The sequence below is a fragment of the Diabrotica undecimpunctata genome, chromosome 3, assembly GCF_040954645.1.
Source record: "Diabrotica undecimpunctata isolate CICGRU chromosome 3, icDiaUnde3, whole genome shotgun sequence".
NCBI classification, from domain to species: domain Eukaryota; kingdom Metazoa; phylum Arthropoda; class Insecta; order Coleoptera; family Chrysomelidae; genus Diabrotica; species Diabrotica undecimpunctata.
In genome coordinates, this window is record NC_092805.1 from 23,483,509 (window position 1) to 23,544,456 (window position 60,948).

The 60,948-nt window shown below is 33.9% G+C and overlaps 2 protein-coding genes across 2 annotated transcripts in view; both read right to left on the reverse strand.

Moving 5' to 3' along the window:
- LOC140435519 (pancreatic lipase-related protein 3-like) overlaps positions 1-9,218 on the reverse strand; it is a 25,627-nt gene extending 16,409 nt beyond the window's left edge. The window contains exons 1-3 of the mRNA XM_072524258.1: positions 9,104-9,218; positions 4,144-4,331; positions 435-750 (exon numbers count right to left, since the gene is read on the reverse strand). Of these exons, the coding sequence (XP_072380359.1) occupies positions 435-750; positions 4,144-4,331; positions 9,104-9,155 (556 nt within the window). The 5' untranslated portion in view covers positions 9,156-9,218. The remainder of the gene's footprint in view (positions 1-434; positions 751-4,143; positions 4,332-9,103) is intronic.
- A 16,219-nt stretch (positions 9,219-25,437) lies between these two features.
- On the reverse strand, positions 25,438-60,059 carry LOC140435706 (uncharacterized). Its single transcript, XM_072524426.1, has 7 exons — positions 59,909-60,059; positions 53,202-53,651; positions 49,005-49,347; positions 38,547-38,659; positions 36,285-36,734; positions 28,370-28,712; positions 25,438-25,604 (listed from the first exon to the last, which is right to left on the reverse strand). Exons 1-7 carry the CDS (start codon positions 59,961-59,963, stop codon positions 25,547-25,549), a joined length of 1,812 nt encoding a protein of 603 aa, XP_072380527.1. The 5' UTR covers positions 59,964-60,059; the 3' UTR covers positions 25,438-25,546.
- Positions 60,060-60,948: the final 889 nt, after the last annotated feature.

The following is a 60,948-nucleotide window of genomic DNA, read 5'->3' on the forward strand; positions in this document are numbered from 1 at the left end:
TGTAGTTCAATGCAAAAGCAAATTTTACATAGAAAACTTAAAGATCGAAATAAAAGCTGATAAATTAAAAAATCATTATACATTAGAGACATTAGAGAGGCTAGTAATTAAATGTAAATGGACATGTTTAAATCCTATCGTTTAACAAAATTAAGAGAAATACAAAATACATAAGCAAGAATGGCGATCAAGTGACGTTAAGACAGGAAAAGAAAAATTTTAGTTGACATGCAGTGATGAATACGCTGGATTAAAATAGATGCTAATATAACCAAATAAATCTCACTAAAGAAGAAAGAGAGTAACCTAGATCCAAAGTTGAATTATAATTACGTTAGAAATAAATAATTTATATTACGCTGTGTTGTCTAGTTATACAGAATTTTTTAAAGTTCTCTAACGATTTTTAGTAAGTATTGGTTATTTTTACTTACCTATAAGATAATTAGCAAGTCCACCAACGGTACGGCCTGCGATTCCTGCAACATGAGCTCCCAAGGAATGGCCTACAATAGCTGTTTTATTTAAATCCAACTTGAACTTTTGCTGCAGGGTTTTAATATAATTTCCAACTATTTGTCCAATTTTTTCGACAGATGCACTAGCTATTACATACAAATCGTTTGCCACACGACTCCAATCAACCACTAAAAGGTTAATGTCGTATTTGCCTAAGTAAGCTTCGGAAAGGACTACGTTAATTTCGGATTTGTAATTACTTTTCCAACCATGGATTACCAACACTGTATCCTACAGAAAAAAAAAACATAAAAAAAATTAAGGAGGGGTAACCATCACACTTTTTATGATACGGGTTTTTTTATTGTTCGCTATCAATCAACGGACAAAAATATTAATAACTATATTGATTAAATTTATAAAATCCGTTATTCCTGATACTTTTATGATCTTTTGATTAAATATCATAGAATTATGTATTTGATAAATCTGCAGTAACAAACCAGAATACCCTGTGTATTATTTTATTTTTAGATTCTGCGTAAAACTCTTGACAAAATTTGTGTAAGGTACTATAAGCGAAAGCTTCATATTTTTTAAGTTATTCATCTTTCTCAAAAATTTTTTTTCTAGATACCGAGAGACAATCTTTTCAATATTCATATGTCATCCATTTACTAACAAATGCACATAAATAGCAGGTAACCTTATTTGAGCAATATATATCTTTTTTTTTCTTCTTCAGCCTGTATTAGTCCGCTGCTCGACATAGGCCTCTTCCATTTGCTTAAATTTATTTCTACTCTTGACAATTATCATCCACTGCTTGCCCGCGATTTGTTTGATATCATAATTTATATCTAATTTACATCTATAAATCGAATTTATAGATATATATATATATATATATATATATATATATATATATATATATATATATATATATATATATATACAAATACATAACTGTTTTGGATGGGTTGGAGTCAATAAAAGGGCTATTGGTTAACTATTTTTTTAATCTCGAGCTTTCAATTGTGTTTACAATTATTATCAAGAGTTAAAAAAGACAAAATATCTTACAAGGTTGAACTAAAAAGAAAAAACAATTTTTGTTAACTTACCAAATAAAAATTAGTTTAGTAAGTAAAAATTACTGCTAATACATCTTCAAAATATTTAATATAAAAATGTTTTAATCTTATAAATGTTTCTCCGAAAATTTTTATAATTTTGAAAACATTTTTTTAATTCAAAAATAATTGAATTTATAAATAAGTTAAAATAGCAACCAATTACAAATAAGCCTCAATGTCATAAATGCCAACATAAAATTTTTATTTTTGACAATTGTATTGCCAAAAGTAAAATTTCGTTTAAACATTCTTTTTTGTTTAGTAACAAAAAGAAGAAGATTTATTCACCGTTGACAGATGTCTGAAAAAATTATATCTTCCTAGAAGGTCGGACTAAAGATTAATATGAACAAGATACAAATAATGACTAATCTGGTGCTAAATCGAAATATTGCTATTGATGAAAGGGATATTGTCCAGACTGCATCCTATTAGTACTTAGGTCATTAAATGTAACAGCAGACCTGTAGGCGTTCGATCATTATGAAAAGGTGGCAGGTGGCATGTGAAGGCGATTTTATTGATTTGTCTAATAAAGTTTATAAGTATATTTGTTTATCTCTTAAAAATTCATTGGTGTCCAATCTTCTTTTATTTAACATAAATCTGACCAATAACAACAAAGATACAATTTAGTGCCCTTTTGGCAATGTTGTTGTGTTTGTTTTTATCTCAATATATTTGCTGACTCATCTCCTTTCACTTAACGTCTCAAATATCAAAATTGGACCAATAAAAACAAAGATACGGTGTAGTGCCCCTTGGGCAATGCCATATTTATTTTTTCAATAAAAACTGTATTTGCCATACCCTCCCCTTTCTAAAAAATCATGATCCGATACGTGACCTGCACCTGCACACCTGTTAAACCTGACGGCACATTTTTCCTACGGTCGGCAAAATTTTCCCAGGCCCAACCGCCCCAATGCCTGCTCACAAATGTCATGATACTTTCACTGTGCTTATGTAGCATTTTTTAAGGTGTCAAATCCACTACTGCTTGGTCGGGGGCTACCTATTTTATATATTCATAACTAACTAATAATTGAAGGTCGTCCACTATCAGCCACCTGTGACTTTGGCCAGCTAGTAGCCTGCATCTTAGTTTTAACCATAGCGAAGAATAAGGTAAATATTTAAAAACAAAAAACAGCCTGAAAAATCTGGCATTACTGTACACTTTGCAGTGAGAAACCAAGCATATATGTTAAACGTTAAAATGTCTTACAGTATTTTAAAATATTTTGTTATATTCACCATGTATAAGTTGTTAATATTCGCTCACATATAGTTTAATATTTAAATCATATTATCACTAAAAGATCAAGTAAAGAGAATTTGGAAATAAAACCTAAAAAATGACAAAAAACAAAAAACTATTGCTATCAAAACAGCTAATATTTTATGGATAGGTTGGGTTAGGTTCACCACAAGTGGCTGCTTTATCTGCCCTTTTACTCGAACTAAGAGGTTTATTGTGGCTCATCCCTAGGTTAACGCTTTCTTTTCCGCCAGCGTTTTAAAAAAAGTCCATTTTGTAAGTAAAGTAAACGGTACATATCCACTATAGCCAATGGTGACATTTCGAATAAATCGTAGGACTCAAGTTGGTATTGTTTAAATGTATTAATTTATATCCTATCCAACCCTATATAGTTGCACTGAAAGCAGTCCACAGTCTCGTCTTCAGCCTGACAAAACCTGTAGTACACACTTTCTGTTAATTTGATTTTATTCATGTGTCCCTTGAGGAGACAGTGTTCTGCTAGGAAATCCATGAAAGACCCATTTTTGTTCGTACCAGTGATTAAGTTTCATGCCTTCCACCCAGCCCAGTTTGATATCGTTCTTTTGGCTGTGTTTCTTGCTATGCCAATTCTAGGTTCTGAGCATATGACTATTTATTTTTCCTCTCTTCTGGCATGTAGATCCGTTTTTTCATTCCTGTTAATACTGGTATCTCGCGGCACCCAGACTAAATTTACTTTGTTAATTTTTAGAAGTCTGAAGACAGTTTTAAACTAACATGCTTTAAACTAACTATGCAGATTTGACTGCATTGCCTTTATTGTCGCCTGTCTTTTCGATAAAATTTTTATAGATCTCTCTCTGCAGTTCCTAATTATCAGTTCCCACAGGCGCATCTCTATAGCATAATTTTCTGCTTGAAAGATAGTGAAATCATTATCTAGGCTTTCACGAAGGTTGGTTTTCCCCTTTTTACTCCAGCTCCATTTTATGGATATTTTAATGTGCCTATCAGACAAAGGTGTAATATTAAAATCAATAGTTATCTAATTCACAACAAAAAAAGAAATAATGATGTACAAGATATGCATAGCAGCACGAGAAAATCAACTGGATGAGTGAAATAACTTTGGGAGAGTGTGACTGTGTGAATATTTGTATTGATAAATGGAAGTTTAATAAAATATGAGCAAGAAACCCAGACGGCTTGATCCGAAGGGTGTTCTAACATATAACAAATTATTGGTTAATTTGGAATTTTCTAAAAAAATGCGTGGACAATGGTATATGATATACTTACCTTTCCTACAGAGAACCCACTAGATCCTAATTGTGAAGTTTCTGACGTATTTAATGGAAGATCATTGTTTGGTTTCCTTTGATCCCTAAAATATATTTTAACGTCATCGTCACTAATACGTGACAGTTTTAAGTTTAAAGTAGCATCATCAACACGTTGAGGATTGAAAGGAGTTTCCTCACCTAACGCTAAAAAGATTAGTTAAAGTATAATTTTGTTTCTCAAATCAATAATGGTGACGAAAAATTACGGTTTACCAAGGTTTATATGGAGATGTTTACTTGGGACCTGTGAGCTGCATTTTAGAGAAAAATGGTCGCACAGTAAATAAGATATATTTGATGTATTATATCCTCACGTATCGTATTGTGGCGATTGTTGTGTTTTTCACGCATATCTTTTGATAATAAACTATTGTCTTTTAATCTGTTTGATAATAAGTTCCAAGCTTTTCTTACCAACGCCATATAGTTTTTTTTTACTAAGGTGGAAAGATTCGTAAAATCGACTAGGGAAGGTGTCCCTAGTACTGTTGGATTCAACCAAAGAAGGACCAGAGACATACGCCGACGGCACGATGTCAAACTATGTGACAGAGGGCCCCCTTCGGACATCCCTGCCAGGTCGCCTACCAACTAAAACCACCCCCTCTTCGACCCGTGGTATCCCTGGACGAGTTCATAAGCGAACGAAACATGGCAGCACTTACCTAAAAGCAGTAAGCGTGTAGGGAAGGAGACCTAGTTCCCAAGCGGAGAAACTTGAGAGCTTAAAAAAGGGGGGTTACCGTAAAGGGTAACATTTGGTACATTTTTGTACAGAAAAGAAAAAGAAGGAAATAAAAAAAGAATGTTTATGTTTTTTTTTATTATTTATTTTTGTATTTGACCCCTCACCCAGCTTGTTCGGCTCTTTCTATTATAGTCTTCCTTTTCATGATACCTGTTATATGGTTGATTATATATTCAAAATTCTCTTTGCTGGTTATTGCAATCTGCATGATGTTGTTGGGCACGATCGCGCCGAATCTATTCTGCAGCCTTTGTTGTTCGTAGGCAAAAACATTACACCGGAAGATGCAACGCCATACAGTGAACAAAAACATTTCTACAAAGTTTGTTTAAAGTTATGCCGAGTTTTATTCACAGAAACAAAAACGTTTTAGTCCTCCACCTACTGTGGATCTAGATATGGCAATCTTTATTTTATTTTTTAATGCCGATACAAGATTTTCCATCGGCTTTACTTTTCTTAGCAATATTTTTATTTCACCTATTTTCATCTCTTTTTTTTTCTTGGCCACTTGTTTTTTGACAACTGTTTGTTTACTTTTACCGTCATCACTTCCAGAATCACTTTGTACCAGTGATCAAATTTCATCACTTGAATTAGACTTCTTTGTAGTCAGAAATATTTCAACAAATTACATAGAGATAGAAGAGACATTGGATATAAACTCGGACCGTTCTCCAATTATCCTCACACTCAGTGACACTGTTATCAAAAAAGAAAGCCCCCCTAGACTTGATAACAAAAATACTGACTGAAAAAGTTTCCAGATAGACCTTGAAGAGAAGATTAACCTCCCAGTTCCATTAAGAACCGTTGACCAACTAGAGGCAGAAGTAAAATTACTCAATAAAAATGTAGAACAAGCTGCTTGGAAAAACAGAACGAAGAGTGTCGAAAGAATAAAAGGAAATAACTACCCGAAAGAAATTAAAGAAATGATAACCGAAAAAAGAAAACTGATACGCAAGTGACATCAGTCTAGAGCACCAGTTAATAAAACTAGATTAAATAATGCCATACAAAAATTAAAAAGAGAAATTTAAAAAATTAAAAACAAATTGGTTAGCATCTACCTAAGTAAACTATCAAATGATAGCGCTACTGATTACTCATTGTGGAAGGCTACCAAACGATTAAAAAGGCCAATCTTACAGAATCCACCAATTAGAAATACTAATGGTAGCTGGGCAAGAAGCAATATACAAAAGGCCAACAGGTTTGCTGACCACCTAGAAAATACTTTTCAACCAAATGAAGAACAAGAAATAATTAACTGGAAACTCCCTGATCAAGATGAAATGGATATTAGCACTGTAACTTCAAAAGAAGTATATTTGGGAATAAAAGAAAATATAAATCCAAAGAAAGCTCCTGGATTTGATATAATTACTGGGGAAGTGTTAAAGCAACTTCGAAGGAAAGCTATAATAAAATCAACACATCTTATAAACGCTTCCTTTAGGCTGAGTTACGTACCAAAGATATGGAAGGTGGCAGAAATTATAATGACACTAAAACCAAGAAAGCCTCCACAAGAAGCTTCTTCATATAGGCCTATTTCACTGTTAGCTGTCATGTCTAAATTATACAAAAAATTACTCTTAAAGAGACTAAAATTGATTACAGAGGAAAAATCTAATTCATCAATTTGGGTTTAGAGCAAGCCACACAAAAATAGATCAGGTGCATAGAATAACAGATATAGTAGAAAAAGCTTTAGAAGAAGGAAAAGTCTGTTCCGCAATTTTCCTCAATGTAGCGCAGGCTTTTGACAAAGTGTGGCATAACGGATTGTATCATAAAATGAAATGCTACTTATCAAAACAATATTCTAAACTACTAGAATCATATATATTTGACAGATACTTTCGAGTTAAATATGAGGAAGCATATTCAAAATTAAGAGAAGTTAAAGCTGGAGTTCCACAAGGAAGTGTTCTGGGTCCAGTGCTATACCTGCTCTATACTAGCGATATTCCATTATTATTAGAACCTAACACAATTGCGACATTTGCAGACGACACATGCATTCTAGCAGTCGGACAAAACCACGAGGATGCAGCAACCAAGCTACAGAACTCTGTATCAAATTGAATGAAACAAAATCTGTTCATGTCAATTTTACTAACAAAAGAGAACAACCTATCCCAGTTAGTATAACTAGAAACAAAATACCTTATGCAAATACAGCAAAATATTTGGGTATGACATTAGATTCCAAGCTACCTTGGAAAGCACATATTAAGAAAAAAAAAAGAGTAATTAGAAATGAAGTTCAGAAAGATGTACTGGTTGATGGAAAAAATCCACTTTGTCTACTTATAACAAATTTTGATTGTACAAGCAAGTCCTTAAACCGATATAGACATATATGATATAGCTATGGAGCTGTACAAAAGAAAGTAACATCCAAATTATAAAACGATATCAGAATAAATTATTAAGGAACACCGTTAACGCTCCATGATACTTCAGAAACTGTGATTTTTATCGAGACCTCCAGGTGGATACGGTTATCCAGACAATAAGTAAGTTTGCCGAGAGTCATGAACAAAGCCTCTCCAACCACGCGAATGTGGAGGCCATCAAACTCCTAGACAACGCCAACCAAATAAGAAGACTTAAGAGAACGAAGCCATTTGAGTTAGTGCTATAAGTGAGTGAAACTGAAAGAGCAGAGCAAAGTGCGGCTAAAGTGTACATGCTAGCTAGTAGTACTATAATGTATTAGAGCCTAAGGAATATTTCTGAATGTAACCTTAGATAAGTTTTTTGTAATATTTTGTATATATAACTAACTTGCTTATTGATCATAGTGAATTATCAGATAGCCATAATCATAAGATTCCTGTTGGAGTTTTATTAAATAAAAAAAAACGAATTAAACACAGAAAATCGTATATATTGTTAAAATTGAACAAATTATTTCCCAGAACTGTTACTACCCGACATTTTGATGTTATTTAACAGACTTTTGTAATATCATAAAATACACATAATACTGATGCATCAAACCGGCTAAAGTATGAATTATTTTTTTCGTGCAAAAATAAGGCAGTTCCGGAGCTGTCTCCTTTTTGCACTGAATACAAAAATTAGGCATCTGAATATTTATTATATTTCCCTAGTTATCGGAGTTACCTCGTTTTTGCGCCAATCGATAGAGAGCCTTTGAATCAACACACATTGAATAAAAATGAAAAATCTTAAAAATATGGAGCTGTCTCCTTTTTGAAGCGATGTCTTTAATTATAGGAAATGGCAGTAAACATTAGTATAGATAATAAGCAAATATTAATTAACCTGGCAACTGTAGAAAGTCTATCAGTCTTAAACCAAAAGAACATGTACTCTTACAAAAAGATAATGAAGACATCATAGCAGGTTGCCGAAACTATGGTGAAGCGGACGTCGATAGTGATCACTTTTTATTATCGTAAAAATAAATCAGCAGCCTGTGTAAAAAAAAAACGAAAAACACAACGAACAGAAAGTTTAAATATACAAGAGTTGCAAGAAACAGAAAAGATGCAAAAATTATAAAAGAATTGGAAAAATAATTTCCAACAAATAAAGGAAATATCGACGGTATATGGCAACGAATGGACAAGATAATGAAAACTGCATCCATTAATGGATTATCACGAACAAACGAAGTTAAAAATAAAACAAAGTGGTTTGATAATGACTGCAAAGAAGCTATAAAAAAAGGGAAACCAAACAGACGATTATAAAAAAACAGGAAAGAAAGAAGAAACAATGAAATAGGAAATAAAAACTGGAACGTGGAACAAATATGTATAGCAAAGAAGCATAAGTTCTTTTAGAAAAAATATTAAATATAGGAACCAAATTTAGAGAAATGAACAGTTAAAATTTCTTTAAAACAATAAGGGGTAACAAGGGGAAGACACAGAATAAAACACTTCTCTGATGTCGAGATGACGAGAGGTTGTCGCGACGAGACGCCAGACGAAAAGAGCATTTTGAGAAAATACTGAAGTCACAGCGAAGCGTGGACGGGGGTCAGCTAGACGCGACTACTACACTTAACTTATCTCTAATTATGAACAAACTTAGCTCAATATTTAAAATAAATAAATTAAATAGTATTAGTAAAAACCGGAAACTCACGTTGTTCATAAAGAAGAATGATTATAACACTTACATGTACTTGAACATAGAGCATAGAGCAACACTTGAGTTAGCAAAGTTCTCATACTGAAGAATTACTTCAGCAGTTGAATACAACCTTTAAAAGTAGTTTATGTATAACGTTGAATTGATACTAACTAAACTGATAAAATTTTTGCATTAATAGTAAATAAAAAAATGTTAAATATGTGCAGTATTTAAAACCAAATTTTAAAGGGTATTTACATTATCTATTCAATAATACAAAAAACAAATTAAAACTAACATTGTCGGGAGTTATTTTCTTGTGACATTTTAATATCATTTACTATGTCTAATAGGACAACCACAATTTCAATTGAAAATACATTTATGTTGACGTTTCGACTACCTCTACGGGAGATCGTTTTCGAAATACAAATTGATTTTTCCTCTTTTCTTTTTTTAATTCATTCAGGCCAATGGGTTGTGTTTAAATTTTAATGTTATGTACATATAAGACATTCTTGAATCAAAGATCATCTAAGATTCCTTATTATCCTCATCTTTCTTAACCAGGTGTATTTTATAGGATTTTAGTTTTATATCCTTATACCTGACGGTAGTTTGGATGCTCTGTAGTAAAGTTTTAATCTTTTAGGTAGTAAATTCTGAGAAATGACAATTGAGTTATAACAAAAACACTGTTGGCACGTTGTAATTATGGATCATTTATCAACTTCTATATTAATAATTCACATACAGTCAAATAGTCATAAAATAACGGACTTGTTAAAGTATCTCATATAACATGACAACGATGACTAGTAGCCACATCGAAGCCACAAGTTGAAGAGAAATATATCACTCAGTCTGGACGTTAACTGTCCACAGAGTATCCTATCGTTTACGTTGTTTTTCCTGTTGTTAAGTGAATTTTGGGAGCGTGGAGTGGTGTTATAGAGGTAGCATCTTTTATCGGAACGACCACATCAAGCATCATAGACGGGAGATGGTTCTTGATAACTGGTCCTCATAAGACAACTAACTCTGACTTATGGCTCCACGTGCCACACTTCGGGCAACTGCATTAGTCTGCAGGCTAAACTAAGTGAGGGTAGCCAGATATGGCGAGAATTTCACCGAGTGATTGCCGGTATAAGCAATTTCCCACTTACCGACCAACAGTTTCGGGCAGAGAAGTTAGTAAGTGGTAGGGCACTCTTCTGTCCTGGGGTTAAGAAATCGGCCTCGAAGGCGGATGAACAAAAATAAACTGTCAACGGCATAAGAATGTAGAAGGCAAGGGGAAACCACTACATTAAAGACAAGGGGAAGCCACTACATTAAAGATTCTACACAGATATTCCTAGTACAATTGTTATTGCTGTACAAAGAAGTATCTCTGTTACTGATCATGGATATTGGAGGCCAAGATCCGGCAGAAGAGGCAAATCACACATAGACCACAGGGCCTTTCAGGTCGATATCAAACGAAATCCCTGTGAAATACCCATTAGTAACACATCGTCTAAAAAGAAGACTAAAATCAACAGAAAGTGTATGAAGATAGGCACGTGGAATATTAAGTCAATATACTAAGCAGGTAAAGTCCATAACTTCATTCAGGAAATGGAAAGCCTTAATATAAAAATATTAGAACTAAGTGAGACCAGATGGCCCAACTCAGGTGACATATTAGTAGGCCAAACAAAGATATACTACTCTGGTAATAACAATGACGCAAATCACTTGAACGTAGTAGCGATATTAGTTGACAAAACTACCCAGAAATTTGTAACTGGCTTCTTACCCATCTCGGAGAGAGTTATAATGGTAACACTAAAAACAGCTCAATCTAGAGTCTATATAATTCAAGTATATACTCCCACAGCAGAAAAGTCGGATGAAGAGCTCGAACAGTTTTATAATGAATAACAACAAGCTTTAGAAATAACCAAGTCTAGAAACGTTACAATAGTCATGGGAGATCTAAATGCAAAAATCTGTAGAGGAAGTCAAGGTGATTTTATTGGAAACTTTGGACTAGGCACCCGTAACGAGAGAGGAGACAGATTGGCTCAATTCTGCCAAGAGACCGATTTTATTGTCGCGAATACCTATTATGCTCTGCCGCCCAGGAGACTCTATACATGGAAATCTCCAGCAGACAACCAACATAACGTCAGCAGAAACCAAATTGACTACCTTCTCATCTGCAAACGGTACCGAAATTCCATAAAATCAGTAAAATCATACCCCGGAGCTGATGTGAGATCAATTCACAATCCAGTTGTAGGAAGGTTTAGAATTAATCTAAAAAAGCTTGTGGCTAAAACTAAAGTAGAGAGGATACAAGTATATTGTTTGAGAAATCCATCAACAAAAGAGCAAGTCACATTAAAAATTAAAGACAAAACAAAATAGAAATTATTCCTACTGAAGATTCGAACAGGAAATGGCATATGTTAAAAGATGCTCTTATACGCACATGTGAGGCAACACTAACACCTAAGCTGATCAAGAACAAAAATGAATGGATGACCGATGAGATTCTGGATCTCATGGAAGCAAGGAGGTCTTATAAAACCAAAGACAAAAACATTTATAATATTATACACACAGAAATAAGGAGAAAGATCAGAAATGCAAAGAAAAGATGGTATAGTGACAGATGCGAAGAGATTGAACAGTTGGTAGAGAAACATGATAACTTAAACCTTCATAAAAAAATTAAGGAAATAACAGGCACTAATATTAAGAAAAAATCAAACACACTGCTGGATAAAAACGGCAAAATAATTATAGACGTCGGTGAAAGGCTTAAAAGATGGCAGGAATATATTCAAGAGCAATTTAAAGACGAACGGACTAAGATAGTACTAGAGCAGGAAAAGTTCGACAACGGCCCAGACATAACAGAAGATGAGGTACTAGAGGCGATAAAGCGAATAAAGAACAACAAGGCAATAGGTCCTGACGAAATACCTGTAGACATAATACGGTTAATAGAAGAACAGCAAATTGGAATATTGGTCGTCTTATTCAATACAATATACAGAGATGAGTACCTTAAGAACCGGCAAAATAACGCAAAAGATAGAAAACATAATACGTTGTGAAATAAAAAGAGATGAAAGTAGTAGAGGTGAGAAATGATCCATATTAACCTATAATTTACTTTACATTACATTAGAATTATTGAAAATTTCCCACCTTTAAACGTTAGCTTATGAGCTGGTTGACTTCAGTCATAGTAATACGTACCACGTAATGTAAGTAAAAACAGTTTAAGTAGGAGTATTATATTTTTATCCAAAATTAAAGTATTGATCAATAATACACTCTTCTCAATACAGAATTATCATAGCTTGTTATTCTGTATTCGTCAACACAGAATTAATTATCAAATTACTACTAATTAAACTGTTTACTTACATTTACTTTATTGCCTTCAATCAGTTTTTACTCTATGCGAAATTTAAAAAATGGAAATATTCGACGTCATACTTGTAATATTATGACTGAAGTCAACTAGCTCATAAGGTAACGTCTAAAGGTGGGAAAATATGGATAGTCCTAATGTAATTGTAAATTAGAGGTTTCTATCGATAATTTCCCACCTCTACTACTTTCATCTCTTTTTATTTCACAACGTGTTATGTTTTCTATCTTTTGCGTTATTTTGCCGGTTCTTAAGGCACTCATCACTGTATAGTACAGGAATCATTCCCAGAGATTGGCTGATGTCAACATTCATAACATTACCAAAAAAAAACCAATGCAAAAGAATACCAAGACCACCGGATAAGTTTAATGAGTCATCCGCTCAAAATATTTTTAAAAATTATACACCGGAGAATATACAACAAACTTGAGCAGGACATAAGTGACACACAATTTGTATTTAGAAATGCACTGCAAACGAGGGAAGCCCTGTTCGCTGTAAATGTACTTATGCAAAGGTGCATGGATGTTAATCAGCCAGTATATATGTGTTTCTTGGATTACAACAAAGCCTTTGATAAGGTCAGACATAACCGTCTTATCGAATTACTTGAAAAGAAAAACTTATATATGAGAGATCAGGATCATTAGCGCTATATTATAATCAGATCGCTGTGGTAAAAGAGAACAACGTCTTTTCAAATGAAATACAGATTGAGAGGGGCGTCAGGCAGGGCCGTGTCCTGTCTCCTACTTTGATCAGTTTGTATTCAGAGGAAATAATCCAGGAAGCACTAGAAGAACTTACTATGGAAATAAAAGTAAATGGCCGACCAATCAATAATATACGGTTTGCCGACGACACTATTTTATTAGCGGAATGTCTTGAGAATTTACAACAGATGGTTGACAGAGTGGTAGAAGTCAATGAAGAAAACGGACTGTCCCTAAACACAAAAAAGACACAATTTATGGTAATTACAAAAGATCAACAGCGCCAAGAAAATGTAACAATACATGGAAAACAAATTAAAAAAGTTGAAAAATATAAATACATATCTGGGTACAATAATTAACGAAATTAATGAGTACACAGAAGAGATTAAGGCAAGAATAGGACAGGCAAGAAACTCTTTCAACAAACTGAAAAAAGTACTCTGCAGCAAGGACATTTCAATTTCTTTAAAGATAAGACTTCTGAGATGCTACGTGTTCTCCGTATTATTTTATGAGTTGGAGGCTTGGACATTAAAGAAAGATGTTTCGGGCAGATTAGAAGCCTTCGAGTTATGGGCCTACAGAAGGATATTAAGAACAAGTTGAGTGGATAGAGTCACGAATGTCGAGTTGTTGAGAAGAATGGGAAAAGATAAAGAGGTTTTAAATACAATTAAAGTCATAAAACTGCAATATCTGGGACACGTCATGACGGGCGAGCGTTATAACTTGCTGCAATTAATAATACAAGAAAGAATACAGGGTAGAAGGAGTCGCGAAAGAAGACGCATTTCTTGGTTAAACAATTTGAGAGCTTGGTTTAACTGCACTTCTGCTGACCTCTTTGGAGCAGCGGTATCGAAAGTGCGAATTACGATGATGGTTGCCAACCTTCTTAGAGGAGATGGCACATGAAGGAAAAGAAGCAGTGAATGTTAAAAATTTATATTTACTAAAAAAGTATTTTTACCAAATTTATGTTTTTCTATGTACAGTACATCCTTGATACTCCGACGTTTTGCAATCCGACACGCTCGGTAATCCGACGTCTTGCAATCCTCTCGTCAATGTCGCCGCCGTGTCTGCTTGTGCTCAAAATCTGTCGCGACATGAGTTTCATTCTTACCGGATCCTTTATTTCGTGTGTTTATTAGTGTAAATTAGTAAATTTACTAATGTTTGTATTTTGAGAACGATTTCCGCAGTGGAAATTGAAACGTCAATAAACGTAATTTAACCTTTAATTGTGGCTTATTCCTATTTAAATAGTAATTACTTTAAAATGCCACAAGAAAATAGCTTCAGAACAATGAAGCCAGAGATTATCACTGATTATGTCACCTCGGGGGAACAAATAAGGGTCTAACCACCTTCTGTTATCTCCGGGTGCTCTGTAGAGGGCTTCGAATATCGCAGTCGGAAGCTCCTCTACCCAAGTCCATTTACCAGGTATGGACTTGTAAATATTTATCTTCTGATACATGACCAAGTCGAAATAAAGTATCAGGTCGTGGTCTTCTGAAGGCTTGTCTTGAAAAAGACAAGATATTTCTTACATGACAAAAATATAGGTCGAAATAAAACATCAGATTGTAATTGAATAATATCTCAGCCACAGAGTATAATTGGAACAGCAGGAAGCAGCGCCCCAAGAGCACTAAGCTCTCGGAGAGCCCGTGAGGGACTGACCTGGCTGACCTGAAAATCGCCAATATTTATATTATTGAATAAATAATTTTATTTATATAATATTTTAATATTATTAATTTATATTTATTGAAAAAATACAATAAAAGTACATGTGAAAATACACAAGAAAATATGCATAAAAATACAAGTAAAAAATGTTCAAAATAATTCACACAACACACTTACGGGGGGAGGTCGTTGGTGATGACGGAATCTCAAGCTCCTGCAGGTCCATCCTCGGTCGGTGTGCCAACTCCTCCAACGGGTTCGTCTTCTTTTCGGTCGTCTGGATCCCATCTGCCATATCCAACGGGGTTTCGTAGGGTACCAGTGTGCCGAAGCCTACGTGGTCGTCCGACCACTTTCGGTAGGAGGGCGATGACTGGGTCTACTCCGGGACTTCCATCGGCATCTGGGGCTTCAAAGAAGCCTGGCTCGTCAAAGGTGTCTACACGTCGAAGGAATCAAGTCTGCAGAAGGCCTCGATGTCGGAGTGTTAGAGTATTGCTTTCTAACACTACGTGGTTCTCCCCATTATTTTCTTGACTTCAACCCATGTTGAAGTCAATGGTGTGTTGCCTTCTGTGAAGCGAGCTGGGTCGCAGTTTCGGAATAATCAACGTTGTCGGGCACCATTTTACCTCGGGGGAACAAATAAGGGTCTAACCACCTTCTGTTATCTCCGGGTGCTCTGTAGAGGGCTTCGAATATTGCAGTCGGAAGCTCCTCTTCCCAAGTCCATTTACTGGGTATGGACTTGTAAATATTTATCTTCTGATGGCTTGTCTTAAAAAAGACAAGATATTTCTTACATGAAAAAGGTGACTTACATGACCAAGTCGAAATAAGGCATCAGGTCGTGGTCTTCTGAAGGCTTGTATTGAAAAAGACAAGATATTTCTTACATGACAAAAATATAGGTCGAAATAAAACATCAGATTGTAGTTGAATAATATCTCAGCCACAGAGTATAATTGGAACAGCATGAAGAGCACTAAGCTCTCGGAGAGCCCGTGAGGGACTGACCTGGCTGACCTGAAAATCACCAATATTTATATGCGCTGTTCGAGCGATAAATAGGAATTTCCAGGTCAAGAGCCAAAGATGACAATTGCAACCTCACAAAAGACGGAGTGGATGTTGTTGATAAAATGGCAGAATACTCGGTGACTTGATTTAACAATCGCTGGTCGTTTTTTACAGTCTACTAAATATTTCAACTATAAACAGCTAAATAATTTACAATAATAACACTAATACTGTAATATCTCGAAGAAGCTACATTGCGGAGCTTGGCAAGCAACTTTTATTGCCCATCTTCAACGACGTTCCAATATCCCAAATCTGCTTTTCAGTTGAGACTCACGATTCGAAATATAACTGGAGAAAAGCCATCAGTTTCTCAAGGGGCAACTCCAACTATAAAACCAAGATGTTCTTTTTATCCTGTAAGGAAGAACAGATTTACTCAACATTATTGTACTAACTGTAAGTTGCCGATATATAAAGAGCACACTGGTTTAACAAATTTTACTTGTCACCACTGCCTAAAAGAGAAAGAAATCTAATTTTATGCGTAATGCGTACATTTTTTTTTTGGAATAAATCCACTTATTTGTTGTGTTCAAGGGTAATGTGTATATTCTTTTAGTTTACCTAGTAGTTTTTTTTGCAGTTTTGTTTTAAAAAAATATAAATTTATCGTTTTTTGTGAGTTAATAGACAATAAACAAACAATAAGTACTAATGACTCATTTATTTGACATATACCCATATGTTAGATAAAATCTAACACGCGTGTGATGGCGTAATTTTTTGAGGTGTGAGGTGGAGGGTTAACTTTTATAGGTATTATATATGTACTTCATAAAAAACTCTTGGATTGACATTTTTGCAGTACTGACGATTAGGTCGATTGGGAGGTCTTTTCAGTTAAAATCGCATTCGTCCGAAAGACAATTTAAAAATAAAGAGAAAAGAAAATTAAATTTGAATACTGTATACCCTTAAACCTAATGGTACTTTGACTGTCCAACAAAGTGTCCTAAAACTGCTAATTCTACTACTTTGTTTCTTACTGGGTTATCAAACGATTAATGTGTTTGTTTGGGTGTTGCTCATTTAAAATTATTGTAACGGCCTGTTAAAGAATGCATTATTTTTTTAATAATACTCCACTATTAATATTCTATCACCAATATTGTTATATTTTTGTTTTACTCATTAATAGATTTAAATTACTAATGACAATAAATTGAAACAAACAAACAATGAAGCAAAATGTTTATTTATTTGACTAAACCATTTTATAGTAAACACAACGCAAAAGTCTAGGGATATTTTTATAAATAGACGTATTTTGTTTATCTGTAATCAACTTAAAAAAAGTAATACTAAATTTGTAGTTTAAATTGTTGTTTAATATGTCAAAAACCATAAATTGCAAAAAAAAACAGAAAATTGGAGCAAAAAAAATATATTGCAAATCACCCATATTTCACATACCACCATAAAATGTAAAAAAGTACGAAATATAAACTTGAAATAAAGTATGGTCACCACGTTGGTTTCTAACAGCTATACATCTACTGTTCATGCTCCAAATCACATTGTTAATGTCTGCTTGAGGTAGTTGTGTCCATTGTTCTCTCAGAAGCTCTTCTAAATGAAACTCATTGTAGAATTGCCCATAGGTAATTCTACTAGTAATTCTTCGTTGGAGCATGCTCCATACTAGCTCAATGGGATTTAAGTCCGGTGGTTGTGCTGGCCACGGCAATACATCAATACCCTCGTTGTCCAACCAGTTTGTTACAATATGCGCAATATGTGGTCGAGCGTTATCATGCATAAAGTAAAAATTTTTTTAACATCAGCAGCAAACGGGCGCACAACAGGTTCAAGAATAGTGTTCAAATATTGCTGACTTGTGAAAAAGTCTCGTGGGAAAATAAGGTCGGTTCTTTCGTCAATCATGATTCCGCCCCATAATGTACCACCTCTGTATGCATACACTTCTTGAAGATGTCGTAACCGTTCTCCATTTCCGGGACGTCTCCAAACTCTTTTCCGACGAGAATCTGGATGAAATCCATATCTAGACTTGTCACTAAACAAAACTGTGGCTCAGTCATTGTCAGTCCAATTCTGAAACTCTTTACACCAGGTAAATCTTGCAGCGCAATTGCCTCTAGATAGAGGGTGGTCATCGACTACAAAGATTGCCTTCATGGAGACGATTCCTCACAGTACTGCTGCTAATTGTTACATTATTTGCAAGCTATAATTCATTAACCAGCTCGGATACTGTGATTGTTGGCTACCTTCTGCCATTTAAAATTAAATATCGGTCTTGAGCGACGGTTGTAGAGCGACCACGTCCTGGATGTTGCTGGACTCCCAGTATCTCTAAACCGACGCCACAAACGACTTACGACGCTTTGGGAGACACCCAGCTGGTCAGCAACTTAAGTTTTTCGCATACCAGCTTGAAGGAGGCCCACGGCTCTATTCATCTCCTCCAACGTTAAATGTTGTCGTTTCATGTTAAAACGACAATATCTTTAACTCACCTATTAAGCAAGAATGGTATAAAGTGACTAAAATAAAAATAAACAAAACATAAAAATGTCGATTTTGTCCCTTGTAAAAAACATTCTAAAACACGTGTTGCTATCAATTTTACAATTTTTTGATAAGAAGTGAGTGTCTGTATCAACAATTATAGTACGAGCAAATTTATATGGTCATGAAATTTCTGTCATTTGCATTGTCAAATTACTAAATTATCCTTAGACTTTTGCGTTGCGTGTATTTTAATATAGCAATCCGAAGTAGCAGCGGGCAAAAAGATGCGACGAATACAAAATGATTGGTTTAATATTATTATTACATTATAATAATACACACATCAAAATAATCCACATCAAAATATACTACTCAATAATCACATCAGAAATAAAATTATGTTTTTAATATTTTTTGTTGTTTTGTCGATTATTATACCAACTTGAACGGTAATGCTGATAAGAATGGCTATTAAAAATTTATCAAAACTTCAATATGCGTTTTTTGACTATAAGATAAAAGTAATATTTCTTCATTGGTATTTTATTTTCGATGTCTATGTGGATTTTTATTTAGTTTTGCAATTGCCAACAATTGAGAGATATCATTAACATCGCAAAACTCAGTGGCGTGTTATCGGGATGCTTCAAGCTGGCAGAAGTCAAAGAGACATTGCTGACGTCCTCCACACGAATAGACTGTCATTATTCTTTTGTGGTCATGGTGTCAACACACTGGCGATGTTTCTGAACGTCATACAAGACTAACCGTACAAGGCCGTACAAGAATAACCAGCCAGATTAAAGACCGTTTTATTAGGTTGCAGGCTTTGTGAGATTGCACTGTAACTGCATCACAATTACAAATGAGGCTGCAAGAGACCGATCAGGTGTTTGTAAGTGGCCACACCATTAGAAATAGACTGCATGAAGTAGGATTAAATGCTCGAAGACCTGTGAGAGTGCCTGTGAAAAACAGAGGAAATCGCGCTCATCGTCTTCATTGGCACAAGAACACGCAAATTGGGTTAGACGTGAGTGGACCTCTACTTTGTTTACAGATAAGTCCCGATTTAGAGTTGCACCAGATACAAGATGGATAAGAATTTGGAGACGATCTGGCAATGCTGAACGATTAGGCACCGTGCAGGAGGTTCATAGACGACAAAGCGGCAGTATAATGGTATAGGGTGGCATCACTCTTAAATTTTAATTAATGCACGACAATGCATGCACGTTCAAACATTTCTAGAAGGTAATTAAATTGAGGTTTTACCATGGCCTACATAATCGCCAGATTTAAACCTAATTGAGCACGTGTAAGACATGCTAGGTAGACACATTTTACAACAAAATGTTGCGTTCAATACAAGACAGCAAATACTCCAGGTCTTTTGGCCACTTCAGGGCACTTCAGGTGCCATGGGGCACTTTTGAGGCAACTCAAATATATTTATGTAGCTTTCATCGATTACGAAAAGGCTTTCAGTAGGTTATAACATGGAACGATTTTGAATATATTAAGAACTGAAGGCATTGATGGTAGAGACCTACATATCATCGAAAACTTGTATTGAAAGCAAAAAGCTGTCGTACAAGTCAATGACATTAAGCGCGAATGTAATATTTCAAGTGACGTCAGACTTCCTACTCTATCCTTCATCTTTAGTAAGCATGTAGTAAAATCTACTAGAATATAATTTTCAAACAGGCTTTGTATGATAAGAACTTTAGAGTGAAAATTAATGGTGAACTAACTAATAATTTTAGATACGCTGATGGCACTGCTATTGTCGCTACTTAGAATCTTTATGGTTTGAACTACGAGAATTCTCTCTAGACGAGTTGTCCAATAAGCATGGTTCAGGTACGTCATCTTCGGGTGACCTCTTGGTACTGCGAGTATCCATTGTAACTACTTGAATTTAACTTGAAAAAACACCTTAATAGAACAGCATATTCCCTTTTTTCGAATAACGAAAGTGTACTAACCAAACTATAACACTTTTTCAAATAACCAATAAATGACATTTAAAGGCCACAGGGAAATAACTTGATAAGTCCAATTTTTGACATTTCTTGTTTTTAATACCACTTTGTGGCTTTAATTACATAGTTTTTAAGAGTCACAAGTAATAACTCGATCAGTTAAAAGATATATGTAGTTAAAAAACCCTGTACAGAAAAAGAACTTGACATGTTCATTCTAAACAGGGAAAAACGTTGATTAGTCCAGGTAATCCTAGTAGTTGGCAATAATGGCATTCAACATTGGCTAGCATGATTTCTACAGTTTCTGTGTTTTAAAGTGAAAGTGATTATTTACAACGTTTAATACTTTTATCTGATAATCAAAATAATCATATCAGATACGGGTGAGTGTTCGAGTGATCAATTACCTTTTGCTTCTGGGAAAAACTTTAAGAAAATGAAAAGCTTTCGGAGGATGCAAGATATTTTAAAGAAACAAAAGTTACAGTCTTATGCAACAGACGAAGCTTGTAAATGTGCTAAGAAATGTTTTGATTTAATCTCTAAACATGAAAGACAATCTATTATAAAAAATATGAACTCTTTTAAAAATATTGACGAAAGAAACTTATATTTGGCGGACTTATGTCTGAAAACTAGAGAATGAGGTTGGTTTTTGAGACTGCACTGCCTGTTATCATGTAAAAATATAACGGGAATCCATTGTGAAAGTTGATGTTCTTGTAAATAAATTAAAAAATTAAACGAAGGTCCTAGAGACTTAGAGATGGACAAAGATTTGACCATTCCATAAGTACATAAGTTGTTTCTCTAGCAGAAATAGTGATTATAGTCCCAAAAAGTCTTTAAGGATCCATTTAGATGACTTATGAAACATTAAAAAATGTTTGTAATGTTTAAAGAGAAATATTAGAATTTAATGCAACAATCCCCTTACTCTTCTTATGAAAGCTATAGCTTTATTTTTAATCTTGATTTTAACATTAGATTTGGATATCCCAGATCGGTTACTTGTAGCACGTGTGATAGGTATATTTCGGAAAAGAAAACGTTAAGTTTAAATATAAACGAGGAAAGAGATGCAGAGAAGCACAGGTGCAAGCTTAGTCAAGAACTAAAAGCACTAGAAACTAAACAAGAACTTCACTTGAGAAAACAAGCAACTTTTTATGAGAGAGAGGACTGCTAAACAAAATGCCATAAAATCGTCAAAAATAGAAGCCATTACTATGGATTATAGCAGGAATTTTAAACTTTAAAATTGTTCTCCTGAACAAAACGAAAAATGTGACTTATCAAGGTATTTTCCTGTGGTCTTCATTTGTAACAAAAATAACATCTGAACAAAATAACTAGAAAGTAGTTTTACAAGGTTATAAAAAGCTACTTTTCTGCTTATAAAGGCTAAGGAGTGGAGCAGAATGGGTAGCTCATTTCTTGTCTGAACTCTAAATAGGGAGTCCCACTGTTGATCTCGGTTTTGGTCCATTTGGCTGCTTTCCCTTGGACGCAGTGGTCGATGATTTAGGATGACCAGTGCTGAGGACATATCATTCCGACCAGCATGTGTTCTTTTGCTAGATTTAGAAAGGAGCTGGTAGTAGAGGCGCCCATCTGAAGCTCAGCTGGTGGGGTTCATAGGCCAGTTGTAGTGGAGGTGCTGATGTGGTCATTAGTTCGAGTCAAGTCGAAGTAGAATCCAGGAAGACATCATGGTTGCTGGAGGCATCATAAGTGCTAACAGCATTAGTAAAGAGGCATTACTGAGGACGAAGGTGCCGCAGAATAGGAGGTCTGATTGTAGCTTTCAGGGTCCTCGTCTTCCTTTGGTTGGATGTCCGTCAGCTGATAGAGCATGGTCATTATCGTCTTCATCATGGCCTCCAGAGTCGCTGGATTTAAAAATGTAGTTGGGCGCCATATCACTAGTTAGAATCTTCGTGGTTTGAGCCACGACAATTCTCTCTAGATGAGTTGTCCAATAAGGACGGTACAAGTAGTTCATCTCTGGCTGACCCTTTGATACTGCTTTCCATTGTACTTATTTAAATTTAACTTGGAAAAAACAGCTCTAGAATTCTATTCTCTCTTTTTAAACAACGAAACTATACTAACCAAACTACAACACTTCTTTAAATAACCAATAAATAAAATTTGTAACATAAATATCATATGAACAAAATAACTACAAAATATTATCTTTTTTTGTGACAGTCCCTTTTTAAATTACAAATTAAATCTGACATTTATTTAACATTCCATTTTGACTTTTGTAACTAGGCTGTCATTGGAGGTGTTTCCTGAATTTCTGACGTACCTCCAGGAACAAGATCTTATGCGATAGTATTCAGTACCTTTAAGAGTTATTGGATTGCATGAACATGACAGGAAGATAAATGGGTCTCAAAATTAATGCTTCTAAGACAAAATTTATGATATTTAGTCGCGAACATCACTACAATGCGTTCTAAAAAAAGATCAACAAAATATTGTTCAAGAAGGTCCTTAGATGCCTAAACCAAACAACACAACTGTTTAATATAATAAAACGACGCAAGCTGGAATACTTCGGTCACATTATGAGACACCCTGAAAAATAAGAACTTTTACATCTGATTATTCAAAGAAAGATCCAAGGTAAAGGTGGTCCTAGTAGAAGAAAAACATCATGTCTGAAAAATCTAAGACAATGGTAAGGAAAATGGACTACATCATTATTTAGAGCTGCTGTCAATAAAGTTACGAAATCGAATATGGTAGCCAGCATGATATCCAACAATCGATAACGGGCATGGAACTAGAAGCAGATATCCTCACTTAGGATTACGTAAACCTAGACACCTAGGATCAGTCTTAAAGAACATAAAAGGACTTGGGGTCACCCCATGAAAATATGTAATGGACAGACAGATATGTGAAGAAACCGAAGTTATGGTTAAGGACGGTGTTGGTTAGGAGGTAGGTCTCTGCCATTGACGCATTGACGGCGATAGTGTTTAAACAAACCCTGTAGACGATCTCAGATATCATTTTAAACACCTGAGGCTGAAAGGTGATTCTACCCCTCTTCTTAGATGAATGGGTAAAGTGACAAAAAAGTATAAAATTAACAATTAGTATATTAGAGAAAGTCTAGGGGTGGCACTAATTGATGCCAAAATGAGAGAGCGTACGTTAAGATAGTTTGGACATATTCGCTAGCCTTTGTTAAACAAATCTGATAACTTAGAACATGTCACATTCGCAAAATCAAACGCGAGTTTGACTGATGTCTCGTGAAGATTAGACTGCTGATTAAAAATGAAAGAAAAATGCAACAAGCAAGCAACCTTCAGAATGGTTTAACAATGACTATCGAATAAAAAAAAATTATGTAACAAGCGAGAAACTTTATGTAAAGCGAGCTGAATAACTACTACTTGAAAAGCTGAAAATTTTCACAAACACAAATTTGGAAAATCCTAACCGATTTCTTTTGGCAAGGTAGAAAGTAACTTTTTTAATATTAAACAAATTTCAGTTAGTTAGGCAAAGGACCGAATTATACCGTTTATTGTTTTATTTATAAAATCCGAAAAAATAGATAATATTTTTGAGTCCATACCGACTAGATAAATAGTTACTGTTTTTTACGTTGAAGCTACAAATTGCGTGCAGGACTGTAACAATAGTAGTTACGTATGTATAGATAATTGAACGTGGAAAAATTGTTGGGAAATCCTAATCATACGGCTTAATTTGTAAGTATTTATTTAAATAACATTTACGAGTAATAAAATTTACGAGAATGTAATTTATTGTTAAAATTAAAAAACTCAGTTTAAAATGCGATTTTAATTTTAACTAATGAGAAATATTTAAACTAAGTCTTAAATAATGTTGGTTAACTTTATATATAATTTATAATTTTCAATATTTGCAATTAAATACAAAAATATTAAGGGTAGAGATTAGGTGTTTGGTTTAGGTGGAGGTGCTTTTTTTCTATAAAATTATTAATTACATTCTAAAATATTTTCAAAAAATAAGATGTGTAATTGATTTTAAATAGAACTTTGCACTGGAGAACTTTATGCGATACTAGAAGCTTTTAAAAAACTAAAAACAGATGATAAAAACCAAGCAATACGCACGGACTCCCTGTCGTCACTACACTCGATAAAAAGTCTAAACTCTCAGCATACCAATGCTCAAGAAATCTATAGGATTTACAGTGCACTCGCTTTTCAAGGTGTCACGATCATCTGGCTACCATCCCATATCGGCATCCCCGGTAATGAAAAAGCAGACCAAGCAGCCAAGCAAGCTTCTTGTGTAAACAGTCAATCCTCAAAAGCCCAACATATTCAAATCCATAATGACCTAAAGCAAATTTTCAAGCAACAACAGTATCATACCTAGCAAATCCACTGGAACACAATCAAGAGTGTATTACATGAGATCCAGCAGACTGTTGAAAAATTTGAACTTCCAACAATCTCTAGAAAAGAAAAAGCTGTCTTTCGAAGATTAAGAATAGGACATACCCGACTTGCACATGAATACTTAATGAAGTCCGAGCCAAAGCCCAATTGCCAAATCTGCTCAAGTGTATTAACTGTGAAACACATCCTGATCGAGTGTCCCCGGTACGCAAAACACAGAATGCAACATAAACTTAAGTCAAATATCAAAGACGTTCTAAACTCACCCGATCAAGTCTTTAGCCTAATTGGTTTCTTGAAAGACATTCAGTTGTTCAACACAATATGACCCCTTGTTTTCCATGTACTTTACTTTAAACGTATAACTTAATAATAAAACTGTTGTATTATGTAGTCATAGGTTCTAAGCTTATAGATTAACTGTAGCAATTAGTAACATGTGCTTTTTGTAATTATTGTACAAAATATTGTTTGTGTCAATGGTCTTTGCAGCCGGAAACATTAATTTAATTTAAAAAAAATAGAACTTTTGATGTTATTATTTTTTTATTTAGTTTATTTTGACTAGTTTACAAAGTATTAATTTAAACAAAAATCTTAAATTACTGGATTATATAACCTCTATTTCCGACAATTATTTTCAAACGGTGGTATAAAAGACATTTATCCTTTTGCAAATGGAGATTTTGCATTAGTATCCAAAAAGTAGGAACCTCTTGCCCTAAAAAATGATGAAAAATTTATTTACAATATTTATTTTTTACAAATTTTTAAAAATAAAATTTTAACAATTTTTAAAGAAGTTATATAAAATTAAAATACACAATTTAGGTGTAAAAAAACAATCAAATTTATTTATAATGCTGTTTCGGTGATATCATATTAAAACGTTTAGAATCACGTTAATGAGGAAGTACAATGGAAAACGAACATTTTGAGGTTTAGGTATTCTGCACACGAAGCGTATCATCATAGACGCGTATAAGTATCGTCGACGATACTTATAGCTACGATTCCTTTACGCCTTAAAATCCGCAAACGATTCGATTTGCAAGCGGTATGTGATCGTCTTGTTATAAGGTTTTCCATGCTTTTACAGTAGTTGCAAAGATGTCAAGTGATGAAGAGGACTTACTTTTGTTAAATTATCTTCGCCACCGCAAAAAAAAGGAAACAGAAGAAATTTTGGGTGCATCCTTATATCTACAAAAACTACAACAGAAGGTTAGTTATTGCTGCCAAAGAGTTGTCGGAAGATGACTCTAAATTCCACACATTTTACAGAATGTCCAAAAACGCATTTAAAGAATTGGTGTTAATTGTAGGTCCTGCTATTCAAAAGCCCAATACTAACATGCGTGAGTGTATTAGTTTAGAAGAAAGACTTATGATAATACTTAGGTATATAAAAGACGTACTAGATCAAGGTATATTTGTTAATAAAATATTACATTTATATTTGTAAAAAACTATGTTGTTGCATATTGGTCGAAGAAGGAGAATAAATGTCATCCGTACTAACTGTGCTGCAATTACTTCTATGAAATGAAGTTGTTGCAACATCATTGGGCGAAGAACCGGATGTGCCCACTGTATTCATTGAAAATCCACTTGAGGTGTGTGATGCTGATTCGTGGTGGTGATAGTCTATTCTTGAAGTATGGTGTATCGGAAAGTGTTGAGTTAACTGTTCGTTTTTGCTTTTGTTGAAGAGCCAGATGGGGATGGTTTTAGACTCCGGACAAATCCATTACAAATGTTCTTCCATTTTTCTTTACAATCAGCCTCTGCAAAGAGTAAATATTGTTAGAATATGTATACAAGCTAAAATTCAGTTGTTAAACATTTTCACTTTTGTTTTTTTTTGTTTCAGGTATTTAGCTACTGGCTGTACATTTGCTGCCTAGCTTTATATTTTCAAAGAGTTAAACGTACCATTGGATTAATCATAGAAGAAACTACAAATACCATATGGAATTCGTTAAAAAAACTATATATGGTATTACCAAATAAAGAAAAATGAAAAGATATAGCACAGATATTTTTTTAATTATAGCAATTACCTAACTGTCTAGGGGCGGTCGATGGAAAACACATTAGAATTATAAAATATCCAAATTCAGGATCATTAAATTTTAATTATAAAAATTATCATTCTGTTATTTTATTGGGTTGCTGTGATGCTGATGGTATCTTTACTTCAATAGAATGTGGGTATGCTGGATGAAATAGTGACGGCGGCATCTTTCAGGTGTCGACATTTGGTCGTTGGTTGGAAAGCAACAATACTTTACCACCGTCAACTGAACTTCCCCATGACGAAAGTGACAATTACTTCCCATACTATTTTGCAGCAGACGCCGCATTTCCTCTAAGAAAAAGTGTCATGAGACCATACCCTGAAAGAAATATTGATAATAAAAAGCGAATTTTCAATTACAGACTTAGTCAAGGTAGAAAAACTATAGAGTGCACATTTGAAATGATAACTCAAAAATCTCAGGTTTTATTGACACCTATCAGATGTCGACAACACGAAACTATTATCTCAATAATCCAGTGTGCTTATGTATTACACAATTTTATTCGAAAAAAGGACGGTGCATTGTATACAGTACCTTCAGCACTTACTACAACACAAAATATCCCACAAAATGTAAGAAATAAAAATTCTTTACCTCAACATTTATTACGAAATTACTTAGCAAATTATTTTTTATTACAAAATACTGCTTTACCATGGCAATAGAATTATTGTTTATAAAATATGAAAATTAATTTAATCAATATATGTACCTAAAAAACAATTAGTAAGTTTTATTTTAACCTACCTGACCACTGTACTTGCCTGGCTACTGCTGACCACGCTTTTTTAGTGACATTTTTTCTGGAGTATTCTTGTAGAGTATTATTATATAAACACTGATAATTTTTAATCAGTTGGACAAATTTTAATACTTGATCCGCCATTCTCATAAAATTACGTCAAAAAAGGTGTTCTAACACTAAAGCTTACTGCAAGCGACTGACATCGTTGTACGCCTGGCGGCTTGAAGCTTGTCTGCGTTGACGATTCCACTCCGCTTACTCTTCATGTACAGTATTCCATAAAGACACAAGTAAGCAGCACGAAAGCGTATGCTTTTCGTACGTCGCATCTAATACGCGTATATGACGATACGCTTCGTGTGCAGTATGCCTTACTAAACACATTATAATGCAGTTTTGGAGTAAACTTCGCACCCGATTGTGTCGTTTGACCGCAACTGTAGTCGCATGTTATAATATTAATATCTCAACACAAAAATAACTTCTCAAATTGTTTATTAATTGTTTTTAGAATAATAATTTAAATATTATATAATAATATTTTTTATAGGTATGTAAATTAGTACTTCTTTCAAAATATTACTGCCAATGAAATATATAATTTGTTTTGTTTTTATTTTTGTTTTGCTTTGTAAAAACTGCTAATTTTTAACTTACCTCCTATCTAAATGATATTCACCCATATAAGAAGCTTCTTTGCAGAATCCCCGAAAGAATAAAATATTAACTAGACAATTGTTTGCTTTAAAATTTCCTGTTAATAAGGACTCAGCGTAATAGTCAATGGCGATTAAATGTGAACATCCACCAATCAGATCGATACCACACGAAGGGATCTGCAACCATCCTCCATTGACATAATAATCAGCATGTCCACTTGGCAGAATATATCCACTAACTAGACCATTTGTATGTACAATCTCTACAAATTGACCACTAGATTTGGCTATTCGATTTGATGTTATTAAAGGAGTAAATAGTATTGATGTTGGATCCAAACCTGAAAATTGAAGAAAGAATTTTAGAGATCAAAACAAGGCTGGTTTTAGATGAAGTGACTAGAAATACTAAAGAGAGGTACAAAATAGATACAATGTGTCAAAAACTAATATTTAATCATATCTTGCAACATTTTTGTATAATGGAAACAAGTCGTATTATAATATTATTACTCACTGATAAAAAATACAAACAATGATAAATACAGGCAGTCTGGGTACCGAAGAATATTGGAACAAAATCAAAACAAAAGTAATTAACGATGCAAGAATTATTATGGGAATAAAATGAAAGGAACAAAAAAGAATGGTTCAATGGTTAGTCTAAATAGGCCATAAAAAAGAGACATCAAGACCATAAGAAATATATGGATAAAATAACCGCAGAAATCAGAGCCATCTACGAATATGCAAGACGGAGTGCTGATAAAATATGCCGAGCAGAGAAAAGAAAATACAAAAATACGAATAAAACGCTAGTTATACGGTAATATAATATATAGAAAATAAAAAGACAATCTACAAAACCACCTTATATGAAAAGCGTATAAATACCTATGCAATTTAAGAGAATGTGTAACGATGTGCATCGCCAGCCATCGCTACCGTCCCTTTAACGTTCCTTACGCACGCACTTCCCCCGTTAAGAAGGAACGCAGGCAATAGTATAAAATGACTAACGCCGCAATAGAGAATCGAGAAAGTGGTTTCCGAGAATTATGGACAGCAGACGTGCCTAAGTAATTGGAAATTATCTAACGAGATGGTTCCTGTCAGACCTGGTGCAATGTAAGCCACCAAGTTGACGTAGCAATCGAAAATCAATTAGGAGAAGAGCGAGTGCGACGTTAGATTCAATTAAAACAAGGGAAGTTGATTTAATTGACTCCTTTCGGAGGTTGTTTCTAATAAGCACTGTTGAACATATTACGGGTATACTGCATGGTGTCGTCAGGGATGACACTGCAAGGTATTGAATACTTGCATTTAAGATCAAACAGCAACGATCTCTGCTCCTGCGGTAAAAGAAACGTCAAGAAAAAATCTTCCTGAGAAATCAGGAAGTGATCATCCGCGGAGGTCACTGGAATGACACCCAAACGCTGCTTGACACAGTCAGTCAGTGGAAAAAAACAAAACTTTCTGTGTAGTAAACTCTGAAATTTTTTTTCAAATACTTTTGTTCAGGCGCCTTCCGGCTAATGTGAGCGAATCCCTTTCCCTCCAAAAGTGCTGGCACTCAGGTGCCAATGCAAGAAGAAGAAGAACATGATAATTTGTCATCCCATTTGGTTGACTTAATAAATGGAGAAAGCCGTGACAGCTTTATTAATGATAATAACGAAACTATTAAATCATCTTTAAAGACAATCAATGAAAAAACTAGCTCGACAGCAGACAGCGAAGAAGATAGGAAGTCCAAAGTTACCTAAAGCAAAATAGAAGAGTAGGATATGAGAGAGAAAGAAGATAATAAAAGGAAACGAAAACGAACCAAAGGAGACTCCTTGGATTCGAAGGAAGAGCATACAAAAGAGGCCAAGGAAATGGCGGAAAGAGCTAAATCGGTCAGTCAATTCACTGGCCGAACAGATAAAGGCCATGGAAGCGGAAAACATACCCGGGAGGAAAAAATATCCAAGCAAATTGAGGATCTGGCAAAAAAAAACGGTTTTAAGGTCCAAAGAGAACCCAAAAAAAAAACAAGAATAACCAAAAACGTCAAAAAAAAACAACAGGAGCCCAGTACGAGTGAAATGGACATAGAAACGGATATCAACCAAACCAAGTGGCTATCCATACAAACAAAACAAAGTAGAAAAAATAACAAGATAGCCTTAAAGCTATAAGTGCTACGGAAGAAACAAACGCAAAGGATACAAGCAAGAAATGGAAAAGTCATGTTAGAGGATGCTAAACAGAAACAAGAACGACACAAGTAAGCACTTAAACAAGCGAAAGTAATAGAACAACAAAAACCACAATAGGAGCAACAGCAGAAGAAGTAGGAAACTCCAAAGCAGCAGAAAATACTACCAAGACATCAAAGCTCAGTAATCATTTTAAAAACATTGCAAAACATCAAGCCATCTTGGAAAAGGCAGCCGAAAACGAGGTTATTTCCAAGCACAAATATTCCAAATCAATAAAATCAATCGTAGGGAGGCTTACCTAAAAATAGTAAAAACTCTCGAAAAACACAATGAAGCCAATCCTGTTAAATGGATTTGCATACTCCATCGATCAAGAAAAATCGAGGTGATTTGTAAAAAGAGGACTGCACGACTCAACAGATCACAAAAAGTCACTGAAGATCTGCAAAAACGAAGTAGTTGCAAAATTAACCAACACGATATCCAAAAGACCACACAAAAGAAAATTACCATTGTTTCTAGTAACAGTAAAGGAGGAAGACGAAAAGAAAATATTAAGTATCAATAACCTATGCTAAATTCAAATATATATTGAGGACGAGTTTAAAAACTCAAAAAAAATCATGCAGTGTTACAAGTGCCATGGTTTTTACCACTGCTCGAAAGCACGTCACTGTGGACCGAAATGTTTAAAATGCGGAGAGGATCGTCTTTGTAGTGAGTGCAAGAAAGATCGTTCCACCGATCTAAAAGGTGCAAACTAACTACGGTGAGGCACATACGGCCAACTAAAGAGGGTTCAACAAAGTATAAAAAAGGAAAACGCCTTCACCACTAGCAAGAGGTAGTCATTTGCAACTAAAAACTCAAATAAATAAAAATGTGAGCTACGCACAAGTCATAAAACAGGCACCAAGCCTCGCAGCTTCTGAGCCATGACCAACTTCAACAAACACCGAATCTGCAGCACTCATTTCTAACCTAAATACGCAGATTAAAAACTTCGCCACCATGCTGGAGAAGATGTCTACTGTGATGACAGCATTGGGTAGCTTTGGAAAATGGTAGGACACCAGCCGGACGATCTGAAAGTTGGGTCATGGAATTTAGGAGAGCTGAGAAGAAAAATTAACATTCTGGATGAATTTACCAATAGACTCGAACTAGATGTCATACCTCTACAAGAAACAAGATTAGAGGAAACGATAAAAACTAAATTTCCAGGCTATGACATCTATGGAAATTATCACAATGCAATGTCAGTAGGTACAGCCATTTTGCTGAAAAAAAAAAAGAAATAAAACATCAATTTATTCCTACACAAGATAGTTTGCTTAATATGGAAGTCACTATAGTAAAGATCATGATAAAAAATGATGCTCCAAAAAGGACATGAACATCATTTTAGATTCAAAAGAGCCCACTGTAATAATAGGAGACCTTAACAAAGGATCACCCAACTGGCGCAACCGCGCGACAACTCGAAATAAGAGACTACCATGTGCCTAGATCTAAGAAAAAAATAATACCTACGTAATAGGACCAGTGGAACCAACGTGTAATAGACTATTTACAGCCATACAAGAAAAACAAAAAAAGTAGGTCAAATTTTAGAAGGGATGTGAGCGAAAATATTGGAGCAATACCCACAATTAATAATATATTAGAACTGGAAGAAAGTATGGTTAAACTAGAAAACACGATACACAATGAAACCACAACTCTAAAATGGAGATAAGGAGATATTAGCGATGAACTAAAATACCATACTAGAAAGAAAAATAGAAAAAGAAGAAGGACCAACAGAACAAGGAACCAAGAAGACAACAGGATTGCTAACGAACTGAATATAAAAGTCAAGATGCAACTGGAAAACTACAGAAACAAAAACTAGGAAAACTATATCCAAGAATTGAATCTGAATAAATCTGCGTTCTGAAAGCTTTAAAAGTACTAAGAAACGACAGGAAACCAATTTCACCTTGAATTGGTTAAAGCTTAAAAGCTTAAACTCATGTAAGATATGCTGGAAATGGGATGCAGAAACAACTTCCATCCCAATGCTGACCTAGACTTCACAGAAAAAGTGGAAAAAGCCGCAAGAATTCTAAAAAGAAGAAAGGAGAAACAAGGGTTAACACACACCTTTTCTGGTGAAATAAAACAGCTTATAAAAATAACCAACGCAAAGAAAGCACCAGGGCCAGACAACATCACGAAGAGAGTCCTCAAAAATCTGCCAGCAAAAGCGATAGTGTATATCACAAATATAATAAATACAAGTCATCTGACCAGCTGTTTAACATAGTGGGTCCTGCATGTACATATTTTTGATCAACATAATATGCAATTGGCTTACCATTCCTTTTGTAGTATTTTATATTATCTAAATATGTACTTAAGACGTAAAGCACGAATATCAAGGAATTTGTGCACTCAAATCAAATTAAAAAAATAATTAAAGCAAAATAATCTCGAGTTTTTCAACTATTTAGCAATTGTAGTTACTATCTAGTGTTAAATCAACTCATAGTCGTGTCATTTCATTAAAAAGGCTATAAAAAGAGAGTTTACACTGTATGGAGGTATTATTTGCCATATAGTCCTATTTAGAATTATCAGGCCAAATATCTGAAATTTTAAACGAACAAGTCACTGATACGTTATAATATAAATGAAAAGAAGTCTCAATATACCAACATAAACATTTATTTCCCATTATTCAGCAAATAAAGTAAAAGATAATCCCGCCTTAACCATCTATTTTACATTTACCATACATTTTACACTACATGTGTAAAATCCAAGAAATAAATTTTAAACTTTCGTTTAATATGGTTTAATTAAAACCATATAATCTCCTAATTTCGTTTCAAAGTGGTTTCCGAAGAGGTAGATATAATATATAAGAGATAAAGAAATATTCTTTGATATAGCCCAAACTTTTGAAACGCATTTTACAAACTTTAACTGATAATTGAATTCAAGGTAAGATTTGTGAAGAATTTTTTAAATAATCGCACCATTAAAATTAGAGGGGTGTAGAGCTAGTTCGCGTCCGTAGTAGAATACTACACGTGCATCCTGGGTAACGCTAAATGAACTAGCACATACTGGCAGTCAGACAATCCTTAGGATCTCCTGACCAAACAACACTTCCAACGAAAGATAATAAACAACATAAACGGTCCTTTTGAGGACCGCACAACCAGACCAATCGGACCTATAGTTCGAATTTGCCATATAAACATACAACTCATAAGCTATGCTAAAAGCTAGTTTTTATTAAAACTATTAAAAGATGGCAACATTGACTTAGTTGCTATACAGGAAACCCACTCCAAAACAGAGAAGCAACTACAAAAAAAGGGAAAATACCGGGCTATGAACTATTAGGCGCAACTTACCACCGAACATACGGCACAGCCACATATGACAAAGAAGATATTGAAAATGCTTCGCTTATCTCTACTTCCACTGATGACTGTATTTATAATGTGTTCACAAAAATCGCTAGCATCACCGTGTCCAACATTTACAAGCCACCTGCTACGTCTCGGCCAGCCCAAGCAATTGAAGTATATCCTCACCCTCCTGTATACGTTCGATATTACAATAGCCATTATGAACAATGGAAGTACAAAAATAGTGATGCGAATGGGAATGCTTTAATAAAATGGGCAAAAGACGAACGCTTGCACCTTTTGTTTGATGCCAAAGATCGACCAACCTTTAGATCCGCGGCATGGAGGCGGGAATACAACCCCGACCTATGCTTCGTCTCGACCTACAACAAAGACTTACCTCTAGGGGATTCACGAAGAGTTCTAACTAATTTCTCACACAGCCAACATTGACCAGTAATAAAAGAAGTAGGGACGCAAATCCCTTTAATTAGTTCTATCCCACGTCCAAGATGAAATTTTAAAAAGGCCAACTGGATTGACTTCTCTGCGGATCTAGATATATGCCTAGGATGGATTACACCTAATATCAAAAACTACCACAGATTTGTTGGTGCCGTGCAAAGTGTAGCCAAAAAACACATACCAAGAGGCTATCGCAAAGAATATATCCCTGGCTGGTCGGAAAATAGCGAGGAATTATATCAGAGCTTTCTTGAAACTGGAGACCAAGAAATACCAGATGAGTTACTGTAGCCTAGACGCCGCTAGAAGCCAAAAGTGGACCGAAATAGTAGAAAGTCTAAACTTCCAGAAATCAAGCAGACATGTATTGTCATTGCTAAGAAAATTAGGGAGTGGTGTCCGTACGAAACGCCGAGAGGCAGCCGTAAAGCCAGATGTCGTAGCATCACATATAGTAAAAATATCCAGGGCAGCAAAGGATAAAGCACACACCATCTACGTAAAGGGAGAACTTAAAACTTAAAAACTTGTAGCCACAGAAACGGAGCATTCCCTCCCCTTCACCAGCGAAGACATATAGATATATAGAGAGGCTTATATATAATAGAATCAGTACAGAACTGTTTCAGGTGATCCCAGTCGAACAAGCGGGTTTTCGACCAGAACGAAGCTGCGCTGACCAGGTAATATAATTCACCACCTACATCGAAGCGGGTTTTTAAAGAAGACTTAAAACTTCAGCGGCATTTATTGATCTCTCGGCAGCTTACGATACAGTATGGAGAGAGGGCCGTATATACAAAATTCTCCGTGCAATCCCCTGTAAACCAATAGCACGCCTAATAGATAGCATGCTCAACGACCAAATGTTTCAAGTAGTGATGGGCACAGATATCAGCCCACCAAAGAAACTTAAGAATGGCCTACCACATGGGTAAGTGCTCTCCCTACTACTATTTACCTTATACCTAGCAGATATGCTGGAAACACAATCAAGAAAGTTCGGATACGCCGATGACTGGGCCCTCACTACTGATGCAGAACACTAGAAACGTCTGAAGAAGTTCTGACGGCAGACTATATATATATATATATATATATATATATATATATATATATATATATATATATATATATATTGAGCAAACATTTTCGCAAGTGGCGACTTCAACCAAATGCATCCAAAACAGAAGTTAGTTGCTTTTACCTGAACAATAAACTTGCTAGAAAGGAACTCAATATACGGTTTAAAAATACCACACTTACCCACAACAAAACACCGAAGTACCTGGGCGTAACACTAGAGAGAAAGCTAACATTTAAAGAGCATTTAACAAAAACTGTCCAAAAGTTGAGTACAAGAAATAACATTATACACAAGCTCTGCGGTACCACCTGGGGAGCATCTACTTCCACTCTCCGCTCTACTGGCTTAGCCCTTGTTTTATCGACCGCTGAATATTGTGCTCCAGTTTGGCTACACAGTCCACACGTAAAAAAGGTCGACACTCAGCTGCACAGCACTATGAGGATGATAGCTGGTACAATTAAATCAACTCCCACCCAATTGCTTCCAGTATTAAGTCACATCCCACCTCCACATTTACGACGAGTTGACACACTTACATGTGAATACAAAAAGATCATGAACAATATAAACATAATACGTTGTGGATTATAAAAGGAGGAACATTTTATAACTTTAGAAATTCACAAACAATTAAATTAAATAATAAAACACTCACATAATGACATGGCAATTAAATAGTTTTTCATAATATTTTATTTACTGAAAGTCTACAAATATAAATGAATATAGCTTTATATTTACCGACTACTTGGTATAATCTCCCTCCTAGATAATTACCGGCAACACCAGCCACATGAGCACCCAATGAATGACCACATAGTGTAGTTCTGTTAAAATCCAGCTTACCAGTGTTAGCAAATTTTTCCATCAAATCTGCTAAAAATCTTCCCACCCTTTCAGTCTGTAGAAATGAAATGAGATAAAATGTATTATTAGACGCCAAACTCCAATCAAATGCAAAAAAGTTAACATCGTATTTTTTTAACACAGCGTTCTTAACTTTTTGAGCAGTTTTGGTCGAAGTGTAGTAGTCATTCCAACCATGGACGTAGAAAAAAGTATCCTTTTGTGGTGAAAAGCCAGCTTGAGCTACATCGGAAGCATTGGAAATGTCCGTCCGAATACCTTTTAAAGGATTGGCTTGGTTGTAGAAGTAATGCGTTAGATCTAACTCACTGACAAAATACGATTCTACAAAGAAAATAATATCAACTATAAATATTATTATTATTATTAACCTATCGTAATAAAGTAAAGAAGCACATTAAATTCTTGAAGTGTGCGATATTAAAAATTAAATTATTGTATAGATAACTTAATTACACATAGTGTTTCTATTTTCTCTTCAATAAATAAGATGTTTAGAGCTAACTGGCTTCCTCATGGTGTACCCAGGGTAATTATAATTAAACTATACTTCATCTAATTTACATACCGTTGCACGTCATCGGCGTCATAGCCCGTGACGGCACGAAATATTTAGGCAGTAGGTGTGTTCTTTTTTAGAATCACATTGCCGAGTACACTGGCATTACAGCCACTAGACATATTTTATTATATACGCGTAGAACTAATATTTAAAGATTTCTATTAATGTTAACTTAAATACACAAAAATATGTTTCAATTAATTTGTATAAATGCATTATAAAGCGTTTTTATGAAGAACATTTGTTCGGAACACACTGTAACTGTAATCGAACGAAGGTGAAATTTTGGCATAAATTGGTAACACTTATTTGACAGTTGCAGTGTTGACATTTTTTGTACTTTATTATTTTAAATTTTAAAGTGAATACCTCTTGTTTTATATTTTTACATATTTAATAAAATATGTTCTTTTTAGAACAAAATTAGTGTGTTTTATTTCAAAAATGTCACGTAAGAATTTAAATAGTCGTTGTAAAGAGTATAATAATAATTATGTGACCTATTTGATTTAAAATGGATTCAGGATTTTTTTATACTTTGGCAACTATGTCAACTTCAATCTCTGACGTAGATAATGACGTGCAACGGTTTGTAAATTAGACGGATTGTAGTATATTATTCGGCAAGATATTTATTGCGGTATCCTAGCAACATACAATGCATGTACAAACCAAAGTTGCTGTATTCATCTATCTCACTCAAAAACAACACTACGCTCTTTGTATTATGACAAAAATTTTCTTCGCCTTTTTTTCTCGCTGTAAGTTTATTCTCTTGTTTATTGGTGGATTAACAGTTCCCAAAAAATCGCAGATTTATTATTGTAGTGTGCTTGATTAACATTATAATACATAACAAATAATGAAATTACCATAGTAACGAATTTGCTCGTAAAAGTTTGAAGCGATAAAACCAAGACCAGGCTGGAAATGCATGCTACTGGTATAACTTTCAAAGAAGGTGCCCCAGTATGGTCATACAATCCCACACTTAAGAAAAGACTTGTCCGAAACTTGAACGAAACTAGGAAGGCCCGTACACCGTCCTGCAGAAAATAAATGATCTAGTCAAGTTAGTTCATATCGAGAGACTAGCTCCGTACCATGGAACTGATCCACCCTGTTGGCTTCAATTGATCTCTGATAGTAAAGTTATTCGAGACGAATAACTATAAAGGAAGATTTATCCCACGTAGAAAAAGTTCCTTGACTAAAAAGAAGAAGTAGTTCGAGAACATTCACGTTGTTAAAACCAAGCATTGGACAATATGGAACTTACGTTAGGGATTCTGATATTTTATCAAGAAAAAAAAGATATCACACTAGGATCTAATGATATATTGATGAGTTTCGACGTAGTTTCATTGTTTATCATTGTGCCAGCTGCTAAATCATCAGAATACATTCATCAGTAGTTTCCAGAAGATATTATTACAAACTTTTTCCGTGATTCGCTTATCTAAAACAATTTGCAATCCCAACTGGCTGTATTTTTTTTATGGTAAAGTAAAGATGTATTAACTGTTTACGCTGTTATATTTACCACTAAATTTTGTTAATAATAATATGCTTACCTGAATACGCTAATAAAAAGCCTATACACATAACAACTAAGTGAACTTGACTCATTCCTTTCAGTACACCTTTTGTTAAATGAATGAACGTAATTGCAGAATTGAAATTTAAAGTAAATTAAATTATCAACATATTCTGATTTCCTATCATAAAGGTAAACATATTAAAAATACTTTCATATACAAGTTTATCGCATAATTGTTAAACAAAAATATTGATTTTTATTACGGGAAGTTACTACAGAATATCATTAATAATTATCAAAAATCTAAACGATTTCAGGGACTTGTTTCGAATATATTTTTAGTTCATTGTAAATACGCTAATAATATAGAAAATACTAGGGGGTGTTTGGCGAATAGGTGATAAAAACTTAATAGGACATATTTAATGAAGTCTGAAGATAAATGAGACTTTTTTTCCTATTTCTTCAAGGAATTTGATACTGCAGTTTGGCAAATAATTGAAGGCGGTGACTCATTGGCAACATTCAATATTTAAACAATTAACTGTTAGGAAATTCCACGATTCCAGTGACGTCGTTGTTACATTATTTTTTAGGATTAAATTATTACTTATTTTATTAATTTGTTTTTTGTTGTGAGTTAAGACAAAATGTTAAGTTATAATAAGACGATTTGCAGTATAAGTATATTGCATCTGTTTTTCGCAGAATAAAAGTAGATATACCAAATGGTATAAAAAAAATTATCTGGAATGTATAATGATAGATTAAAAAACACTACCTTCAACGTAAGCTGGTAGGTTTGTTAGTTGCTACAATTAAACATATTATGCACCAAAAAATACTGACAAATTTTTATAACATCTAAATAAAAATCAGTGTGGACGAAAATTAATTAATTTTTTTTGTTTTGAAAATAAGATCTAAATCCCAGAATCTAGGAAATAGGATCTCTCAAATTTATATTAACTCAAATAGAAGAAATAGATAATTTTTCTAAAATGAACTATGAACATTACAAAAACACATCACATGATCTTAACTATCGATAGATAAACGCTGCTGGAATTTAATTTTAACAGATGAGGAGAAAATAATATCATGGCGACCCAATTATCTACAATCAACTCGGAAGTATCGTACACGTATTATTACCGTGACGAGACTTGGGTTAACGTTCAGAGCCAGCACCTAATTATTGCCCAAATTGCCAGCGATTTTTGTCGAAGAAAAATCGATTGTTGTCGCTTATTCTTATGTCGATGAAAACAGAGGACTATTATTATTACATGATCACCGCATGCTTGGAAAAGTGGTTCTAGAACATTATCCAGGGGGTTTATAGTAACTAATAGCTTTTTCCTTTTCATGGGTCCCTGTTCCTTACTCTTCTTTGCCAATCATTTTTGTCCATCGCATCTTCTTCCTTTAAAACTTTTATCATCAAGTCCTCTGCTATATAGTCCTTTCATCTTCTTCTCAGTTTTTCTCTACCTCTTTACCTCCTTTCCCTTAACTTTTAACAGATTATCATCATACATAGTTCATCTTTCTACCTCCGACGTGGCCAAACTATTGCATTGCAGTATACTTTGTATTATGACAATGGCACTTATGTATATGATAAAGTTCTGTCCAATGTAACTCCGAGGTAGTTAGGTTCATTTGTATGCTGTAGAACCCTCTTCTCCCATGTGATTTGTAGCTCCCACCCCGCATTACTCTAAAAAACTCTAACCTAACGAAGTTCGTAGAGTTTATACTGCAGAACCGGTGATTCCTCTTCTGCAGAATAAACTCTACGAGCTTCATTAGGTTAGTTTTTTAGTGTATTATATATTTTGCCTAGCAGTTTTTTGTGGTTCACGATATCTTAGGTAGCTATTAAATTAATCAGTTGTCTGTTTATTTTCGAAACCCTCCTCTAAAAACTCAGTGGGATTTAGTACTTGTCCAGTACAGGAGTTTTAGGCCTAAATCCCGACTGTATGACAATTATTTTAGAATCGATTGACTTCTGGAATACGGTGTAGGATTATCCTCTCATATAGTTTATATAAGTGGCACAAAAGTGAGATTGGTTGACAGTTTTTTGGTACTTAAAAATCTTTTCCTGGTTTAAGCAACTACTCTTGTTGTACAAAATACGGTGACTTACTATTCTTCATACGTTGTATGCCTTCGTTTAGTTCATTGATGATAAATGGTATCTACTACTCTTGTTGTACAAAATACGGTGACTTACTATTCTTCATACGTTGTATGCCTTCGTTTAGTTCATTGATGATAAATGGTGTGGAAAAAAATTAGATTTGGTTTATGGGGCTTTTATTAGTTTTTGTGTGTTTTTTTTCGTCTATTTTGCCATTCAATAGCAGTTGGTGAGCTACCTGGTTGGCAGTTATGTTACTTATGTCTCATCGTTCCGATGGCTTTTCGGTTAGTTTTTTTCATTGTATTTACGGTCCTTTTGTTTTTGGGTTATGGCCATTCTCCCCGAAGTATTTTCTTATTTTTTCTGTCTTGTCTTGCTGAAAACCAGGAGTTGTGTTGAGACACATTCAATGGTCTTTTCACGAAAAGTAGGTTTTCAAAGAAGATTTTGTATTCAGAAATAAGGTCTTGTATTTTATGTGTGACCCCAGGGATGTATTACTGTCTGCAGCTTCTGAGAATATATCTCTTGAATGTATTTTTAACTTACTACGGAGAATTTTCCGTAGACTTCTGTGTTGGGTCGACTGCAATGATTTTGTTATCTCGGTTATCAGAGCATTAAGTTCATTTGGCTTTCCTGAAATTAAACCTTCTTCTAACTAGAACCGTAGGGGTTTAAGCTTTGATTCCTACAGGTCGATTTTGTGATCCAAGAAAGGGAGTCAAATAACTCCTTGATGCAATATGACTGGATATTATTGAACACGAAACATAGTCTGGGTCATAACTGTTTTTAAAAGTCTTAATGTTTAGGGAGAACAGTAGTTTTAAGTCGTCTATCAGGGCGAGATTGTGTTTGGCGTGCTCCTCGCTCGACCAGTGTACAGTTCTATATTCAATCTATATTTTTGTATCTCCATTGGATATGGTGGCTGTTTAAGTCGCACAAAAAAAAATTCCTTTTTTAAGACCAAAAAATAATCTGGCGGTATAAAATCGAAGACTGCCCCTGGTGGTTCATAAATGAACGTGACTGTATATTATCCTATTTCTGCTGAAACTGAGTTTACAGTGATGTTTATTTTGGCTTATATTCTGCTTTAGTGTTTAAGTGTGGAAATTTTTGAAATCTAAGGCCTATGTGTTAATCTGTTTCTATGTGTTTCAGGGATGCAGATTACGTTGCAATTAGGATTCTCTGCTAAGGTGTACGTATTTCTTCTTTGTTTTTGGTGATACCCTCTACGTTAATGTTGATCATTGTTAGGGATGGTTCTGACATAACTGTTTCTTTTCTTTTAGTAACGCTTGTACCATTTTGTTGAGGTCAGGAGTTAATATTCTCAATAAAACAATGATCTTATGTTTTTGGATTAAATTTATTTTAGTTACAAAAATATAAATTTTTACAAAAATCGACCATTTATTTCGGAACTAAAAATCATTTATTGTGTATTTGTTGTCTCTGAATGGAGTCATTACCCTTTTGCAAATGGTGGTTTTGCATTAGTATCCAAAAAGAAGGAACCTCTTGCCCTAAAAAAATAGCGAAAGTCTAATAACCTGTGAAGTATTTCTGTACTGGAAAATCATAGGTAATATAATTTTATAAAAGTAGTGCAGAGTAAGTGACCTGTGATGACCCCTCTTATTTTTTTTTTGATAAATAGTCCACAGTAGACCACTTATACTCTACTAGAACTAGAGGGAAAAAAATCCCTCCAGGCCTATGGTTAAATAGAGAAGAATGGCGGTTAGGAGTCGGAAAGCGTCAGAGAACGCTGTAAACCGATAATAGTAGTAGTAGTAACCTGATTTTTATGGGTACTGAAAAATCATGGCAATTGGATCTGCATATTTTGAAATGCAGATCTTGCTGTCGCTATACTACATTTTATTTCTAAGGAGTTTTTCCAATTTTCATTGAAGTTCGTACCAAGGTAGGTGTATGTTTTATTTTTTTGCGATTGGTTAACCATTCACACTGATTCTTTCAATTTGCTGTTCTTTCTTAGAGATCATCATACATTTTGTTCTCTTAACGTTTAGTGAAAGTCCATATCTCTGACTTATTTCTGTGATTCTATTCATTATTAACTCCTGGTGGGCTTTATAACTGTCAGCAAATACCTCTGTGTCACCCGCGTATCTGATATTATTGATACATTCTCTATTAATTCGAATTCCTGCTTTAACATCCTCTACAACTTCTTGAAAGATTTCCTCAGAATATATGTTGAACAGCAGGGGTGATAGTAGACATCCTTGTACAAATAGACGATGTTTGATTTTAGTAAAGATTGCCAATAATTCTTAGATCACAGTTGTTTATTTTAATAAACGTATATTTGTTAATATCTCCATCAGCTTTTTGTGCTTTACGGTATCGAACGATTTATGATAATCAACGAAGCATGCATAAATATCGTAATTCACATCTCTACATCTTTGAAACAGCACTTCTATACTAAAGAAAGCTTCTCTCGTATCCTTTGGTAGAGCAATAATCGTTGACTTCAGCCGTGATCTTGGTATTACACCGTTTAAATATATGTCAATAATATGTTTGTTAGTTGGTGAGTACCGTCGGTGTTAAATAGCTTTATAAGTTTAGCATATGCATTGTCAGGTCCAGAAGCTTTACCATCTTTTAGTTGTGATATTGCTTTTTCCACTTCATCTGATGTGATTGATAAGTGGTCATTACATATGTAGGACGGAGGTTGTTCTGACCTATTATCATCAAAGAGTTCTTGTATGTATTTGGCCCATATCCATATTTCTTGTTTTCTATCTGTGATGATATTCCCCTGTTAATCTTGCAGTTTGCTAGTTGTGTTGGATTTTTGACCAGCTGCTTGTTTTATCTTTTTATGCATATGAAATATATCGTGTTTGTTTTAACAACTCTATCTCTTTACATTGTGTTTTTAATTAATTTTCTTTAGCCTTTCGTATTTCGGTTCTTATATATTTTTGAACATTATTTTGTTGTTCATTGATTTTCTTCCGTCTTCCATGAGTTGCAGTATATCGTCATTTATTTTTAACTTTTCCTCTTCTCTTTCTTTTCTATTAAATGTTCTTTTATACTCTTGTTATCTGCGTTATCTGCAGGGACTGTACTCATACCAGTCTCGTCTACATTGTAGATATTTTTAGGAGAAAACTGATATATTTTCATAACTTCTCCAATAGAACTGAAAAATATCCAAATGTTTACTTTATCAAAAACCTGTGCTCTTGAGAATGATGTCTGCTCAGTAGTACTAACAGTTATTTTTGTGTTACGAGAAACCCGTTTAGATTATTTTTACCAGCAACGATTTTTTCTTTATTAAATCGGCGGTTCATTTTATGTTTCTTCGCTATTTGAAAAATAGGCTTTCTTAATTCTATATTGGTAAGGCCAAAAAGCCTGGTTTCTAAATTAGCGACATTCTTTGCTATTTCGGCTTTAACATCAACATCAAATGAAGGCAATATGTTCACTTAAATATTCTTTGATATTGCCTTGTTAACTTTAAAACCTTTATAGGTTTTTACTGCTGTTATATAATCCATTGTTTCATTTCGTAATGCTTCGTTTATGGGTAAGGTTTGCGCCGTTTTTTCTTCATCTCACCGCTGTCTATTTGTTAAATTATTCTGAAATTAAAAGAGTTATTTATTTGTATATATATTCATATGATGTGCATGCCCTGCGCATAGTAGCCTGGAGCCATCATAGGCAAAATGTAGAATAGCACAAAATCGCTAAAAACTTTCCATATGAAAATATAATCTTAAAATTACTACCGTATATGTAACGAAGAATTTACTAAAATATGCCTTTGTAAATTATTTCCTATTATTCCTTTAGATACGAACCTAACATGCATTTTTATATAGCAACTTTTAACATCGTTGACGTACCTCATGTATTTTTTTTGTAGCAACCACATTCGACACTCATATTTCAACAAAATTTGTTTACAAACTAAGCGACCCGTACCGAAAGCATACAGTGAATAAATTAGACAACCACAGATACACGCCGGGAAATAAAGTATCGGGGACATCCACTAATATAGATCAAATAGTACAAATTAAATAAATAGAACCGATTTATCAAGAATCGTAACGTTTTCTATTAGACAATATTTGGTAAAGTCAATATTTTCTTATTGCATAAAAGAAACAAAATATTTCTTTTTATGCAATAAATATATCAAATATAGAACTACAAAACCTTTACGCAAAGACAATTCATTATGATATAAAATCAAAATCAAAAATCAAAAAAACTCAAAACATATTTTTTTACATCACAAATTTCATTACGGTGTGGCTTCTTTGGATGTTAAGGTGTATCTACAAGTGGAGATGTGTTCACTTTTCTATTATATAGATAAATTCAATATAGACGAATTTTTGAGATTCTCGGGAGTACTTGGAAACGCCTTAATTATTTTTCTTTCAGATGAAAACATCATTTCAAATTAAAAACTTAAAATGATATTAATTTATATTTAAATGGGAATAAGCCACAATTAAAGGTTAAAATACGTTTATTTAAGTAATACAGTTTGATTAATATTCTTTCTAATGTTTGTATTTTGAGAACGATTTCCGAAGTGGAAATTGAAACGTCAATAAACGTATTTTAACCTTTAATTGTGGCTTATTCCCATTTAAATATAAATTAATTTAAAATGCCACAAGAAAATAGCTTCAGAACAATATTAAAATGATATAAAGTCATAAACCTCATTTTCAAAAGACAAAAACCCAAAACAAACCCAATTTAATAAAAGTAGGTCAATAAGTCAATAGAAAAAAAGTGCACGAAATCGAAAGAAAACTGGATATCAAGAATAGATAAACAGTCGAAAAACCTCAGGAAATCTGCGACACGTTTAGAGTTACGATACTAATTTATCAAAAAAAAACATACTTCCAAATATCCAAATATTTTTTTACAATAATGATCATATATGGCATCATTCACATCATCATCATAATAATTAATATCTTGCCACATGAGTTGTGGTTCTTTATTGAACTTCAGCAGCTCATACAGTTTGATTAATGATCTTTCTACATTGATCTGATGATATAAATATCAAGACGTGATATTGTCTGGTTTTTTCTATGACGTTTCTGACATTAGGGATTTGTTCTCTCGTAACTATACCCTTCACAAGTCAAGCCTGTTCAGTTGCTAATTATCAATTTATGAAGTTCTTCAGCCTAGAAAATAGCCAAACACATTAAAAAGAAGTAGATCTTACCAGATTTCGCAACAAACAACAACTTAAGCAAATATACTAATAACGACAGGAGCCAAAGACAAAACGCTTAAACAGTAGTGTATATAAGCTTCACTATATGTGGTGATTGCCCAAAAACTTACATTGGTCAAACTCGTACAACTTTTAACAAACGTATAGCAGAACACAAAAGGACTTTTAATAAAAGAAAAATAGATTCTACGTACACACTTTACCTTCTATATTATAATTATTCTTTTAATGACCAATTTTAAAAACTCTATATTTAAAATAAAGGCCTAAAGCTATCTTTATTAGAATCTATAAAAATTAATCAATTAAAAAATACAGACATGATTCTGTATAACCAATTTAAGACAAACACTTTTCCCCTTCTTAACTTATTCAGTTAAAAACTATAAAGTATAGACGCAAAGAATAAATAGCTTACTTCGAGCTTTGCTATGGATAGGGAGGGATTAATTTTCTGTGGTTTTCTGATCCCATTGCACAATTATACCTGTCTATTTTTGAGGCTTCAGCCACAGCTACCCTCTCCGCGATTCATAACATTTATACATTTAATAATCAAAATGAGTCACAATTCATAACCACATAATTTTTACTGATAAATTTATAAAAAGGACCGGTTTAGCTCAAAACCCTTTTATCTCTGACCACCCTGCACCCTGGACACCACCTCCACCACAGGACTACAGCCGCCGACGCGTACCACCAGTGAGCACAATCCAGCGACACATGCAGACACCAACAAAAATAAACCACGTTCTGAGGAGGTGATCCACCTAAAACAGGACAACAAAATCAACCACATGGAACATCCAAGGTCACTGTTTTTTCTTTATTAAAAACTTTCTTCAAAATAGAGCTTTCAGAGTTAGGACAAACAACATAACATCAGATATAATGTATCCAGAAAATGACATTCCTCAAGGCTCGGTTATGAGTCCTACGCTCTTTATAGTGGCAATCAACGATATTCTCAAAAACCTAAAATCGCCTATAAAAGCAGGCGGCTACGCGGATGATCTTGTAGTTTTTTGCAAAGGTAAAAATATACAAAACATATTTTGTCACACACAGAACTATATACAACACTTAGAACTCTGGTCACAAAAAACAGGTTTCTGTTTTTCCACTGAAAAAAGTCGTTTCATCCTGTTTTCTAAGAAAAATATCACAAACACCCCCGACCTAAGACTATGTGATGAGAACCTAAAACGTGTAACGTCAATAAAATTCTTGGGCATGACATTCGAAACTCTATGCTGGAAACTTCATATAACAAATTTGATCTTATCTTGTCACAAGCGATTAAATCTTCTAAAAACTCTGGCCAATAAAGAATGGGGTGCGGATCGCCAAACACTTTTAATGTTATACAGAACATTAATCAGATCAAAATTAGATTATGGATCTACTGTGTACTCTACAGCCACTAAGACACTGCTAAAAAACTTGACAGTCTTCACAACCTATCTTTACGTATAATATCTGGAGCTTTTCGCACAACACCAATCGAAAGTATTTATTGTGAAGTTGGTGAACCGTCCTTAGAAGACAGAAGACTTTATCTAAGTGTAGCATACGCCTCAAAAATCAGGTCTAACCCAAAAAACCCTACTATTCACAATTGTTTTACAGAAAAATTCCCAAATCTCTTCATAAATAAGCCAAGAACTGCCAAACCTTTCTACACAGGGATTAGAAGCTATTTAAATCAATTAAACTACACGTTCCCAGAATGCTCTTCCTCCCAATCGTCCTCAATTCCTCCATGGCAAATAAAGAACCCTCAGTGCCTAACCCGCCTCATTTCTTTCGACAAACATTCAACAAACCCACAGTTAATCAAATCTGCGTTCAACGATATGCTTCACAACTACAAGGATTATACACATATATACACAGACGCATCTAAATCAAATGAAGGTACTGGTGCTGCAGTCATAACTCCAAAATCGACAAATAATTATAAACTCCCTTCAGAGTACTCCATTTACTCTGCTGAACACTACTAAGTTCCGTACAGTCAATCCAATATGTCTATCCAAGTAATCCTTTAGTCATCAAGATAAAAGAAGAACTCCACACCGCTCAACTGAATGGAAAAAACATTATATTATTCTGGATACCATCCCATATTGGAATCCCAGGAAATGAACAGGCAGACAATGCTGCAAAAGAAGCTGCAAGTAGTGATAGTGCGGAGTGTACTAAAACATTTACGAGTGCGAACGTGAAAGCGGCGGTTAAATATAAAGTGCGATATATGTGGGAAGAAAAGTGGAAAGTGTCATCGGCCAAGCTACGCGATGTTAAAAAATCGATAAAACCCTGGCCCACATTACCAACAAGTCGGAGAGACCAGGTAATATTAACGCGACTCCGACTGGGTCATACGCGATTAACTAATAGCTACGTCTTCTCCAACAAACAAGAACCAAGATGTGACAACTGTGATGAAAAATTAACAACCAAACATATATTAGAGAAATGTCCAGCACTAACGCCAAAGCGCATGTTGTACAATACACCAAACAAACTTAGTGATATTTTAGGTCTACAGTACAATATTTCAAACATAAAAAGTTTCTTAAGCTCAATTAACGTTTTAAATGCTATCCAAACTAACATTATAAATGTAATACAAAATATTTTTTACTATGATTGTTTCGCTAATAGCCAATTTGGCTGATGCGATTTTGTTAATAAAAAAAAAACCAACCACAAAAAGAAACAACCAACACAAAAGAATACCAGACAACGATCGAAAAATACATTACTTGAAAAGGCACCCTACCGAAATAGCTGTAGTTTTACAGCTGTAGAGTTTTATTGTTAGATACTCTGGATTAACGTAAACTATTCGACGCAAACAAGAAAAAAATAAACTTATAATAAGCACAAAAGGTAAAATTCTATAAATTTAAATGTTATTTTCAACGTTTTGTCTTTCGTGGCTTACATACTTTTTCTCTGTTCACGTATTATCATTCTTTTCAGTTTAGTTGGGTATTTATTAAAACATTTGTAGAAACTGCCAATAATAGTTCACTTACTTTCTGTCCAATTGATATTCACCCATATACGAAGCTTTATTGCAAAATCCACGAAAGAATAAAAAGCTAACAAGGCAATTGTTTGCTATAAAATTTCCCGTTAATAAGGACTCAGCGTAATAGTCAATGGCGATTAAATGTGAACATGATTGAACGATACCAATGTCACATTCTGCTATCTGCACCCATCCACCATTGACATAGTAATCGGCATGCCCAGTTGCTACACTGTACCCATAAACAAGTGCATTCGTATGAATAATCTCTACAAATTGACCACTAGATTTGGATATTGGATTTAATGATAGTGCACCAGTCAACAAGATTGATGTTGGATCCAAACCTAAAAATAAAAAAGATCACAAATAGCTAGTAAACTCAAAAAAAAACTGCAAAATCTATTGAGATGTTATAGTCTGTTGTTAATGAGTGTTTGAGAACAATATAGAACAATTTAATCTGTTTAAAAATGGCTGCATTTCCATAAATTGTTTTATTGATGCTCCATGTTCTGGTTAATGTATGTAGTGCACTGTATACATTGACGGATTTAAGGGAAGCGATGTGGGCGAGCAATCCCCCTCTCAAATCAATTGATTTCATTTTTTTTAACAGCTCAATTTGTATTAGAAACTTTGAAAAAAAAAAACTTAAGATGTTAATTATGGAGTAGGTTTAACTACAGACGACTACTATGCTTTCTGTAACTTTTGGTGCAGTAATTACCATCAAAAATTAAGCTATTAATGCTGTTTATTCATTATGTCATATTTTAAATCTTTCAATTAGTAATTGAAACGTTGAAAGAACTAATTTCTTTGTTAAAGCTTTGTCAAAACGCAACGCAATTCTTAAAAATATGATGATCAGCTTAGTGGCTTGTGCGAGATGAGAAGTTGAACGCCATAACAGAGTTCTTCAATTTCGAAAATCTCTGTCAAAAATTCACAAACGCCATATTATTATCTTGGTGGAGTGACCTATAGACTGCTGCAAAGGGAAAGGTATTAAAATCTGGTACATCTTAAACCGACTTTCTTGTGACGACTATGTGCTTATCAGTAGTAGTTTCTTGCACTTTGCTATTCGTTTTTGTTTAATCCAAAATTGATTAAAAATATGCTTAATGATGTTTTCAAGATTTTTAATCTAAAGTGAGAAAAAAATGTAATGAAATGTTTTTAAGTTTATATGATGAAATTTGTGGCATTGCGGATGAATCGGTATCGAAATAAAACTTAATCGATTAGCACAAAAATAGCGAAATCGAGCAAATTATCCATGTGAAAATCCTCAAGACTGTCTTGGACCATCTTATATACATTCCGATAATTGATAACATTATCAAAGATTTAAAATTTCGCTTTCCTGAAGAAACATTAAATTTATACGGTTTCTAAGTGGATAAAATATGAGCCCTTGTTACCAAGCTCCAGGTGACTCGGTATGCTAGTGTCTTCCAAAAATTTTCGTACACATCTGGACGATAAGAATAGTATAGCTATCTGCATGTTATAAAGATCATTTAAATCCAGTTTTTTATGTTTTCTTGGTTGTTTAGAATGACCTTAATGGTAGAGAGAATAGTAGGTAATGTCTGGGTACTTTCCATTCTCCATTTGAATTTCCAGATCTGTGTACTTGGCGATCTTTTCATTGTGTTTAACACACTGATTATTGTTATTAGATCACATTAACTCTAAGGGAAAAATTATATTATTAATAATAAAATGAATTATAAAAAAATTTATTTATTATTATGATTATCTAGAAATGTAGCCAATCGGACCCCTCTTAGCTACGCTAGATCCACCGCTGACTGTATGCATAGCTTTATATGTATTAACTGTTGTGAAATGTCTTATCTTCTTTTTCTTTTGGTGCCTATTTGTTTCGAATATTGGCGATCATTCTGGTTATAACTATATTATTTTAGATTAGTTGTTGTTGTTAAGAACCATTTCTTCAGGTTTTTTAACCATGATATTCTTCTTCGTACAATTCCTCGCTTTTCGAATACTTTGTCTTGAAGGATTATTTTAAGCAATCTGTATTTGGTGCCGTTTCTCATTATGTGTCCGGGATATTCTAACTTTCTCCTTTTAACCGTATACATCACTTCTCTTTCTTTCCCCGTTCTTCGTAGTACAGTCTCGTTGGTTATCTTGTCCGTCCATGATATCCTTATGATTCTTCTGTATCCATGGATGAGTGGATGTAGTATAATATCGAGAAGATATAACGTCGTAGAGCCTTACTTTTATCTCCAGATATTAAATACCTTATATATGCTGCCAAAACACAAAATCGAAATTTCATATTATTAGTATTGAGATTAAGCTCTAATAATGGTAATATTATAGCAACCGGTCGGTGGTTTTATTGATATCATAAGAATCGTAAAAAATATCAAAAATTGCGCAATGTTTATTTATTTAACTATTATTATTAACGCGTAACTGACATTTCAAATCGCCGGTCGCTTCAAGCGTTATTTCTTAGAGAACGGTTCATTTTACAGAAAAGTATTAATTAACATTTTTGTTTAAAATTATCTCAGGTATATTTCATGTTTAAAATATTTTTTTCTACGATGTACAGATTCTTGGTAAATTTATAGTTTATGTTTTCCTCAGGAAAAGAAAACATAAATCTGAAGAAAGCCACATGATACGATCTAATTACTGGACAATTACTAAAAAACCTGCCTCGCAAAGCCATAGTAAAATTGACCAACCTAATTAATCCTGCTTTTAGATTAAGATATGTCGTCCCAAATTTATGGAAAATAGCTATGGTAATAATGATACCAAAACCAGGGAAATCACCAACAGAAGTCTCTTCTTACAGACCAATATCACTCTAACCAGTGATGTAAAAGCTTTTCGAAAAACTCTTGCTAAAAAGAATGAAACTGATAATAGAAGAGAAAAAAGTGATTCCAAACCACCAATTTGGCTTTAGAAATAAACACTTTACTATTGATCAAGTACATAAAATTACCGACATAATTGAGAAATCGTTAGAGGAACAGAAAATCTGCTCTACAATATTTTTAGAAGTAGCTAAGGCATTCGATAAAGTATGGCATGAAGGTTTACTGTATAAACTGAAATCCTTTATGCCAAGACAATATTCAGAAATTTTACAGTCATACATATCTGATAGATACTTCAAAATCAAACAAGAAGACGTTTACACAGATTTAAAAGAAATTAAAGCAGGAGTCCCTCAAGGAAGTGTATTAGGTCCGGTCATCTACCTGTTATACACATGCGACATACCTGAACTAGAAAATGATGCTATAGCCACCTTTGCAGATGATACTGCTATTCTAGCAGTAGGTGATACCAGTGAAGAAGCAGCAGAAAAATTACAGTTGTCAACAGATAAAATCCACAAGGGGACAAAAAATGGAAAATCAAATTAAACGAGTCTAAATCAAATCACGTTAATTTTACAAACAAAAAAATCCAAAATATTCCAATTACAATAAATGATGCCCAAATAGCGCACGCATCTACTGCAAAATACTTGGGTATCACACTTGATGCAAAGCTTCGCTGGAAAACCCATATCAAAAAGAAAAGGGAGGAACTAGGTATCCGTTACAAGAAAATGTATTGGCTGATGGAAAGAAATTCAGTTTTGTCCACACATAATAAACAACTGATATATGTACAAGCAAATACTGAGACCAGTATGGATGTATGGTTGCAAACTCTGGGGCTGTGCTAATAAAAGTAATATCAAACGAACAAAACCATTTGAGTTAGTGTAAAGTGTAATTAGTGTAAAAGCAGAGCATATTGCTGTGTTGTGAATTTGCATGTTAGGTATTAGTGCATAGTTGTTCGATAAAATAAGAGGACGCCATAGGGTAAGCTCTTAGAATGCATCCTTTAGTAAATTAAGACAGATAAAAATTCATAATTAGTCAGCTTTGACCATTTTCCAATGATATAAACAAAGTAGATGTTTAATATATAAAAAAATGTTTTCCCCCTGTGAGGGTGGGTTTTAAGGGTCAACCCGGGGGTAGGAGTGTCAAACTTTTTCTGCATCTTTTGTAGGGTCTCAAAGTTGACGTATTCGGTAAAATTTAACTTGTTTTAGAGGTTTAGTGACATTTTCGTCTCTGACGACTAGACTAGGGTATAAGTCTAAAGAAATAAATAAATTTATGTGTATAGTTACCCACTACTTGGTGAAGTCTTCCTCCTAAATAAGTACCAGCAATTCCAGCCACATGGGCACCCAACGAATGACCGCAGAGTGTAGTTTTATTAAAATCAAGACCTCCAGTTTTAGCAAATTTCTCCATCAAATCTCCCAAAAACTTGCCCACCTTTCTAGTCTGTAGAATAGAAATAAAATAAAATGTTTTATTCGATGCCGATGACCAGTCCAATACAAAAAAATTAACATCGTATTTTTTTAACAAGGCGTTTTTAACTTTTTGAACGGTTTTGTTCGACGTGTAGTAGTCATTCCAACCATGAACGTAGAAAAAAGTATCCTTTTGTGGAGAAAAGCTAGTTCGAGCTACATCAGAAGAGTTGGAAATGTCCGTCTGAATACCTTTTGAAGGATTAGCTTGGTTGTAGAAGTAATGCTTTAGATCTGATTCACTAATGGAAGATGATCCTGTAAAATAATTGCAAATTTAAATAATATAAATTATTAGTGCAAATAGCAAATAAATAGTCTAGTTTAAATTCGAGACCTATCACCTTTTTTTAATGTTGTATCATAATTTACCATTCGTATTATAACAGGACACGAAGGCATCTGTTATTAAGTCTTGGCATGCCTTTCACTCTTTTGGAAATCTTATCTTTCAGATTGAATCCTAGAGTTATCTGTTTGGGTTATTACCCACATTTCACATCCAGTGTAGGTGTGACCATTGTCCTAGCTTGCACCAAACCATTGATCAAATTTTATTATTGTATTCCTCCCGTTCCTTGCCGTTCCTTTTCTTGTTCATCGAATTGTTCCGCAGATATACTGAGATCTGTCATTTTTGTGATATGTGTCTTTCACATTTACTTTTCATAAGAAATAATAAATTGCTGTTAAAAATATATACATAATATGTATTATTTTTCATTGCATCAGAAACTATAAATAATGTAACTTGTATAGTAAACAAAACATTATAATAGCAGCAACAATTTTTGTATTTATCAATAGTCATGTTTTAAACAATTTTAACAGCTAATACAGTTATGTGTATCTATCTTTCGGCAGACTTCAGTAAATGGATGTTTGTATCTGAAATAATTGATCATGACCGAACTTGAGTATATTTTATACGCAAAAATAAGTGTAAAATAGTCACCATTGAGCAATAAGTAGACAAATTTATTATTTTGATTACTACTCATATACGATGTAGATACTAGATAGGTACAGCTACGGCCATTGAATAGTTTACACCCTGACATATCTATTAACCGATTTTTTGAATTTTTACCTTGTTTAAAAGCATATTTTACCTACAAGAATGGTACAAGTGACGGTAATTACCAGTAGCGGACCAAAAATAGGTTGATTATAATTAAAAAATGAAAATAAAATAAATCTATTTTACAAAACGTAACAAAACGGAAATTATAGAAAATTTTTTTTTTAACTAAAATAAATTATTGTGTTTTTAATAACGAAAATAAGAAATTCTGGCATAAAATATCTATTTTATTTTAAATCTACTTTATATTAAATAATGACAAACACTAACATAACTAATATTTCGTGGAAGCGACATTATTGTCAATCCATCTTTAAAATCTTCTTTTTATGGATAGCACTAATGTCCTCATGTTATATTCAATAAGCTCTTCTCATGCATGTTCAATTGCTTCCGATGCTTCTAATTCTATTCTGTAGCCTAAAGTTTCTTTTATTTAAATCATGAATGTGTTGCTTGTGTGAGTCCATTTCAAAAGGTAAAAGAAATAATAAATTAGACTTACTCACAATCAATTTAATTTAACTATCCAGACGACCGGTTTCGCTTTCTACAATATGCAAAGCATCTTCAGGTCTCGATACAAAGTTAAATAAATGATGCCGGTACTCTATTAATTGATGGTTGAAAGAACATGGTTCAAACTATCCTGTATTGTTGATTGGAGAACTTAAGTCTGCTATTGTAATTGTTTGGCAGTAAACGGGGAAGTTCTTGAGGAGACAGATTTTATCCAATGAAGTAGAGATAGGTGTAATGTAATTGTTTGTTTGATGAAAGTAATGTTCTATACCATTAAGTTATTTAAAAGTTATTTATATTTATTCTAAAGATATATTTATGAAATGTGTGTTATTTATTGAGATTTTTATTTTTGAAGGTGAGAGTTGTGAGACAATGAATGAGAATAGATGTACAAATTGTGTGGGTGTGCAATTCTATCAACTTGTAATTATCAAATTTCTTTGATAAAGTTCTTTTGTAATATGTGGCAAATGGTTGTAAAGTCCAATATTTAAAGTTAAAAAATTAAAATTGAGGACACTTTAAGACACACAGAAAACACACAGAAAACACTTAAAAAAGGGGGGGACGAAACAGACATTAAATTTAAAAAGGGGGAAGATTTAAAAAGCACTTAAAAGCACTACATCTCTTACTTGGAGACAATAAGTTTTTGAGAGACAAAATGAGAGACATAATGAGCTTTTAAGTGCTTTTTAAATCCTCCCCCTTTTTAAATTTAATATCTGTTTCGTCCCCCCCTTTTATAAGTGTTTTCTGTGTTTTCTGTGTGTCTTAAAGTGTCTCCAATTTTAACTTTTATTTTAACTTTAAATATTGGACTTTACAACCATTTGCCACATATTACAAAAGAACTTTATCAAAGAAATTTGATAATTACAAGTTGATAGAATTGCACACCCACACAATTTGTACATCTATTCTCATTCATTGTCTTACAACTCTCACCTTCAAAAATAAAAATCTTAATAAATAACACACATTTCATAAATATATCTCTAGAATAAATATAAATAACTTTTAAATAACTCAATGGTATAGAACATTACTTTCATCAAACAAACAATTACATTACACCTATCTCTACTTCATTGGATAAAATCTGTCTCCTCAAGAACTTCCCCGTTTACTGTCAAACAATTACAATAGCAGACTTGAGTTCTCCAGTTAACAATACAGGATAGTTTGAACCATGTTCTTTCAACCATCAATTAATAGAGTACCGGCATCATTTATTTAACTTTGTATCGAGACCTGAAGATGCTTTGCATATTGTAGAAAGCGAAACCGGTCGTCTGGATAGTTAAATTAAATTGATTGTGAGTAAATCTAATTTATTATTTCTTTTACCTTTTCTTTTATTTATTTATTTTTTGTCAACTCCGCCTACATATTTTCGCTCGGGTTAATGTCTGGCCTCCAGGAAGGCCACGCAAAAACATTAACATGGGTTTTTTCCAATCTAATTTTTGCCGATATAGCAACAATATGTTCTGAAAAATATCCTGTTATTTTTCTTTTATATGAGAACAAAATCCCTGACCTTTAGCCCTTATGCCCATATGTTAACTAAGAATCCTCCACTATTTCTTAAATGATGAGTATACCGTTCATCAAACCTATCATTTCTCGGCTTAAAAACTCCTTAATTTGACCAGTGCTATATGTCCGTTCTTACGATGTGCTGTAAAAAGATAACATTCGTGTACAATAAATTTTACAAAGGGAAAGTAAATAAATTATTGTACATACTTTAAATTCGGTTTCGGATTCTTGCGAATCTTCTTCCGTATACTAGTCAATGTAGTTCATAGTTCAAAATTTTATTGAAAAGAGACGTGTAGCAGTTTGGGGCTGGAGCTATGGTGGATTCGTATCTGCGCTGTAATAAGCAAGTCCTAAAAACGTTTTTCACTGTGCTATAGTAGTTTCACCAGTAATAAATTGGAAATTGTATGATTCTGCGTATACGGAACGATTCATAGGTCTTCAAAATGTAACAGACAATTACAAGGGATATGAAGATGCAGACGTCAGCAAAAAGGCGCATCTATTAAAAGATAAAATGTTTTACCTCATTCATGGATATGCAGACGACAACATATACTTACAACAGTCAATGGCTTTGGTAAAAGCTTTGTCAGAAACTGGAACACTTCCGGCAACAGATCTATCCAGATGAAAGCCACAACTTAGGTGTCAAACGACATCTTTATGACAGCATGGGCAACTTTTTGGAAGACTGTTTTCGAAAGCAAGTACCTCCTGACCTAAGTTCAAAGCGAGTTTAAGGAACTATGTTGACTAGTATACGGAGGAAGATTAGCAAGAATCTTCAGCCAGATAGAAATGCAGCAAACCGAATTTAAAGTACAATAATTTATTTACTTTTCCGTTGTAAAATTTATTGTACACGAATGTAATCTTTTTACAGCACATCAAGTAAAGTTAGAATTATTTACGGCATACTTTCCCACTGATGTTCTATTAAATATATCAGATTCATTGCTATATGATTAAAATACATTTTCATCGGAAAATGCAAGGTTAGATCAACGTTGTCTTCACGGTTTATAAATTCTCTCAAAACGTAACTCGTCTTCTCTTGTGATCCTCAGTAAAAAAGGTTTTCTTGCATCTGCACAAATTATCAATTCACTTGCTTTAATCCTTCTACGTACAGTGCAAATGCTTGCCAGAAACGCTGTGTCTTCGCTAGCTTTTTGAGGTATGGCAGAAGGAGCTTCTCCCAAATAATCTACTAAACACCTCAATTTATTGCCCTGTAGATTTTCTGCGCTCTTGAACGACTGAACGACTGTGAACGACGAATGTTCAAATCTGTAGCAACTTGCCTTAGTGACGAACCTTTGCGTACCATTTAACTAGGCATTTTGGAAGCATTTAATAGCTTTTTATTTTATTTTTCAATACGAGCCAAATTTTTGATAAGCACTTTGACATTTAGCAAATCCATACGATGCAGCGATTTTACAGTATCAAAATGTAAAAATGAAGGTGTCAACTATTTAGTGACTACACATCAAGAAGTAATAGCTTTATTGAAATCAAGCTAAGTACATCTGTTCATACCAGTTCTCTTAAACATGAAAGAAGAACTTAAGGAAAACCAAATAATTGTTAATTTTTTCAGTTACAATCTATTGGAAATATTTTATGGTGTCATTTAAATTTTGTTTCCATTGAACCACATATGTACTTTTAAAAAGGGGTATAAGTAGAATATCTCGTAAATGTTTTTAGAAAAATTGTATTAATACAAACGAGTTATCAAAAATAAATTGGTATTAGATGAAAAATTAACTTTAAATTTACGTCGAAGAACTAAAGTAACTGACATCATGGAAAAAATAGCGACATTGAGCAATTGGCAATGGGTAGCACATGTAGCAAGACAAGACACCAACAGATGGTCCCATAAAGTGACATTCTGGAGACCTCGAGAAACAAAAAGAAGCGTGAGAAGATCCAAAATGAGATGGATAGACGATATAACAGCTGTAGCTAGAAAACAGTGAATGAAAATTGCAAAAGATAGGAAAGCGTGGAAGAAATTGGAGAAAGCTGAAGAAGAAGAGGTCTGGATGGACATGACATTCTGATAATAGTGGGTTTGTACTGTAATCAGACAGTTGACATTAGAATTAAAGGTCACACGTCCGAAAAAGTATTAATCCGAAAAATAAACAAGCAGAGTTGCTTATTAAGGGGAAGAAGAAGAAGAAGAAGATATAAGCGAATAGGCCATTGGCCTAAATTTTAAGAAAAGCGCGGTCATTGCAATAAACCAGGATGCCTAGGCGTGCCAAAAGTAATATGTGAAAAATGTAATTTGTGCTTTACGCCTTATTCTAATTGCTTTGTGGACTTTCATAAAAATTAACTTTTTTTCCCATTGTAACCTCAGAGTCTTAAGCCCCATTAAAACAAAGGAAATAAAGAATTAAAAAAAAACTTTAAAAATGTTTTAATTTGATCCTACCCCCTGGAAGTATATAACAGTAAACATTTTTTTGCAGAAAAAAAAAATTGGGCAGTAGTACAGGGTTAATATATTTACAATTATCTTAAATTTACAACGCAAAAGAATTACAAAAGTCTAGACCTGAATATCTCCACTCCAACAAACGCTCAGAAGGTATTAAATAGATATATCGTAAATAAACATCGGAGATTATCTAACTGCCAAACTTTTAAAAAACATAAAAAATAAAAGAGCCAATGGACCAGAAGAAATCCTTTGTGAACTTTGGAAGAATGCAACACCAACGCTTGTTAATATGCTGACAGAACTTTTTAATAAATACCTAAATGGAGATAATATAACTGAAAGCAAAAAAGCCGGATGAATTACAGCCCTCCATGAAAAATGGGTTAAGGGAGACGGCAAAAACTATAGCTGCATTTTCGTTACCAGCACTGTCAGTAGATTGTATCGAAAATTTATGAAAATCCTAGTCGAAAACTAATATGGACCATTTAAGCTAAAACAGCAAGCAAGAGTTTGAGTTAAACGATCTTGCATCGACCACATCTACACTTTAACCCAACTAATTAAAAAAATAATGCCTAGGATAGACAAACTTATCTTTTATTTGTGGCTTTGACAAAAGCTAATGACACAGTACCCCTATGTAGATTACGGTAAGTACTGGAAAGCTCATCTATTGATATCTCACTTGTAAAAACCATGCGATGATTCTACAACGATCTTTGATCAAAAATAAAGATCACCAACCACTTCTCCGAGAATTTTATGGTAAATAAGGGACCAAGCCAAGGCTGTATAAGATAAGGCTAATTTGTAGTTTATATAAACATATTAAGATCTAGCAGTAATGTTTTAATATTTTAAACCAAAAACTTTGATTAAAAGTGTACTTACGCGAAGCCATTAATAAAAATCCTATAACAGTAACAAATATTTGAACTTGACTCATTTCTTTCAGTTCACCTTATAGTAAACGAATGGAATAAAGTTACAGTATTTAAATTTAAAGTAAATTAAATTCGTTTCACCTTTACGTTTCTTTATTAAAGGTAAAAAATATGATAAATAGTTGGATTTACAAGTTTATCGTATATTGTGCAAATGAAAAATTATTGGTTTTTATTATAGTTACTACGGCATACCATTAATATTTATGAACAATTTAAACAAATTTCATTAGCACTTTGTATATATTTGTAGTTCATTGTCACTACACTAATAAATCTAATAAAACCAGTGAAGTCGAAAGATTAAAAATACGAAGGCGGTCTAATACGTACTAAGCGTTACCGCCGATGGTGCCACTATCGCAAGAGAATATTACTAGCTACTATCTATCATACAGTATCATACAGTAAAGGTTCGTAGATGGATAATGTCAAAATTTAAGCAAAATATGACAAGTAGTTTTGTTTTAATCGCATTTGAAATCGGTCATATCCAAGAATGTTAGAAAAATAGAAAAAGAGCAGTTTTTGATGAGTGGTGCACAGATTTACCAAAGACGGCTACCACCGGAAGTATGTGACAAAAATGCACGATTTTGTATTGGCAGACCACTGATTGAAGGAGCGCGAGATAGCTGAGACAGTGGGCATCTCAAACGCCACGTGAATTATATCCTGTATGACATTTTGGGCATTAGAAATCTGTCAACACGTTTGCTCACCAATGTGAGACCAATTCAGAGCAGTGTTTCACTCTGTTTAAGCGCAATCGTAAGAAGAGAATCGTTTGAAACATAAATCGTCGTACACACTAGACCAAGGAACAGTCAAAATAGTAAACTTTATTCGACGAACATGCTCCGTAGATGCGAAGACTGTCCTATCGGCCGGAAAGGTGATGGTCACTGTTTTCTGAGATTCACAAGGTGAGATTCACTATTTTCTGATACTCACAAGAGCAAAATCGTCATAGGGCTTTACTGTGTC

What these genes read in the sequence shown, in the direction of transcription:
- LOC140435706 (XM_072524426.1), bottom strand. Translation starts at nt 59,963, where the DNA reads ATGAGTCAAGTTCAAATATTTGTTACTGTTATAGGATTTTTATTAATG. An exon ending in AAGACTTCACCAAGTAGTGG is followed by an intron (nt 49,348 to 53,201) that starts GTAACTATACAC and finishes TTTTATTTTTAG; the next exon opens with GTTTGGATCCAACATCAATC. An exon ending in GAATATCAATTGGACAGAAA is followed by an intron (nt 38,660 to 49,004) that starts GTAAGTGAACTA and finishes AATTTAATTTAC; the next exon opens with TTTAAATTTCAATTCTGCAA.